Here is a 71221-nt window from a genome sequence, read left to right on the forward strand (position 1 = left end):
CATCAGTAAACACTAGAAGCACTAGTTGCTGTGCTTTCAATCATGAGCTGTTTTTCTTTTCTAAGCTCTTCATTTCCCATCATTGTTATAACATTTGTTTCATTTGTTTAATAATTTATTTATTAATTCATTTTATTGTTTACATTTCTGTGTATGCCGTTTTAGATGTTTTCTGGGAAAGTCTTCCTGTTCTTGAGTGTAACCAGTGTTTTGTACCATGTTGTAAACTCTCTGTATTTACATTAAATAATGGTTCTCATGACTGTAGACCATGACAATCACATACATACTCATCCAGTGTTACTGGCTTGGTTAGATGTTTTAAATTATTTCTTGTAACCATGTAAATAATTCTGCCATCATTCACTTTAGTTGTCTTCTGTGGTCTTTCAGGCCTTTTGTTGTTGCCGAGCTGGTCAGTGCATTCATTCTTTTTAACAATCCATCCATCTTCTTCCACTTTATCCGGGGCCGGGTCGCGGGGGCAGCAGCCTAAGCAGAGAAGCCCAGACCTCGCTCTCCCCAGCCACCTCCTCTATCTTATCCTGGGGCTTTCCAAGGCGTTCCCAGGTCAGCCGAGAGGTATAATCTCTCCAGCATGCCCTTTTTAATAATGCACCGGATTATTGATTTGGCCACTTGTGCGTTTTTGCTCTCTCTGAAATGTTTATTTGGGTTTCTCAGCCTAGTAAAGTCGCCATAACTTGCACCAACATCTTTTTGTGCTCACATTTAAAATTGGAGTTATATTATCCATGCTTAAATAAAAGCTAATCAAAAAAACAGTAGTTTGACTTTTCATTACACTGCAGACCAGCTCCCACCAGGAACAAACCTGACAACAATCTGCTGGCAAAGCTAAAGCTACATGATTGTGTTTGGAGCAGAAACAACTAAGAACAGCTGCGGCTAAACGCACACCTCAGGGCATGGTCATGTAAAGTTAACACTTCTTTTGAGAAGACCTTTAAGCCAGTTGTTGGACAGTCACATCAGCAGGTGGAGTTTTCTAACTTCCAGGAGGATCAATGTTTCTTGGATTACAACCTGCGTTGTTGCAGCATCTGCTCTTCATGTGAAACATCCAGCACACAGAGCAGCTGTCTAAAGTAGATCCAGTGACGTCTCCACCGAACTTCTAGTATGAACGACGGCCTCCAAGAGTTTTGCTCTTTAAAATGTCTGATTTCTCACCCTCCTCTGACGTATCACTTTCATGTAGGACTCATGGCAAATATTAAGTGAATGAAGTTTCATTTATTAAAATTGCACAAGTGGAATTGGATGCTTTTGACTGGAATTCGTTGAAACCCCGAAAACGTTATATTTTTTAAAGGACTAACCAAAGTAGATGCAGAAAACAACAATGTGACAAAATCATTAGAAAAATTTAATGATTTTTTTAAAAGGGAAAAACTGTGAGATATGACAAAAAATTACACCACTGTGGTCTAAAAGAATCTCAGTCAGTAGGATTCAGTTTAAACATGTCCTCAGTTGCCTGATAAAATTATTAAATAATAATAATTAAATAAATAAATATAACACAGAATCCCTCCACTGTTTACTGTTCTACGAATGATTTTATATATAAAATCTGTACAAGTTCTGAATATCATACATTGTGCAAGGAGTTCATTAATAATCCCAGCTCTATGATGTCTGTAATCACAGAGCTTAACAAAATGTGTGAAATAAATTAATTTGAAGGAGAACGTTCTTGAAAAGAAACTCTTAACATTATAAAGTTTATAAATTATAACAGAACCAAAACAAAATGACAAAAGAAGCATAAAAAGAAAAAAGGAAACCAGCTTCTCATCATAGACAAATGTCCCAAAAATGTCCTTGTGTTTAAATAATTTAGGATCTACATCTGTGAATGTTGCAATTTCTGAGTGAAAAACACAAAATGACTGATTCTGTTCATCTGGACGTAGCGCTTTCAGTGGGAGAAACGTTTCGTCGCTCATTCAAGTGACTTGTAAACTTATAACCTTATAAACAGAACATTTGCATAATGACTGGAATTAGCACCACTGACTAGCAATGGGCCACGAGGTCAGTTTTATAATTGCTATTAAAGTCATGACCTTTGATCTGTAGTCACGAGTACCATTCACAGAGAGTCGGGGCTGCAATCACAGCTGCACCCTTAGGTCCTTCCTCAGTTCAGAGATGGTTGTCTACTCTTTACTGCTCTCCTGTCAGAACAGAAATATTGAGTCTGTTTAATGCAGTCATTCATTTTTTGCTTCATACTTTTTGGATTTGGAACATTTATTTTACATTTATAGACATTTATATAATAATAAATAATATTTAAAAGTTTTTAGAGATGATATTAAATAGTGTAGTTTGGTGTGCTGTACTTACATTAGGATTTAATTACTTTTGAGTCTGAATCTTCAAGTCACAGTATCAGAAGCTTAAAAAGAAGAATTATATTTTCAGATGAATAACAACATTAGTTATTTCTGTCAAGCTGACGTCAGTGACTCTACAAGTCTTTTTATATTCAGTACACAAATAACATCCAAATAACTTTAAACACATTTTAAAAATACTTACAGTTTGCACGATTAAACCCTGAAAACAGACATTACCACAGTTATTTATTTAGAAATTAATCAGACAATAAGTATTTTACATAATTTAATTAGTAACTGCTATCTAAATTATTAAATATTCCCAATTTATGATTTTTTTATATCATAGGAACAGGGCATGAAGTATATTAATTTATTAGAATAATAATATATTAGTAAATATTTCACATGAATATCATTCATAAAGCATAAAAATATATTTTGCTCATTACCATTTCCTCGTAACTTGAAATAGATTCCGATACAGACGGCCAGGAGAAGAACCGCAAGACCTCCGATAACACCACCAACATGAAACCCTGAAGGACCTGAAACCACAATATTTACAATATTTCTCTCACAGACCAGTGAGTAATCAGACTATGTTCATTACATTAGTCCTTTGATTATTTTAAAAGTATTGCAGGACTTAAACAACCTGATATATTCTCAGTGTAGATCAGTGAATAATGAGTTTTAGGATGAGTTTAGTCAGAATAACTGAATCACAGTTACTGTTTGATTCTCAGCAGCTACATCATAATGACTGACCCAGTGAAAACTGTGTTACAATACTGCATATATTTATGTTTTTACATGCTGTGAGAAAACAAGTTATAAATAAACATCATGGAAAGTTTAATCCTTTATTTAAAATAACAGCATCAGATCTAACCTGTGCACAGTTTAGGATGATTTTTGTGAACTTGATGAGAAACATACTGTGAAAATACTAAAATGTAAAAAATAAAAATAACATTTTCCCAAAATGCATAGTGAGAATTAAAAAATAAAGCTGTGTATATATTTTTGGATCTTGACCTTTTGTCCCATTAACTCTGAAATTATTTATTTAAATCAGATTGTAATTAAATGGCTGATTAGTTTTTGTGACCATTTACTGAACCACTGTGGTGATGACAGGTTACAGTGTACATGGAATAACAAAACAGGCCAGAAGAAAGATAAATATATTTTTAAAGATTAATAATCTCCCTTTGAATTCAGTCTTACCTGTATTGGTCTTGATTTTTGTTTTGTCCAGTTTGGTGACGATCTCCTTGTTGACGCCACTGAACTGAAACACACATTCGTGCCTCTCCCAGTCTTCAGGTTTGACTGATGAAAGTTTCAGATCAACACTCATCTGGAAGGTCTCATCATTGTTGGGGAGGATCTCTCCTTTGTGCACACCCTCATGAAGCTCCTCTCCATCTTTCCTCCAGAACATCTCAGCTACGTTAGGAAAAAATCCCGTAGCGTGGCAGCTGATGGGAGAGGAGGGAGTCTTCTGGAGGAGAAACACTGAGGGAGGAACTAAAGAGTAAAGAGGTTTTTAGTTTGTTATGTCTTATTAACTGTACTTTAATATTACTGTTTCTGTTGTTATAGGGAAAAAGACAAGGAACACCCCAGATATGATGGATAGATAGGCTGCCAGAAGCTAAGTGTGTCCACAAAGTTCATACTAGAAAGTGTAATGTTCAGACAAGTTCTTTATTTAGGCTGATAAGAGTCTAAGAAGAACAAAAAAACAAAGAGTACTAAGAATACAACAAGGACACCAAAAATTAGTAAGGAATAAAGAGTTCCCAGAAACAGTACAAGACGATAAACACAACAGAAACTGGAACTAAACTCAGGGTAGAAAACATGAAGGAAACACACAAAGATGAAAACTTAAAAAAAAAGCCGACTAAGAATCAAACTGAAGACATTTAATAATAAACAGAATTTGAAAGACCTTCTGGGTCAAAGACCCAGGACCATGACAGTTTATCCAACATAAGCTGCTCTGCAACCCTGGAGCCGATCCTAGCTGTCAATGTGTAAGAGGTGGACAGCTCACCAGTGTATCACGAGAGTAATATAAATGCAGAGTAATAAGGAAGAGATGGAAACTGAAAATAAAAGCATGAAATGAAACTAAGAATCTTAATAGCAAGGACTAAGATGAAGTTAGTAGAAAAACAACAAACAAAAAGCCATGAATGTAAAAAACAAAACACAGTGGTAAATATATAGTGAAGAGAGGTGATGAGAAAAATTAGAAAACTGTTTTTGTTTTTTTTTAATTATTATGGACACCGACATTGAGTCATATGAATATTGTGTCCATTGCTCTAAATCTGGTGATTTTACCTGTTTTCATCAGAGATTTCCTCCCAGAGTTCACAAAGTTCTTCAGTTTGTCAACACACTCCTGTGTGAGGAAGTACTTCTTGTATAATATGCGAGTTTTGTCTCTGTCCCAGTTATGTTTGGTTATAACAGCCTGAGGTGCTGAAGCAATATATGTCTCTGTCTTCAGGTCAAATGCAACATAATCTCTCCCATCATAACCAAGTATCTCAAATCCAGTCACCTCTTCTGTGTCTTCGTTCCACTCACAGCCGTACATCCACTGCAAAATGTGAACACCTGAAAGATAAAGAACTGTAGTAAATGAGAGATATTCTATCTTTAGATGCTGTTCAGCAGACAGCAAACCTCAAACTGTTGTAAAGAAGCAGTCCTTTTTATTCAATGTTAAGAGAGCCTCAGTGTTTTTAATATAGACAAAAAAGCACTGAGCTACCCTATGTAGGGAATAATCAAAGACACACAACAAAACACATCCTTTTTATGAAGTCAGCACATCAAATCAGTGTTTCTGGAGCTGCTATTTAGTCCACAAGACACTCAAAACACCTCTGAGAGAGCATGTTCTTGGCAACTGGACACTCTAACGTTTGCTTTAATTGTTTTGATGCATACTCAGTCAGCCAGGTGATGAAATTATTTCAGTGTTTTCCGTGGAAGAAACATTTCTTCCAGATGAACAGAATTAACTTTTTAGGGCTTGCTTTAATTAACTGTGTATAAAGACTATTCACTGTGGTCTGGGTCAAAGGAACCCAGCAGCAAACCCTTTTCTTTCCCATCATTATCTTAGCTGCATTCCTACAGCCACCACAACCAATTTTAGGGTTTTGCCACCTGCTAAATCCCATTTTAACCCAGTCGCTACTCTTTTTCCTGCTTGGAGGCAAAGTCATCCTCTACAATGTAAGAACAGAAAATAGAGATATTTTTAAATTTTTCTTCTTTTTCTCTGCTCATTTTTTACTTGACTCATTCAAGCTAAGTGCATTTATTAGAATTAAATTTTAAACTAAAGTTTGTTTCTCATTTATTAATATTATTTTATTATTACATTAATATAACACAATGTTCAGGTAGCTTTGCACAAAAATACAAATGTTCTCCAAAGACCTGCTTTTTTACTTTCTTACTTTAAGTACATTTCACAGTCTTTACGTTTTTACTTTTACTGGAGTATTTTTAACACTCGTATCTGTACTTCTACTTAAGTACTGAATGTCTGTACTTTTGCCACCTCTGCCACAGAGACCCTTAACTGTTATCAACTTTGTGTTAACATTATAATATCAAAATTTAGCTGAATTTTCAAATTCATGCTATGGCTGCACCAGTGAAAATTCACAACAAACCCATCAATCATAGAACATAGAACATGCCCTGAAATCACACTTGGGTTACACAGGTGGAGAATGATCTAAAACATACCAGTAAGTCTACCACTGAATGGCTAAAACAAAACAAAACAAATAACTAAAGGAAGGTTTTAGAGTGGTCTAATCAAAGTTTGGACTTAAATCTGATTGAGATGCTTAAAGAGGTCATTCGTGCTTAAAACCCCTCCAATGTGACTGAGCAACAAACAAATGATTGATTCCAGTCGTTGCTGCCATTTAGGGATGGGAATCAAGCACACTGGTTCCCAGTAATCCAATTTGGATTTGTTGGTCAGCTTGCCTATTGATCATGCCTGTTGATTTCATTTGCACTTGTGCTACAATCAGCTGATTTCAGTGTGTAGGAGGAAGAAAATGGCAGCCTGCAGAATGGATATGGACAATCTTTTTTTTTTTTTTGCACAAAAGGACGTGTGCGATGGTAAAGTGCAAACTGCCTCCAGGACAGAAACAACTGCATTATGCTGCTAACACAATTTCAGCTCTTTGCAAGCATCTGCATGGACACCATGCTAATGCTAAGCTAGCCAGACAGCATGCTAACGCTAAGCTGTCCAAGATGTTAAAGCTGAATGCAGAACTCAGCCAGACCCTGAACTTCAACAGTTAACAAACTGGTGAGCAGTCAGACTGCAGCCCCGTTTTCTCCCTGTTCATCTTTAGCAGAATCACCGTGACGATCACTTTGAAGTCGCTGTGTGCTGGTTTTCATCTTTACTTTGTGTTCATGCCCAAATTACTAAGACAAAGATCACGTGTGTGTTCTCATTAGGATAGTGATTTGTGTTGGTGTGTGACTGTAACCTATAGGTTTATACTATTAACTGATTATTATATGACAGCATGTTTCAGAACATTTTACAGAGTAACACGAATGGACTGTAACAAGTAGTATAACAAATTACTTCTGTGAGTAATTAAATAATGTACTGCATTACTGTGTAATATGTGTAATACATTACTTTTTAAATAAGGACCACAACTCTGATCACAACAAATAGGTCAAATACCTCGAACATGCACAAACAGTTCACCACACAGCCTGCAATGAATTTGTATGACTGGAATATCTTTGAGAACCCAATGAGAATCAATAAGGAACTGAACTGATAAGTGATATCAATGATAAAATCAGAATCACTACATTCTCATCAAATCCCCTCCTTCCTGCCAAGGATTGCACAACCAGTTATCCAGTTTAGGAGACAATGACTTTTTCAGGGTCGTAGCTTTTTTTCCCTTTAATATATGAAATCATCATTAAAGCTGGAGTTGTATTTGCTCGGCTTATCTTTGTTTAATATTAAAATTTGCTTGATGATGTCAAACATGTAAGTGTGAAGAATATGCAAAAACAAAAAAATCAGGAAGTGTGGATTGTGTACACACACAAACACACACACATATGCACACACATCAGCACTACATAACATTATATCTTCCTAAGAATCAGCCTGTCCATTTATGTCCTCTCCAATGGACATTTGTTTTTGATCTATATTGTTTTACTTATTTGAGCTGCCCCACTAAGTCCTGATGCTCTTAATAGAGGACATCATGTGCTTTCCATTGATATCTCATGTGTTTAAGTGGCCTCATTTAGCTCCAAAAGGGAAAGGAAATCACCAAAAAAGTTATTTTATCTCAGGAGGATCTTTAGGTTTCAGTGTTTTTTACTCACCGCTAGTCTGATTCAAACGCTCCATTAGCCAGACGACATGTGCTTTGATCGCTTGCTCATTGCGTATGTTCCTCTGTCTCTCTCTTTCCCAATATTCAGGATCTACAGTTTTCTCAATCCACTCAGTCTTGGGTACCATCTTCTTCAAGCTGCTCTTATAATGCACAAACTCCTGACCATTTACAAATATGACTTCAGTTAACTCAGGAGATTCATTCCAACCAGTGGCTGCAGTCTCAATGTATGTCATAGTGTGTCGCTCTGAAACAAACAAACAAAAGCAAGTTGCCTTCAAGTTAAATTTGTACTTAAATATTTCTGACTAATAATTACCATTCAGCTGGTAAAAATGCAACAAGATGCATTCAAACACTCTGAGAAACATTTCAGACAACACATATTCTTTTGTTGTTAAAGTGGATATAAAACTGCACATATAAAGACTAATTTTCATCACGGAGTTCTCAAAAACTGACATAGATGTAACCGTCTGTGGAGCTGGATTTAAGCAATAAGCGCTTAAAGTTAAACTTTTTGGATCATGTTTAGCTGTACCTTTTTGCCAGCACAGAACGTGACATCACTGAGTTGGTTGGTCGGTTGCTGCTTACATTAGTTTATATTAGCTAACTAATGAACCAGTAATTCAGTGGAAAACAAGTGGAATAAAAAAATAAAATAAAACTGATAGAGATTATCATTAAAATTAAGTGAACACATCCAGAGGATAGCCACACTGTTAAGTTTTGTATTGTTGATTGTCATTTATGCTTAGAAATATTTAACCATATATGCTTAGAGGTGTATAATCAATTGTGTAGTGATAGGATGTGTGATCTTTAGCAGGCTGCAAAGGCTTGGTGTGTATTCCACACTGGAATGCACACCTACATCCTGGGAGCATGAGAAGAGGTCGTACCTTGTTTTATTGTTTTATGGCAGGATAAACGTGGCTGTATCTGTTTTAGGCTAAGTGCCTTTTGTTTAGATGAACTGTTGGACTTCCAGACTAGCAGGTTTAGGGAAGTCATTTATGGGGTCACACTCTGACCCCCCCCCCCCCACACACACACACACACAGTATTCTTTGTTCACATGTATACCTATGTAAGATGTTATATGTTAATGACCCTATGCATATTCATGTAACCACAATAAAAGGAGTGCTATGGGGAACCTGGCTGAGAGTCTGACGGAGGTCAAGTGGTGGAACGACACTTGGCTCCAGGCAGGTCTCCCTCATGCATGAGTAACAAGAAGAACTTTGCCTACTTCGTGTCTTGCTTGCTGTGTAATTATATTGTCCTCAACGTTCCAGCGAATAGGTTCAAGCTACAAACCTATCACACACTAACACCAACAGGTGAATCTGAGAGATTTTGTAGGTCACTTTAGATCTCTAAGTCAGCTTTTGGTGGGACTCAACTGAGGTGTCAGTCAGTTGTCTCCTCATTGCTCTCTATTTAGCTACAGAGCTAGTGTCCCAAGACATCCACCAGTGGAGACTGTGGACCAGTATGAACCTTTACAAAAAAGGGTGTGAAGTTTAAAACACACATAAATCTGGGTTTGACTTTCATTTCCCCTCCATCTCTATTATCCTATGATCACTGGACTGATGTTCTACTGATAAGGCTCAAGGACAGTTGGCCATCCACAGTGACCGGTTGCAGGTGAAGGAAGGGAGACAGGACAAAGGAATGCTGTGGAAGAGATCCAGAGATTAATAATAACTGATAATAAATGTAGAGAGGTGTATAAATACATAGAGTGAAAAGAGATAAGTGAAGAAGAAACACTCTGTGCATCATAGGAAGCACCCAGCAGCTTAACCCTATTGCTGCATAACTAAAGTAGGATTAGGTATCTGTCTCCTGGATCCAAGTTGGGAGCTGTTTCCACACCAAGGCAGACAATTTTAGAACAACCTGTTTCAGCAACTTTGCCAAAAGTGTGGCATTGAGAAAAGTCACACCATCCCTCACCATCCATCCATCCATTCGCTTCCGCTTATCCTTTTCAGGGTCGCGGGGGGCGCTGGAGCCTATCCCAGCTGTCATAGGGCGAGAGGCAGGGTACACCCTGGAGAGGTCGCCAGTCTGTCGCAGGGCTAACACACAAGGACAGACAACCATTCACACTCACATTCACACCTAGTGGCAATTTGGATTATCCAATTAACCTATCCCCACAAGCTGCATGTCTTTGGACGGTGGGAGGAAGCCGGAGTACCCGGAGAGAACCCACGCAAACACGGGGAGAACATGCAAACTCCACACAGAAAGACCCCGGCCTGATGGTGGAATTGAACTCAGGACCTTCTTGCTGTGCGGCAACAGTGCTAACCACCGTGCCACCGTGCTCCCTCACCATCCAGTTGGTAATGGTCAGTGTGAGCAATTTAATCACACTGTGCACAGTGTACTATGCACCCTTCCTTCCACAGAGAAAAGAGACTGTCTCTGTTTTCTACCACAGGTTACCACATCAGTCGACTGATAGGTCACCATTTTTTGATTTTTAGATCAATTGTCTGTTACGAAGGATTCATGAGCCTGTGGGCGGCAGCACTCATGACTGGATTGTGGAACACCAGACCCAGTTACGCCATAGGTTTTAAAGGTGTCACTAAAACACTGCAGCTAACACGCTGATCAGCATGTAAGGAATCATGTAAGTACCCCTGCAAGACTGTTTACCTTAAAGGGTTGGCATTAGAGACCATTACAAAATTCAAGATATTTGGAGTCCAGTAGTCTTTAAAGTGCTTAAAACCCAAGGAAAGGGGGGATCAGTTTATACAGTCACCACTGTGGATGACCTTGTCCTAGTTCCCTATCAAAGCCTGATTATGAGGGCTTGCTCCAGGCATTTTCCACAAAATTTAGAAATACACATAGTTGCAAAAAGTTCAGTGACCAATTACCTTTCCTAAATGACATATGCAAAAAATAAGAGTATTGTCAATAGGGACCAATTCCCAGTTTTTACATGATCAAAATTATTCACAAAAGGCTTCAATAAACAGAAAATGTGTGCCGACAAGAGAACAGTGCACAAAAATGAAAAGATATTTGAGCTCGACGCTTTAATGGGTTTAACATGACTTAGTCAGCACTCCGCACCATACAGGTAGTACAAGCACACCTGAAAACACTGACCAGCTAACAGTTTTAAGCATTTGGGCGCAACCTCGGTAGTTCACCGATTCACCTATTGCAAATGTCCAAGTTTCTATCAAGTTTCATAAATCCATCGGCAACTATTACCTAACTAGTCTTTTGAGTCTCCACATTCATAGATATTGACATTTTGTCTTAGCATTTGAATGAAAATATCCTGGTAGGGTAGCTTAAAAGTCAAAACAAACAGTAATAAGAATGTATTTCGGACGTCTCTCGAATAAGTGCTCAGAGAAACTACATGATAAAGAGTAAATAAAATAAAGAGCTATACAAATCTACAGGTATCATTTAGCATGTTACTGTACATGTTAAGGTTTATGAGTACAATTAGAGAAAGACTGAACAAATATGGTATGTTTGGTTAGTTGTTAGTTGTCAGGTGAAAGTCTCCTCCTCCTTTCTAAATTCCAGTGCAGATTAAGTTTTAAAGTTTCAACAGAAAATACCAAAGTGGAAATGTTTGGCCTTAATGCACAGCACCATGTTGAGGAACAAATAAATAAACACAGCATATCACTTGTCAACATGGTGGTGGAGGAATGATGACGCAAGCTTGTTTTGCAGCCATGGGAACTAGACACGTTGCAGCACAGACAACTATATGTTCACAACCACATCATGTCCAATTACGAACCACAATCTAACTTCTTTAGACTGTAGAAAGAGGGAAAAACCATATAATTAAATCAGGTGATTTGAACATGGAACCTCACAGTCAACAGTGCTGAGCACTGTACCTCTGTGCGTTCAAACTGGAAAATCACACAAATTTAATAATTTGTTTGTCTTTTGTCTGTGATTGTAAATGTGAGTTACCAGAAAAAGCAATCCATTTAAAAATAATCCTGATGGACATTTTTGACAGATATGCTGCAAGAAAAATGCTTTGGGTGGCAAACAGTCTTGGCCTTTGCCTACAGCAAATTATTGAGCTGATGTACAGATGGTATGTTACTGTTTTTGTGTTATTTGTTTTTCACAAAATTAAGTCAAATCTTTACATAGAGCTGTGATTTTAAGTCGTCATGGTCTTGAACGAGGGAATTTAAAATATATGGGCCTACTGTTCTACTGCATGTTTCACGTGGAATTCCAATAAAATTGATTCATGTTTGTGGCTGTAATGTGACAAAATGTGGGAAAGTTCAAATGGGCCGAATACTTTTGCAAGCCACTGTATATTAAAAGATTACAGCTATTTTACTCATACTTATATAAAAGTTATTCAAAATAATAATAGTTTGACTTTTCATTACACTGCAGACCAGCACCGACCAGGAACAAACCTGACAACAATCTGCTGGCAATGCTAAATTTGTATGATTGTACACAGACCAGTAAAATTTAAGAACAGCTTCAGCTGTTCTACAGGCAGTTATAGCATAAAGCTTGATTCATGCTTTCCTCATGGCATAGTCACATAAAGCTAACACTTCTTTTGAGAATATTTTCAAGCCAAACGCTGGACAGTCACATCAGCAGGTGGAGTTTTTCCTACTTACAGGAGGATCATTGCTGCTTGGATTATATCCTGCGTTGTTGCAGCATCTGCTCTTCATGTTTCTTGCTGGGGTTAATTTTTCTCATCTCACTTTTTCTCATCCTTGAATTAGTTTGTGTTTTCTTCAACAATTTGAAAATATTGCTCGCAGGTGGTTTCTTAGCCATATGTCATACCCATGAAGTATTTTATATATTGTTTAGAATAAGTAGCCAGTATATTAAGGATGCAAGCTGATCAAACTAACATGGTCTAACTAACATGCATGGTCTCACCCTGGGGTGAATTTGCAGGGTGAACTGTCCTTGTAAATAATGTAAAGAACAATAGCTACTCTATTATACAATACAAAATTATACAAGAGACAGATACACAGTTCAAAGTTAGGAGGAAATTTCAATATTGTGTTAAATTCTTGAGTCGCCCTTAATTCTTATTTCTTTATATTTTCTTTTCAAAGAGCCAGACTTTGTTTTAATTTTTAACTAGTCTTTATCAATAACTCTCCAGGCTTTTAGAAAGTCTTTCAAAGTGTTTCTTCTTATTCCCAAAGAGCTATGAGCTGAAAACTTACATAGAAAACTGTCTCTAGTTTATGGTCTATAGTCTCTGTGTAATATCTTCACAGAGAACAGAAAAATCAGCTTTAAACATCCTTCAAGAAGTCTGGAGAACTCTTCCTGAAGACCTCATAAAGGAAATGACAAGAAAGCTGCCCAAGAGTCTTTGTTAAAGACGATCATACCGAATCACTTTCAAGCTTGTTAGAATTATACAGACTCTCTTTTTGCCTCATATACTGAATTTATACTTTTGTTTGTATGTTTGTTCATTTTTCCATAAATCATTGCACCTATTCCTAAAAAAAGTATTTTTTTAAAAAAAAATGACAGATAGCTCAAGACTTTTTCAGAGTTCTTTATATTTTGAGATGAAATGTGAGATTCATCATATCTGGTGTGATTTCTGTCAAATTGCTCTTATTTTTAAGGACAAAGCCTGAACTAACATAGTATAACTACTTGTAAAGTGGATGAAGCATTCAACACAACAGAGAGTGAACAAAGGGCAGATCTGCAAAATGAATGTACATCAGCATCTGATCTAACCTGTTTTTAGCAGATAACTCCTCACATGTTCCAAATATTTTTGCCACTCCTGGGTGAAGTAGCTGCTCTAACAAAGCTTTGTTACTGTCACTCTTCGTTTTACTTTCAAAGGCCTGCTGTTCTTGAGTTATTAGTATTTGCATGTAGTGATATAGTCTTCTCTGTCATAGACTGACCATAACTGTTAAGTTCTTCACTCGCACCATCCTATTCACAACTGGTCTCTGTGGGACACAGACTGCAGTCAACAGAGTGAAATCCAGGACAGTCACATACAGTGGTATGCAAAGGTTTGGTTATCCCTGATCACTTCCATGATTTTTCTTCATAAATCTTTGGTTGTTTGGATCAGCAATTTCAGTTAAATATATCATACAGCATAAGAACACAATGATTTTTGAGAAGTGAAATGAAGTTTTTAGGATTTACAGAAAGTGTGCAATAGTTACTTAAACAAAATTAGGCAGGTGCATAAATTTGGGCACCCTTATTGTTTTATTGATTTAAATACCTTTAGCACTGATTATTGGAACACAAAGTTTGTTTGGTAAGCTCATTGACCCTTGACCTACATAAACAGGTGAATCCAATCATGAGAGAGAGTATTTATGACTGCCCATTGCAAGTTTTTCTCCTCTTTGCATCTTCTCTGAAGAGTGGCAACATGGGAGCCTCAAAACAACTCAAATGACCTGAAAACAAAGATTGTTCAACATCATGGTTTAGGAGAAGTATACAAAAAGCTATCTCAGAGATTTCAGCTGTTAGCTTCCACTGTGAGGAACATAGTGAGGAAATGGAAGACCACAGGCACAGTTCTAGTTAAGGCCCGAAGTGACAGGTATTAAACCCGGATTCTTTTGTCCCCATGATAGAACAGAGAAAACCGACTCATAGTGTATTAAAACATTTATATTTCTTTTTACTCAATCATCTTCCAGAAGAGAGAGACCCCTGCACAGCCCAAACGCCAGTTGCAGGATCTCTAACATTCGAATCATAAACTGTGTCTCATATAGGTATTATTTTGGTTAAAAGTCCAAAGTTTTATGCCCTGGAGGCCAAGAGTTGTGTGTAGAGAAGAACATGACTTTGTTTATTCTGCAACCTAGACATCCACATTACTCACACTCTCACATAACACATACATATAGGGCCTTGGGGGTGGGCACGTTTTACAGCATCCAGAGGATGGTCTGTGTATTCAAACCCACCTCTGGCACTGGTGCCCTACCCTCAATTTTAAATGCATATAGACACTGAGGGTTTTCGGGAGGAGCCCTGCTGCTCTCTGGCAGGAAGCACCATGCCCTCATATGTTTTAAATGCACTTTAGAACAGCACACAGCAACACTACATATGAGCGGGCGTAGGGAGGTTTGAGGTCTTCACTCTGTTAGCCGTCAGGGCTGGGGGGCTGGGAGGAGGTGCTGGCCGTCACATTGGGGTCTGGGATGCGGGGCCTCCCTGCTACTGCAGATAAGGAGGCGGTCCACTTGCCTCCACCCCTGAGAGAAGGGTTACATCTCCTGGGTCTAGGTACGGCTTGCTCCTCTGAGGGCGGGGATACCTGGACCTGGGATATAGAGTATGTTTGGGGAGTGCGACTGTCTGTGCAGTGTCTATTTTTGTCTGTCTACACGTCAGGTGAGTGCCGAGTATTTGGTTGTGCATATGGGGGTGGGAAAGCACGTTTGTGTCTGCGTGCGCCTGTTCGTCTGTGTCTATATGTCAGGTTGGGTCTTAGACTCCACCTCTCTGGGAACATCTCAGGCCCACCAAAGTATGGAGGCCTATCTCCCCTCACCACCTACCGGTGGCTGATTGCCTCAGATGTTGGTGTGTTGATGGTTCTTGGTGTCTGGGGCTGGGCGCTCATGTATGTACCGGCTCACTCCTGGTGGCCGATTGGCAGAGGGGGGTGGGATGCCCTCAGGCCTCTGGCCTGTGGGCCTGAGGCTCGGTCCTCTCTGGCACAGCTGGCTGCCGGCAGAGCCCACGGGCACGTCACTGCAACCCCCTCTGGCCTCTGCTCCGTGGCTGCTGGGTGACCTCTCGTTTGGGGCTCTACTCAGCTCTTCCCAGGAGGGTGGCACGGTTCCCCCCCTTTTGGTGGTCCTCCTTGGGTCCTCGTACTCTGGGGCCTCTGGATGTCTGGGGCCTGGATCTCCTCCATACCTGCTTCATACCCTGGGAGACGGGGCTATGGCTCTCTGCATCCTCTAGCAGATCGTTACATGGAGAAACAAGCGTGCTAATCCACACAGGTGTGCACACAGGTGTACACACGGGTGTTCACAGACACAAACTGCATCTTTCTGGTGGTGCTGCTACCTCAAAGCACATTGTGCGCTGTCTATCTTGCATGCTGCACAATAACATTTAATATTTAGTATCAGAATCAGAATCAGAATCGTGTTTATTGGCCAAGTATATGTGCAGACACATAAAGGGAATTTGGTTCTGGTAGATGGTGGCTCTCAAGCACGGCAATGTAAATCACACACACACACACACACACACACACACACACACACACACACACACACGTCTATATATACACATTACACATACATACACAAAGCTGTGTAAACCAACTATAAATAACGAATCTAAACTTGTATACATAAAATACAGAAATGAATGAGGTGGAATGAATACTACAGAATGTACATAAGGTGCAGCTGCAGTCTGGCAGTGGGAGCAGTGTGACAGGTCAACTGTTAAGAAGGGAGATGGCGAGGGGAAAGAAACTGTTCCTGTGTCGGGTGGTCCTGGTCTGCGGGCTTCTGTACCGTCTGCCAGAGGGCAGCAGATCAAAAAGTCTGTGTCCAGGGTGTGAGGGGTCTGCGATGATTTTCCCTGCCCGTTTCCTGGTTCTTGAGAGGTACAGATCCTGGATAGAGGGCAGGGGGGGTGCCGATGATCCTTTCTGCTGCCCGTACAGTCCGCTGCAGTCTGCGCCTGTCCTGTTTAGTGGCTGCTCCATACCAGACTGTGATGGAGGAGCACAGGACAGACTCAATGACCGCAGTGTAGAACTGGATCAGCAGCTCCTGTGGAAGACTGTACTTCCCCAGTAGTCTCAGGAAGTACATCCTCTGCTGGGTCTTTTTGAGGATGGAGTTGATGTTGGTCTCCCACTTCAGGTCCTGGGAGATGGTTGTACCCAGGAACTTGAAGGTCTTCACAGTTGACACAGGGCTGTCTGATATGGTGAGGGGGAGCAGAGTTGAGGGATGTCTCCTGAAGTCCACTGTCATCTCTACAGTCTTAAGAGTGTTCAGCTCCAGATTGTGCTGACTGCACCAGAGTACCAGCCGCTCAACTTCCTGCCGGTATGCAGACTCATCACCATCTTGAATGAGGCCAATGACAGTGGTGTCATCTGCAAACTTTAGGAGTTTGACAGCCGAGTTCTTGGAGGTGCAGTCGTTAGTGTAGAGGGAGAACAGTAGTGGTGAGAGGACACATCCTTGAGGGGCACCAATACTGAGGGACCGGGTTTCAGAGGTGATCTCCCCCAGCCTCACTTGTTGCTTTCTGTTTGTCAGGAAGCTGGTGATCCACTGACAGGTAGCTGGTGACACGCTGAGCTGGGAGAGTTTAGAGGAAAGAAGTTCAGGCACAATGGTGTTAAAAGCCGAACTAAAGTCCACAAACAGGACCCTGGCATAAGTTCCCGGGCGGTCAAGGTGTTGCAGGATGTAATGCAGCCCCATGTTCACTGCATCATCCACCGACCTGTTTGCCCGGTAGGCAAACTGCAGAGGGTCCAGCTGGCGGCCTGTAATGTCTTTCAGATGGGCTAACACCAGTCGTTCGAAGGATTTCATGACCACAGACGTCAAGGCGACAGGTCTGTAGTCATTCAGTCCTGTGATGGTGGGTTTCTTGGGAACAGGGATGATGGTGGAGCGTTTGAAGCAGGAGGGAACTTCACACAGCTCCAGGGATCTGTTGAAGATGCGAGTAAAGATGGGAGCCAGCTGTTCAGCACAGGTTTTGAGGCAGGAGGGGGAGACGCCGTCTGGTCCGGGGGCTTTCCTGGGCTTCTGTTTCTGGAATAGTCGGCTCACATCCTCAGTGTGTATTCTGATTCAGGGAGGAGGAAAGGGGGGTGAGAGGTGTGGTGGAGGTCGTTGAGTCTGGATTGGAGAGGGTGGTGGTGGTCGTTGAGTCTTGATTGGGGAGGGGCAGGGTGAAGGGGGGAGAGGTGGAAGGTGTGTTGGGGGTCAATGTCTGAAGCAATGTCCCTGGGGAGGGGAGGGTGGGGCGTGGGAGTCTGTCCGTCTCAAACCTGCAATAGAAAGTGTTTAACTCGTTGGCCAGGTCTTTGTTTGCTTCAACAGTGGGTGGGGGGCGTCTGTAGCTGGTGATTTCCTGCAGGCCCCTCCACACTGACGCAGGGTCGTTGGCTGAGAGCCGTTCTTCCAGCTTCTGGGAGTAGATGCTTTTAGCTGCTTTGATCTCCTTGGTCAGTGTGTTCCTGGCTTGCTTGTACAGGACCCTGTCACCACTTCTGTAAGCGTCCTCCTTGGCCTTGCGAAGATGTTGGAGTTTAGGAGTGAACCATGGTTTATTGTTGTTGTATGTGCAAAAGGTCTTTGTTGGCACACACACGTCTTCACAGAAACTGATGTATGATGTCACAGTGTCCGTGAGCTCATCTAGGTTCTCAGATGCAGCTTCAAAAATAGTCCAATCAGTGGAGTCAAAACAGTCCTTCAGTTCCTGCTTTGCTGCGTTAGTCCACTTCTTCACAGTTTTGACTACAGGCTTGGCACGTTTGAGTTTTTGCCTATAAACTGGAATAAGATGGACCATGCAGTGATCAGAATGTCCCAAAGCTGCCCGGGGCACAGAGCGATAGGCATCTTTTAGAGTGGTGTAGCAGTGATCCAGTATGATGTTGTCCCTGGTGGGGCAGTCTATATGCTGTCTGTATTTAGGGAGTTTGTAGTTTAGGTTTGCTCTGTTAAAATCCCCAAGAATAATTGTAAAGGAATCCGGGAATTTCCTCTCCAGGGTAGTAATCTGGTCAGCCAGCTCGCACAGTGCGTTGTTCGCGTTGGCCTGTGGAGGGATGTAAACTCCGACCAGCATGAAGGAAGAAAACTCCCGCGGTGAATAAAAAGGTTTACAGTTGATGAAAAAACTTTCCAAGTGTGGGCTGCAGTGTTTCTGTAACACTGTGACATCAGTACACCAACCTTCATTAATGTAGAAGCAGACTCCACCACCCTTTGTTTTCCCTGAGAGCTCTGTTTCGCGGTCCGCCCGGTGAAGTTGGAAGCCCGGCAGATTTAAGACAGCGTCTAGGACTTGCTCACTGAGCCAGGTTTCAGTGAAGCAGAGGGCAGCAGAGCGTGCAAAGTCCTTGTTAGTCCGGTTTAAGAGCAGTAATTCGTCGACTTAATTATCTGAGACACAGAAAAAATACAAATGAAAAATCAGAGAAATCAGTTATACACTACAAGGTTGTTGTGGTCACATGGAGCTTGCCAACCTATTCTTCTTTCACTGTGACTGAGGCCTAGTAGATCTGTAATAAGTTAAAATGTCGCCTGGTGAAAAACTCTTTTAACACTTAGACATAACTCATGTTGTAGCTAAGTGTACAGTGTATGGAATCACAAAAAGACAGAAATTTGGATTATTGGGGGCTTTATTGAAAGGAAACGTTTACATAAGAGAGAAAAAGCCATTTAAATCTCTAAATATGAACAGAAAGCATTTTCAAGAAAATATCACACAAGCCACCAGAAGCTCAATTTAAACTAAATCAGAAAACAAACCAAAGATCAAAACATTTTAGACTAAAAAGAGAAAAGAAACAACAAAATTATCTTCTTTTTTTTTTAATTTGAGAATAACCTCAAAGACATAAATTATAACCACTCTAGGTCTGGTTAAAATCAACACAGAACAGTTTTAAAGAAATGTACAAACAGTTTATGTACAAAATTTGGAAATCCACTGTGATCTGAGACTTTGGGCATGTGTTTATGGATAGCTAACATTGGTGTTATTTTAACCCTTTACTTGATATACATTTTAAAGAAATTAAGTTTAAAATAATTTAGAGCCAAATGGAAAATATGTGTCTAAAGCATAACTGACAAATCCTGCTAATCATAACAGTTCATTGCCCATCCTCCATTTTCTGTCTGATTACTCAGAGCTGCAGAGGACTGGAGTCATTCCCAGTTTACAAAGTTAAACAATAATTTACACTGACAAGTTCATGTGATTTAAATCTATAATTTCCACAATGTGTTTTTAAAAGTTGATGACTGATTTACAGAATTGTCCTGTTTGTTGACAAATCTAAAGAAATATATGATCATATTACCAAACTCTAAGAGCATGTGAATGTAAAGGAAAAGCATTTTATTAATACGTTTGTATTTTTTTATCAACAGTAGTTTACTGATTTACAGAATACCCCAACACCAGGAATCTTAAGCTAAAAATATATCGTATTTATTTCCAATAAACAAAAATATTTTAGACTGCTGTGATGAGATTTTTAAAACATGTGGTACTTCCCTCCATTGGTGTTATATTTATCAAAGTAATCCACCTTCCTAATTGGGAATTAAAGTCTCAAAATAAGGCCACCATCTATGTCATACTTGTTAAATATCTGCCAATTCATGTTTACATTTATTTCCCCAAAATTCAAAGTAATTAAAATCACAAATAATTTTAATCACTTTGAATTACTAATTTGAACTTTAATTTTATTTTCAAGTAATTTAAAATTAGGTAATGAATGAATAAATGCAACTAGTGCAACACTTTGTCCAAGTCTTCAGTTTGATGAATAAAAGAATTTAGTCCCACTTTATGGAGGAGAATCAATTGACAATGCCTCTTTTTGAGTGCAATATATCTCCATAAACCTGCAGAGAAACAGAATAAACAACATTAAGATTTTATAAAACAGTAACTGAAAGTGTTGGTGCAGCTACAGCGTTGCAGCAGTTGACAGAAATAAAGAAACACTTCAACACGTTTGAAGGCAGCTTTGTTTAAAGTGAAGTAACTCACTGTATGGAAGGTTGTTTGTCATTTAGACTGTTGGAGCAGGATTCAGTGGCTCCTTAACCGCAGGATCCTTCATAGCTGTAAAAGGCCGGAAACACATTGTTAGTCCACATCCTGTCTGAACTTACACTTGTTTAGAAACATTACTGAAAAAGTTATTTACCATAAAATACAGAAAAATACTTTGTGATCTACAGAATGTTTAAGGTATAAGAGAAAACAGACACTAGTTTTACTTACGAGGCTGGAAGCATTTGCCTGAAGTAAAAGAGAAAATAAAGATAATTTAAACTCTTATATTTATAATATTTTATGCGTTTCTTTTGTCATATTATAATGTAATCCATATTTCCATGACACTGTGTCTGTGCTGCTTATACACTTTTGTATAAGAGCATTAACTAAAAATTGTTTTCTGTTTTTCTCCCTCACTTGTTTTCTTTTGTAGACAATGAATCCAATCACAGCGCCGAGGACAAGAACCACAGCAACAATGGCGATGATGATGGCGAGATTATTTCCTGTAGGTGTTGAAGATCAACAACAACAAACAAATCAAACTGAAGCAGTAAAGAGAATAATCAGTTTTAACCAGATAAAAATACTGGCCTATAAAAATAAAAGACTGAAATAGGCTTGAAAACTTTGTTTCTATAAGCACAGAAATAAATAAATGTTTAAATACAAAGCTCAACAAAAAAGTATGTTGATGAGGTTCTGTATTCATCAAAGCTCAGTAAACAGTGAATGGACAGCAATGAGTAGCTGTGCTAGATAATAAAACCGGCATTACAGAACTATCAAAACATTTAATGGGGAAAGTACTTTTAGGAAGTTGGCACTCAAACAATGACACATGTATAACATATCAGTTTTATAGACTGAAGAGAAACGTATCTAACAGATAAAACCACATGAACCGCAGGACTCTTAAAATTTATATTTTTAACTTTAATCACTTCTGATTCCTGTCTTACCTTCATTGGGCTTAATGTCTGAGTCCAGTCTGGTGACGATGTCCTCGTTCACACCAGAGAGCTGAAACACACATCTGTATCTGTCCCAGTCTTCAGGTTTGATTGATGAGACATCCAGGTCAACACTCATCTGGAAGGTCCCGTCATTGTTGGTGAGAATCTCTCCTTTGTTCACACCCTCATGAAGCTCCACTCCATCTTTTTTCCAGACCATCTCGACTCTGTTAGGATAGAAACCTGTAGCGTGGCAGGTGACTGGAGAGGAGGAAGACTTCTGGAGGAGAGACACTTTGGGGACAACTGTGGAGTAAAGACAAACAGTTCATTCTTTCTGTATTATTACTATTATTATTATTAACATTATAGCCGGAGAGGTGCATAATGCAGAAGTGAGGTGAAGAAGAGAGTGCAGACAAGGTGGAGTGGATGGAGATGAGTGTCACGGGTGATTTGTGACAGAAGGATAACTGCAAGAGTGAAAAGGAAAGTTTACAAGATGGCAGTGAGATAATTTATGGTGTAGAGATGGTGGCACTGACAAAAATACAGGAGGCAGAGCTGATGATATTAAAATTTTCATAAGGTGTAAGAAGCATGGATGAGTATATCACAGCTAAAACAGTGGAAGATGATCTGCTGTGGCAACGAGGAGCAACTTAACAAAGAAGATGAAGATGATGATTAACAATCTAATTCTGGTCATGTGATTTTACCTGTTCTCATCAGAGAGCTCCTCCCATAGTTCACATACTTCTTCAGCCACTCAGGACAAATCTGGGTGAGGTAGTTCTTCCTCTGTGTGATCAAAGCTCTGTTACTATTCCACTGGTTTTTAGTGTTGACAGCCTGTTGTACAGGAGCGACCCACGCCTCTGTCTTCAGGTCAAAGTTTATAAAGTCCTCTCCATCATAGCTGTATTGGTCATATCCATTCACTTCATCTGTTTCATCATCCCATTCACAGCCGTACATATTCTGGACAATGTGAACACCTGACAGAAACACAGAGACAAAGACTGCAGTGAACCAGAGAGGCTGCACTAAAGTCTTACACTGACACAGAGACGTGATCAACATATAGAGGATCTACATTTATGACTGTTTTTGTCTCAGTGGAAGATTTTTAAAACAAATCATCATTAACAATGTAGATTTTAGAAAAAGACACTGGGGAAAAAAAACAGAATTAATTTTCTCCCGTTAGCACATCTACGTCCTGCCTGCAGAGATATCACTGCACAGTTTATCTATGCTGCTGTAGGTGGAGCAACTTCCTGTGAGCTGCAGGATCAGACAAACACACTAAGCTGGATCCTGAGCAGCCGACACAGATCCTGATTCTGGGTTTAAGTTTCCATCCTCTGAAAGTCTGCAGCCGTCATCAGTCCAACAAAATCCTTCCTGTGAGAAACTAAACACCAGACTGTCCTGAGGTTTTTGGTGCCTGTTTAATATGACCATGTGATGTTAATCTAATCTGGAGTTCTACTTACAGTATTTCCAGATCAGATTTTGCACTAAAAACATTAAAACACTCATCCATCCATCCATCCATGGAGGCCGGGTCGCGGGGGCAGCAGCCTAAGCAAAGAGGCCCAGACCTCCCTCTCCCCAGCCACCTCCTCCAGCTTATCCGGGGGAATACCAAGGCGTTCCCAGGCCAGCCGAGAGATATAATCTCTCCAGCGTGTCCTGGGTCTGCCCCGGGGCCTCCTCCCGGTGGGACATGCCTCGAACACCTCACCCAGGAGGCGCCCAGGGGGCATCCTTGTCAGATGCCCGAACCACCTCAGCTGACTCCTTTCGATGTGGAGCAGCAGCTGCTCTACTCTGAGCCCCTCCCGGATGGCCGAACTTCTCACCCTATCTCTAAGGGACATTAAAACACTCACATTAATGATATTATTAGATGCGCAGCACAGAGATCTGTGAGCGCCACTGATGCTGTGGGGAGAGCAGACAGTCTACAGGTGAGGCCGACACCTCGATTTAAAAAAAAAAAAGAAAAAAAAAAAAGAGCTTCCATATTTAAGAATATTTATCACTAAAGATCAAGAAAAATTAATTTATCAAACTTTGATCCCTCCTATAGAAAGAGTTAAAAACAAATTCAGATCTTTCACTGAGAGGAAGAGTTTTGAAAACGTAATAATAGTAACGATAACAATAAAAGTTTAACAGGAACAAGCAGCGCGGTTATTCTTAGCGCAGCGTTTCGCTCTCGCTGCGAGCGCAGGCCGTGAGAATCACGCCGACGCTCAAACTTCATTTTCCAGCTTTTATTAATAATAATTAATTAGTGCTTGCAGTGATCAGAGAGGTGGAGTGGAGGACAGGTGGAGGCTTAGAAACAACAGAAGAAAAGATGGATGTGCACCAACCAGAGCCTGTATAAGGATTTTAACCGTGTGACGTTTTATTATGTCACACGGTTAAAATCCTCCAATGGGAGCTGTTTGATGACCTCATCAGCCTCTCACGCTGTGCGGCTCACACCGATCACGTGATTGATCCCTCGGAGAGCTCGTTTACGGCTCTGCAGCGAGGCGGGAGAAGTTATTTTATTCTGTGCATCAACATTTTACAGCTGCGCTTATTTTACTTTTAAATTCTCTTTTTAAATTCTACTGTTACCATGAAGTTTGAGTGTTTTTCATGTTTTTTTCTGTTGCTGTCATCTTATTGTGGAGTTTTTAGATGCTCACACACTAAAATCAGTTTTTATTTTTGACGTTTTTCACATCAGTTCTGTCAATAAAACTTTGATTTGTTTTAAAAAGGTCGTTTAAAAAAAGGTTGATTGACGTGTGCAGTGGATGAAAATCTTATGAAACAGCTTATTTCCTTTTTCCCGTTTTAGAAATCGTGTCGCAAAGCTGCTGTAAAATGTTTCATAGTGACGGCGTCGTCTCAGTGAGCGGTGACGTCACACCAGATGGTGGGAAAAATAAAGCACGAGTGTGAGCGGACCGCTTCTTCTGCGGAGATGCTGATGGATGTGAGGATTCCCGCTCCCGCTAAGCTAACAAACACAGCTGTGGTCGTGGCGTGACGTGCTTGTAGTGACCTGTTACATGGTAAACTGGGTGGGCGTGTTTGGGGAAAAGAAAGACTTCACTCCGAGATAACCGGGGCTTAAATTTGACCGTAATGTGTAAAATAGTGCCGATCGCAGCTCCTGCACATCTGTTCTGCAGCTGATTGCAAAGCTCAGTCATCTAATTACAGCACGCAGATGTTTCTTTGCTAACAGGCTGGGTGGGACGATCTGTATGTCAGGGAGGAAGAATCAAACTCAGAGGGGGGGAAGCATCGGTGCTCAGCTCGTTGGTCCGACTCAAACTCTCGCTGCTCCTCTCAGTCCTCGTTTATAAAGAGCTCCCAGCATCACAGCTAACAGCTGGATCCTCCTGTTTAGTTTCCTTGTTTTCCATTAAGTTGCTGCTTCTGTCTCCAGTTAGCTGACATAAACTGATGCAGCACTGCTCACAGCTGGATGAGGGTGATCATAAAGAGACAAGAAACTGACAATTTTATGAGAGTGATTTAAAAATTTATGTTAAGGGTTTTTTTTTTTTTAATACTAGTCTTAAAAATGCCACCTAAATAATCTGAACACTTTCAGCCAGACCTTAATTTCATTGATGATAATTTCAGCCTGCAGGAACTGTTAAAGTGAACGTGTCTGTTAATAAAAACTTAATCAAATGTGGGACTAAAAAACATTCAACATATATTGAAACTGAGATTTACGTTCATTTTAAAATGAGACAAAATGAGTGTGAAATGAAGAGAAATGTGATTTTCCTGTCAGACTGTCTGTTGGTTTGTGTTTCCTACTGTTGGTCTTTGTGCTTCTTGCCATGACTGTTTTATTGTTATGAGTCATTAGATATTTATAAAATGTATTTAATTTGCTGAAATCCGGGTTTAGACTGAAACAATCATTTGCGCCATGATTTTGACTCTGGGCCACTTTGGTGTTTTTCAGCGTTGTGACCAGATCAAGTTTTTCCTCTAAAAACATTGAAACATTCACACTGATGATATTATTGGATGTGCAGCACAGAGATCTGTGAGTGCCGCTGATGCTGTGGTGAGAGCAGACAGTCTACAGATGAGGTTGATATGAGGCCTTTTTTTTATAACGTCGCTGCTCTCAAAGCCACGAGAAACGCCTCAGTGCATCATCAGATATTTTCTTTATGTCAACATGTAGAGTTACGAGCCACACAGGCTAAAAACTGCCACTTTTCCAACCCCTCTGGTAAAGAAATGATGTAAAAATCGCTGTTTAATAAATCAGGACGCCCTAAAAATCAACGAAAACCACACCAGGACTCCTCCTTATGAGCGGTGAAAAAAACGACGGATTTTTTCGGTCATTGAACGCCCCTTTGTACGCAACATTTCAGCGTGGAGGAAAACAGCGTTTCAGACCCGAACAAAAGCAGAACGGTCTTTGCGAAACAAACTGGGACCTCGAAAAAAGTTGATGCTGTTCATCTGGACGTCGTGTTTTCAGCGGGAGAAACGTTTCATCGCTCATCTAAATGACTTCTTCAGCCTCAGCTGACTGCAGGTTTCCCCAAAGTTGAAACAGGACATCTGCATAATGCCTGATGCTAACACCGCCGACTAACAACGGGCCGCGAGGTCAGTGTCTGATCATAAACACGCAAACTGTCACGATCATTGATCAGTGGCCCTGAGTAACACGTACAGAGAGTTGAGGAACGGCCTCACAGCCCATTGTTAGTCAGTGCTGCTGGTGATCAAATAGGCAAACTTAAGCGATCACTTTACCGGACTGAGGGATGAGTTGGTGTCTGCGCTCCTTCTTCTTTGATTGGAGTTAAACTACAGTGGATGAGAAACATGAGGAGGCCCCGCATAGTTTAAGAAAACGCCTCACAGCTGTCACTGAGCGCCGGGTAAAGCAGCTCAGTGACCGAGCAAGAGCGCTGTTTTTCCGCAGCTCTTAAATGTCGCGCACACCCGTGATGTCTAATGCAGCGTTCAAAGACCCCGCCCAAAATGTCGTTTCTTTCGCTGCTCACATGAAGGCTTTCAAACACCACCCGCTGGCGCTAAATACGGTGTCCTGGCGGGGTTTTCACCAACCTTTACTGCATCCTGATTTATTAAATGGCGATTTTTACATCATTTCTTAACCAGACGAATTGGAAAAGTGGCGAATGTTGGCCTAGACGATACCACGGGGCTGTGGTCATGTAATTATGTCTGTACTGTGGATGATTTTGGAGATGAGCCTCAGTATTTTTAATTCAGTTCGTCTCATTTATTTTGTACGAGGGAAAGTTGATTAAAGTTTTTTTACTTGAGGATTTAGTCGCTGTGAGTTTTGTGGGTTAAAGTGAGGAAACATGTCGAGTTAAAGAGGACGTGAAACAGCACATTTTACAGCTTTGACACAAAATTAAGAGCGTTGTGATTTATTCTGAGAAACGTTGGATTCAAAGTGATTCTTGTTTATAGTCATTTTCCTGCTCGCTGATTTGTGGTCGTTACAGCACTCATTCCGTCACCAGGTCGGCTGGTTGGGCAGCGCTCCCAGGAGAGGTGAGCTCATCAAAAACTATAAAATGGCGGAAGAGGTGAACTCATCAAAAACTATAAAATGGCGGAAAAGGTGAGCTCATCAAAAACTATAAAATGGCGGAAAAGGTGAGCTCATCAAAAACTATAAAATGGCGGAAGAGGTGAGCTCATCAAAAACTATAAAATGGCGGAAGAGATGAGCTCATCAAAAACTATAAAATGGCGGAAGAGATGAGCTCATCAGAAACTACAAAATGGCAGAAGAAGACAGCTTTTTTGATGCCCCGCCCACACACCTTACAGCTCACGCTTTGGAGCCAGTGAGGAGGAGAGAGAGTGACCACAGGAAACAGCTCAGAGGATCAACAGGTGGAGCGAGCAGGTGAGGAGAGGGCGAGCCACACCACCTGACGCGCGGACGCTGCAGGGAGACGGCGAGCGAGTCGAGCTGCTGTCAGGAAGCTGCTGTGGATCCAGCAGGTGCTGACGGTCTGACATCTGAACGTCACAAAGTCGTCTCTAACCTGTCGTCTCCTTTTCTTTCTGAAGTCTGACAGAAGGTTAGAAAACGAGCAGCTGCACCACCACGACTCAGAGGTGAACTACACCGACTCAACCTGACAAAGATCATTTACTGATCAACAGTTAGCGTCCAGTTTGTTTCTGCTCTTATCGTAGCTGCAGAACAACGATGATGCTGGACTCAGTTATGCTGGACTCAAAGCCTTTGATACACGGAGCATCGTTTCATCTTTCAATCTTTAAACTAATTTAGTTTCAGTAATTATTTCTCTACATCAGTCAAAACTCTACACAAACAGTAGCAGCTGTAATAAACTGATGGCTGCTACATCCACAGATTTAACCTGCACGGAGGAAGAAGACGAGGCGGCTCCGCCTCTCTGCACCTCTTCCTGTTAGTGTTTTATCAGACGAGTAAAATCAGGTGATGTAAAAGGATCTCCGTCACTGGCAGAGAGTTAATCGCAGCACAGCTGACGACACCGCTCTGATTTAGACAAATGAAGGTCAAGTCTGAGCTGCTGCAGTGAACAGTTTCTCCAAAGCTTCCAGATTTTACCTGAATATTAATAAACGTGAACTCATCACAGACGCTCCAAATCTGACCTTTGTAATATCTCCATGAAACAACAGCTTCCATATTTAAGGATGTGAATCACTGAGGAACAAAAGAATGAATCTAAGTCTGATCCCTCCTACAAAAAGAGTTAAAAACAAATTCAGCTCTCTCACTGAGAGGAAGAGTTTTGACTAAAGCAGGAATCTCTGGTGTCCCTGAGGCAGCGCTGGCTCTGCGCCTCCATAATAAACCATCAAAGACACTGACAGGCTGCTCTTCAGCTTCATGTGGACGAACAGGAGACGTCACATTAGAAAAACAGCTCGTATGAACTCGATGTAAACGGTGGGCTGAATGTTTCAGATTTCCACACTTTAAACGGCACATTTAAGATAAACTGGCTCAAACAGCTGATCAGAAGCCCCGCCTCCATCCTGAGCGCTACACCTGTTCGTTTCCTCTCTGAGTCGCTGCATCGAGTTTTCCTCGTGTGTAACTTTGTGGATAAAATCCCCGCGAACACGTCGGCCTCTCATCGCCGGGCTTCCTCGTCACAGACTCTCGTCTACAAACACAGTTTGAGCCTCACACTTATTTTATGTGGAACAACAAGGATGTTTGTCCAAGAGGAAATCTGTTTTTCTGGATATTGGTTTGATAATATGATGATGTTGGTAAATCAGCTGTTCCACACAGACGCTGAGCTGCTCTCTGTGAAGAACTCCAGCTAAACATCATCTGTGGCTCCAGGAGATGATGTCACAGCGTATTTAAATATCAGCAACAGTTCAGACTCAACATCTGTCCTGTTCTCTCTGTGACACACTCCCACTGGGAAAACAGGTTTTTTCTGGTGGCTCTAAAAATAAAAACAAATCTATTGGATCTTTATTCCAGAGAAACACGAGCACGTCACCAGATGCAGTTTGTGTTTGGAGCCGTTTGGTGGATGAAACCTGCAGCGACCTGATAAGCATCTGATTACCAACAAAGTTCAAGAAGTTTCTTTAAACTCGTTCATAGACTTGATGTGAAAACGAGCTCGAAGCTGGACTGAAAGCAGACGCTGATGTGAGCTGGAGTTTCTGGAAGAGTCGCCCAGAAGCTGTCGCACGTTTTGCTTTTTGCACTTTTGTTCAGAACTTTTGGTCGAATCTGTGAAGCTTCTGTTGCAGAAAATCTTCTAAAGGTTTTGATTTATTTTGGAAAGATGTTTTATTTGCTCTGAAAACTGAGCGTGAACAAACTAACAGCACCAGCAGAGATATAATGGACCTCGTTGTTTTATGGGCAAAGTTTCACGTCCATCACAGCGAGGATACTGGGATCACAGCGAGGATACTGGGATCACAGCGAGGATACTGGGAGACGTCCCTCCTTTCTTGTGTTTGCTGTGAATTCAGGCCGAACGTTCGATCAGTTAAAGACTCGAAGGATCCTGAAGCTGTTCAAACTCTGCTGTTTGTGACAGATAAACAGATTCAACAGAATCTGTTTGATTGTTTCTTTCTCGGCGTTTCTTCATTTAAATAAATGTTTTTAGACGTTTAATAACTGACATCAAACATGTTTGTTTCCCTGTTTTGTGTTTATTCATTTTCAAAAATAATTTTGTCTTGCACTAAAAACAAGAAGCTGCTGTGGATCAGCTGCTCGGGGTCGTCCTGTGTGACCGCCTGTTATCAGCTGCTTCGCTGTGAGAGGGGCGTGTCGGAGGAGCGACCAATCGGCAGCGAACGCTCTGACGTCTGCTGACGACAGCTTAACGTCAGCGTCTGAAAGCGGACAGAGCGACGTTTGAAACGTGAATCAAACCGCACGGTTTAAGACGAGCCGCTGATTTTAAGCTGAGCTCCACGTCCACGGCTGCTGCTCCACTGATGACCGTTCAAACTGCGCCTGCTGCTGATTGGCTGATGAGACGTGAGGTCACAGCCAGGAATATGTTCAGAGTCAGGAAGCAGACTTTGTTTCACTGACGTCGTCTTCGGCTCGTTGGTGACGAGAGTTTAGACTCGGGTTACGTCACAGCTGATGACGAGCGCGTCTGTGCTCGCTCTGCTCAGGTGAGCCACACAGACAGGAGTCAGGCTCCTCCCCCTCTTATGTCCCCCGTCTCTCTATCCCTGTCGCACATGTCTGCGATCACTTCCTGTTGGAAGTTTCTAGAAATACACTAAGAGTGTAAGTGGAGCCTTTGACGCCATGTTTGTTCACATTCACGCTCTCTCCTCTTTAACAGGAAGCTCCACAGACTCGACTCCCGGCGGCGCTCCGTCCTCGTGGCCTCGAGCCGCTGTGGTTCTGCTCGTGTTATAATAACAATAACGACAATAATAAAAGTTTAACAGAAACAAGCAGCGCGGTTATTCTCGGCACAGCGTTTCGCTCTCGCCGCGAGCGCAGGTCGTGAGAATCACGCCAACGCTCAAACTTCATTTTCCAGCTTTTATTAATAATAATTAATTAGTGCTTGCAGTGATCAGAGAGGTGGAGTGGAGGACGGGTGGAGGCTTAGAAACAACAGAAGAAAAGATGGATGTTTGAGTGTTTTTCATGTTTTTCTCTGTTGCTGTCGTCTTATTGTGGAGTTTTTAGAGGCTCACACACTAAAATCTGTTTTTATTTTGGAAGTTTTTCACATCAGTTCTGTCAATAAAACATTTTGATTTGAGTTTAATTTGTTTAAGAAAGGTCGTTTAAAAAAGATTGACGTGTGCAGTGGATGAAAATCTTATGGAACAGCTTATTTCCTTTTTCCCGTTTTAGAAATCGTGTCGCAAAGCTGCTGTAAAATGTTTCATAGCGACGGCGTCGTCTCAGTCAGCGGTGACGTCACACCAGATGGTGGGAAAAATAAAGTGCGGGCGTGAGCGGACCGCTTCTTCTGCAGAGATGCTGATGGATGTGAGGATTCCTGCTTGTGCTAAGCTAATAAACGCAGTTGTGGTCGTGGCGTGACGCGCGTGTAGTGACCTGTTACCTTGTAAACTGGGTGGGCGTGCTTGGGGAAAAGAAAGACTTCACTCCGAGATAACCGGGGCTTAAATTTGACCGTAATGTGTAAAATAGTGCCGATCGCAGCTCGTGCACATCTGTTCTGCAGCTGATCGCAAAGCTCAGTCATCTAATTACAGCATCCAGCTGTTTCTTTGCTAACAGGCTGGGTGGGACGATCTGTACGTCCAGGAGGAAGAATCAAACTCAGAGGGGGGGAAGCATCGGTGCTCAGCTCGTTGGTCTGACTCAAACTCTCTCTGCTCCTCTCAGTCCTCGTTTATAAAGAGCTCCCAGCATCACAGCTAACAGCTGGATGAGGATGATCATAAAGAGACAAGAAACTGACAATTTTATGAGAGTGATTTAAAAATTTACGTTAAGGGTTATTTTTTTATACTAGTCTTAAAAATGCCACCTAAATAATCTGAACACTTTCAGCCAGTTTATGGGAAAATTAAGCATTTTAAGACCTTAATTTCATTGATGATAATTTCAGCCTGCAGGAACTGTTAAAGTGAACGTGTCTGTTAATAAAAACTTAATCAAATGTGGGACTAAAAAACATTCAACATATATTGAAACTGAGATTTACGTTCATTTTAAAATGAGAGAAAATGAGTGTGAAATGAAGAGAAATGTGATTTTCCTGTCAGACTGTCTGTTGGTTTGTGTTTCCTACTGTTGGTCTTTGTGCTTCTTGCCATGACTGTTTTATTGTTATGAGTCATTAGATATTTATAAAATGTATTTAATTTGCTGAAATCCGGGTTTAGACTGAAACAATCATTCGCGCCATGATTTTGACTCTGGGCCACTTTGGTGTTTTTCAGCGTTGTGACCAGATCAAGTTTTTCCTCTAAAAACATCGAAACATTCACACTGAGGATATTATTGGATGTGCAGCACAGAGATCTGTGAGTGCCGCTGATGCTGTGGTGAGAGCAGACAGTCTACAGATGAGGATGATATGAGGACTTTTTTTATAACGTCGCTGCTCTCAAAGCCACGAGAAACGCCTCAGTGCATCATCAGATATTTTCTTTATGTCAACATGTAGAGTTACGAGCCACACAGGCTAAAAATTGCCACTTTTCCAACCCCTCTGGTAAAGAAATGATGGAAAAATCGCTTTTTAATAAATCAGGACGCCCTAAAAATCAACGAAAACCACACCAGGACTCCTCCTTATGAGCGGTGAAAAAAACGACGGAGTTTTTCGGTCATTGAACGCCCCTTTGTAAGTCACGTGGAAGCGCAACATTTCAGCGTGGAGGAAAACAGCGTTTCAGACCCGAACAAAAGCAGAACGGTCTTTGTGAAACAAACAGTCCAAAAAGTTGATGCTGTTCATCTGGACGTCGTGTTTTCAGCGGGAGAAACGTTTCATCGCTCATCTAAATGACTTCTTCAGCCTCAGCTGACTGCAGGTTTCCCCAACGTTGAAACAGGACATCTGCATAATGCCTGATGCTAACACCGCCGACTAACAACGGGCCGCGAGGTCAGTGTCTGATCATAAACACGCAAACTGTCACGATCATTGATCAGTGGCCCTGAGTAACACGTACAGAGAGTTGAGGAACGGCCTCACAGCCCATTGTTAGTCAGTGCTGCTGGTGATCAAATAGGCAAACTTAAACGATCACTTTACCGGACTGAGGGATGAGTTGGTGTCTGCGCTCCTTCTTCTTTGATTGGAGTTAAACTACAGTGGATGAGAAACATGAGGAGGCCCCGCATAGTTTAAGAAAACGCCTCACAGCTGTCACTGAGCGCCGGGTAAAGCAGCTCAGTGACCGACCAAGAGCGCTGTTTTTTCCGCAGCTCTTAAATGTCGCGTACACCCGTGATGTCTAATGCAGCGTTCAATGACCCCGCCAAAAATGTCGTTTTTTTCGCTACTCATATGAGGGCTTTCAAACACCACCTGTTGGCGCTAAATACGGTGTCCTGGCGGGGTTTTCACCAACCTTTACTGCGTCCTGATTTATTAAAAGGCGATTTTTACATCATTTCTTAACGAGACGAATTGGAAAAGTGGCGAATGTTGGCCTAGACGATACCACGGGGCTGTGATCATGTAATTATGTCTGTACTGTGGATGAGTTTGGAGATGAGCCTCAGTATTTTTAATTCAGTTCGTCTCATTTATTTTGTACGAGGGAAAGTTGATTAAAGTTTTTTTACTTGAGGATTTAGTCGCTGTGAGTTTTGTGGGTTAAAGTGAGGAAACATGTCGAGTTAAAGAGGACGTGAAACAGCACATTTTACAGCTTTGACACAAAATTAAGAGCGTTGTGATTTATTCTGGGAGAAGCGTCGGATTCAAAGTGATTCTTGTTTATAGTCATTTTCCTGCTCGCTGATTTGTGGTCGTTACAGCACTCATTACGTCACCAGGTCGGCTGGTTGGGCGGCGCTCCCAGGAGAGGCGAGCTCATCAAAACCTATAAAATGGCGGAAGAGGCGAGCGCATCAAAAACTATAAAATGGCGGAAGAGGCGAGCTCATCAAAAACTATAAAATGGCGGAAGAGATTAGCTCATCAAAAACTATAAAATGGCGGAAGAGGCGAGTTCATCAAAAACTATAAAATGGCGGAAGAGGCGAGCGCATCAAAAACTATAAAATGGCGGAAGAGATTAGCTCATCAAAAACTATAAAATGGCGGAAGAGATGAGCTCATCAAAAACTATAAAATGGCGGAAGAGATTAGCTCATCAAAAACTATAAAATGGCGGAAGAGATGAGCTCATCAAAAACTATAAAATGGCGGAAGAGGCGAGCTCATCAAAACCTATAAAATGGCGGAAGAGGTGAGCTCATCAAAACCTATAAAATGGCGGAAGAGGCGAGCTCATCAAAAACTATAAAATGGCGGAAGAGATGAGCTCATCAAAACCTATAAAATGGCGGAAGAGATTAGCTCATCAAAAACTATAAAATGGCGGAAGAGATGAGCTCATCAAAACCTATAAAATGGCGGAAGAGGTGAGCTCATCAAAAACTATAAAATGGCGGAAGAGATGAGCTCATCAAAAACTATAAAATGGCGGAAGAGGCGAGCTCATCAAAAACTATAAAATGGCGGAAGACGAAGCCGACAGCTGTTTTGATGCCCCGCCCACACACCTTACAGCTCACGCTTTGGAGCCAGTGAGGAGGAGAGAGAGTGACCACAGGAAACAGCTGAGAGGATCAACAGGTGGAGCGAGCAGGTGAGGAGAGGGCGAGCGACACCACCTGACGCGCGGACGCTGCAGGGAGACGGCGAGCGAGTCGAGCTGCTGTCAGGAAGCTGCTGTGGATCCAGCAGGTGCTGACGGTCTGACATCTGAACGTCAAAGTCGTCTCTAACCTGTCGTCTCCTTTTCTTTATGAAGTCTGAAGGTTAGAAAACGAGCAGCTGCACCACCACGACTCAGAGGTGAACTACACCGACTCAACCTGACAAAGATCATTTACTGATCGACTGTTAGCGTCCAGTTTGTTTCTGCTCTTATCGTAGCTGCAGAACAACGATGATGCTGGACTCAGTTATGCTGGACTCAAAGCCTTTGATACACGGAGCATCGTTTCATCTTTCAATCTTTAAACTAATTTAGTTTCAGTAATTATTTCTCTACATCAGTCAAAACTCTACACAAACAGTAACAGCTGTAATAAACTGATGGCTGCTACATCCACAGATTTAACCTGCACGGAGGAAGAAGACGAGGCGGCTCCGCCTCTCTGCACCTCTTCCTGTTAGTGTTTTATCAGACGAGTAAAATCAGGTGATGTAAAAGGATCTGCGTCACTGGCAGAGAGTTAATCGCAGCACAGCTGACGACACCGCTCTGATTTAGACAAATGAAGGTCAAGTCTGAGCTGCTGCAGTGAACAGTTTCTCCAAAGCTTCCAGATTTTACCTGAATATTAATAAACGTGAACTCATCACAGACGCTCCAAATCTGACCTTTGGAATATCTCCATGAAACAACAGCTTCCATATTTAAGGATGTGAATCACTGAGGATGAAAAGAATGAATCTAAGTCTGATCCCTCCTACAAAAAGAGTTAAAAACAAATTCAGCTCTCTCACTGAGAGGAAGAGTTTTGACTAAAGCAGGAATCTCTGGTGTCCCTGAGGCAGCGCTGGCTCTGCGCCTCCATAATAAACCATCAAAGACACTGACAGGCTGCTCTTCAGCTTCATGTGGACAAACAGGAGACGTCACATTAGAAAAACAGCTCGTATGAACTCGATGTAAACGGTGGGCTGAATGTTTCAGATTTCCACACTTTAAACGGCACATTTAAGATAAACTGGCTCAAACAGCTGATCAGAAGCCCCGCCTCCATCCTGAGCGCTACACCTGTTCGTTTCCTCTCCGAGTCGCAGCACCGAGTTTTTCTCAAGTGTAACTTTGTGGATAAAATCCCCGCGAACACGTCGGCCTCTCATGGCCGGGCTTCCTCGTCACAGACTCTCGTCTACAAACACAGTTTGAGCCTCACACTTATTTTATGTGGAACAACAAGGATGTTTGTCCAAGAGGAAATCTGTTTTTCTGGATATTGGTTTGATAATATGATGATGTTGGTAAATCAGCTGTTCCACACAGACGCTGAGCTGCTCTCTGTGAAGAACTCCAGTTAAACATCATCTGTGGCTCCAGGAGATGATGTCACAGCGTATTTAAATATCAGCAACAGTTCAGACTCAACATCTGTCCTGTTCTCTCTGTGACACACTCCCACTGGGAAAACAGGTTTTTTCTGGTGGCTCTGAAAATAAAAACAAATCTATTGGATCTTTATTCCAGAGAAACACGAGCACGTCACCAGATGCAGTTTGTGTTTGGAGCCGTTTGGTGGATGAAACCTGCAGCGACCTGATAAGCATCTGATTACCAACAAAGTTCAAGAAGTTTCTTTAAACTCGTTCATAGACTTGATGTGAAAACGAGCTCGAAGCTGGACTGAAAGCAGACGCTGATGTGAGCTGGAGTTTCTGGAAGAGTCGCCCAGAAGCTGTCGCACGTTTTGCTTTTTGCACTTTTGTTCAGAACTTTTGGTCGAATCTGTGAAGCTTCTGTTGCAGAAAATCTTCTAAAGGTTTTGATTTATTTTGGAAAGATGTTTTATTTGCTCTGAAAACTGAGCGTGAACAAACTAACAGCACCAGCAGAGATATAATGGACCTCGTTGTTTTATGGGCAAAGTTTCACGTCCATCACAGCGAGGATACTGGGATCACAGCGAGTATACTGGGATCACAGCGAGGATACTGGGAGACGTCCCTCCTTTCTTGTGTTTGCTGTGAGTTCAGGCCGAACGTTCGATCAGTTGAAGACTCGAAGGATCCTGAAGCTGTTCAAACTCTGCTGTTTGTGGCAGATAAACAGATTCAACAGAATCTGTTTGATTGTTTCTTTCTCGGCGTTTCTTCATTTAAATAAATGTTTGTAGACGTTTAATAACTGACATCAAACATGTTTGTTTCCCTGTTTTGTGTTTATTCATTTTCAAAAATAATTTTGTTTTGCACTAAAAACAAGAAGCTGCTGTGGATCAGCTGCTCGGGGTCGTCCTGTGTGACCGCCTGTTATCAGCTGCTTCGCTGTGAGAGGGGCGTGTCGGAGGAGCGACCAATCGGCAGCGAACGCTCTGACGTCTGCTGACGACAGCTTAACGTCGGCGTCTGAAAGCGGACAGAGCGACGTTTGAAACGTGAATCAAACCGCACGGTTTAAGACGAGCCGCTGATTTTAAGCTGAGCTCCACGTCCACGGCTGCTGCTCCACTGATGACCGTTCAAACCGCGCCTGCTGCTGATTGGCTGATAAGACGTGAGGTCGCAGCCAGGAATATATTCAGAGTCAGGAAGCAGACTTTGTTTCACTGACGGCGTCTTCGGCTCGTTGGTGACGAGAGTTTAGACTCGGGTTACGTCACAGCTGATGACGAGCGCGTCTGTGCTCGCTCTGCTCAGGTGAGCCACACAGACAGGAGTCAGGCTCCTCCCCCTCTTATGTCCCCCGTCTCTCTATTCCTGTCGCGCATGTCTGCGATCACTTCCTGTTGGAAGTTTCTAGAAATACACTAAGAGTGTAAGTGGAGCCTTTGACGCCATGTTTGTTCACATTCACGCTCTCTCCTCTTTAACAGGAAGCTCCACAGACTCGACTCCCGGCGGCGCTCCGTCCTCGTGGCCCTCGAGCCGCTGTGGTTCTGCTCGTGTTATAATAACAGTAAGCGGGAAACCGTTATTGTTCGGCGCAAATAAAAGACATGAATGGGTTTCAGAGCGCTGTGCATCCTATGTGAGAGAGCTTAAACGCCACAGAGCATCATCAGCTATTTTTTTTCACATGAACATGGAGAGTTACATCTAGGCCAAAATTCACCACTTTTCCAGCCAGTCTGGTTAAGAAATTATGTAAAAATCAGTTTATTAGATCAGGATGCTGTAAAGGTCTGTGAAAAGCCCGTCAGAAAGCTGCATTTTATAAAAGTGATGTTTTTTTAAACACCTCTTTATGAGATGTTAAAAAAAAAGAAAAGAAAAAAAAGATGGCTTTCTTCGGTCACTGATGGCCGCTTTGTAGGTCACTCGGTTGTGCAACGTTTGCGAGCAGCGGAAAAAAGCGTTCTTGGCCTGAGCTCGCTTTTCTCAGCGCTCTGTGAGAGCTGAGAGCGTTTGCAGGGCCCCCCGGTGGTTTATCCTTTACTTAATTTAAAGTCCAATCAAAGAAGAAGTGCAGACACCAAATCATCCCAGATTCAGTTTGATCCAAAGTGACTGCCTTAAGTTCACTTTCTTTTATCGATTCTGTATTAATCTTTGGCACAATCTTTACTTGAATACAAATCCCAGTATGCATTTCTGATGATTTTTCAACCTAATACATCAAACAAAAGACAGAATTCTCTTTCTGAAACAAGTGGGGAAAAAGTTGATTCTGTTCATCTGGACGTCGCGTTTTGTGGGAGAAACGTTTCATCATCATCCAGGTGACTTCTTCAGTCTCAGCTGACTGCAGGTTTCTCCAATCTTATAAACAGTACATTTGCACAATGACTGAGTAACAATGGGCTGTGATCAGTTTCATGATCATAAATTTGTCATGATGATTGACCAATGACATCAGTACCAGTCGGAGAGTTGGGGAACGGCCTCACAGCCCATTGTTAGTCAGTGGTGCTGGTGTCAATAGATAAAATAGACAAACTTATCTAATCACAATGCTCAAAGTGACATGGTGTCTCCTCTCCTTCTTTTATTGGCGTTTAAACCACCAGGAGGCCCTGAAAACGCTCTCAGCTGTCACAGAGCTCAGTGAACGGCCAAGAACGCTGTTTTTTCCGTCGTTCGTAAACGTTGCGCAGCCTCAAGTGGAGTTCAATGACCGAAAAAAATCAGTTGTTTTTATTCGTCGCTCATAAGGACGTGTTCTGTCGGGGTTTTCGCTGAGTTTTACAGCGACCTGATTTAAAAACGCCGCCTTAAATAATCAACCTTCAGCCACTTTATGGGAAATTTAAGACATTTTAACGCTTTAATTTCCCCATTATATTTTCAGACTGTTGTCTATTAGTAAAAAATTAAATCAATCTGGGACCAAAAATATTCAACATAAACTGAAAGTCAAACTTAATGTCATTTAAAAATTAGACAAAAATCAGTTTGAAATTTAAAAAAAAATATCTGATTTTCATGTCAGATCTCAGCTTGTATCGTCTGTCTGTTAGTTTGTGTTTCTTATTTTTGGTCTAATTCTCACTAAACTCTTGTGCTATTAGGGGATTGTGCTATTAGGCCCCCTGAATGTCTGCTTAATTTCACAATATTTGATGCATTTAGTTCAATATATTTAGTTATTAATGAGGATTTTTGCTGGTTTATAAAATCATCTCAGAAAACAGTGAATTTCCTCATAAATAACTTAAATATACGTGACAGTGATCTTCAGCACATTAAAGTGTTACGAGTGTTACTCTCACATGAATGTTCATTAAGATGATTCATAAAGAGGGCATTTTCATTGAGCCGTCTCTACTTTCACTTTTTCCCATTTTTATATTAAATATAACATCAGTTTGTGTTTAATGGAATCTGAAAATATTATCTGAGGCAAATGTAAAAACTGTGACGTCCCAGCACATTTACCATCTACTCTGGATGATAAATTATGTGTCTGACATATTTCCTTTTTTATAATTTATTACAACGTGATTATTTGTGAGGGACGTCTAAACTAAGAGGTGGAGCGACTTCCTGTGCGCTTCAGGAACAGACAAACACACTAAGATGGATCCTGAGCAGCAAACTCAGATCCTGATCCTGGTTTAAGTTTCCATCCTCTGAAACTCTGCAGCCTCCTATCGTTCTAACAAAAATCGTATAACTGCGGGAAAACTACACACCAGACTGTCCTGATGTCTTTCTAGAAGCTTCCACTGAAGGAGAGTTTCAGTCCAGGATTGTTTTTATTAAAAGTCAAATATTAGTTCACAATAATTGTAAAACAAATAAATCTCAGTCTGATTATTTAGATCTTGCAGGAGATTTTTTTCTGATTAATCAGTTCATTGAGAAATTGTAGCAAAAACAACCATCAAAGTTTCAGAGACAAAAAATCCTAAATATAAACAGAAAACTTCAAATATAATTAATTTTTACTTTATTATTTTAATATTTTGATCAACTAATCAGTTAACTGACAGTTTATATCAGTTCATACAAACAAGATTATTAAGGCTGTTTGAATTAAATTAAAGCTTCACAGACTGTAGTTCTACATTTATTATGAATTATTATGTTAATAATTTTAATCTGTAATCTGAATGAAACATTTAATGTGTGCAAACCTGTTTACTACTGTAAACAAAACACACTGAAAACATTAACAGCAAATATCAGTAAAAATGAAACATGAACAAACCTCCAGTTTGGTTGAAGCGCTGCTTTACAATCTCAATGCCGGCTTTGAAAGACTGCTGGGTGCCCAATAAGGCCCCAGTCTGTCTCTCCCAGTACTGCTGATCTGTGTTCCTGGCAAACCAGTCCTGTTTAGGAACATCTTTCTCTGTGTCGCTGTCATAATAATCAATCTGAACATCATCAACCATCCCAACAGCCACAAACTCTGGGAAGTTTGGGACTTGAGAGGACGCAGTGTAGAAATACTTCAGCGAGTGGGTCACTGTAAGAAACAGTTAATGTTGTGAGATCTCAGGAACACAGACTTATAAATCACATTATTTCTAAAATAACACAACAAGAAAAACTACAGCACATTAAAGACATCCTGTAATAATCCTGCTGTCCCTTCAATAAACACAAAATAGATTTATAAACAGATATTCAGTGTTTATTGTCATTTTCTGATCATCTTTTCTTCAAAACTGTAATTTTGTGTTTTGCAACAGATTCTAGTTTGAACCTGATTTTCACAGAAAGCTTTAAAGTTTTAAAACTGGTGTTTTTATCCTTCAGTTTAGTTTAATTCAGTTTTCATGATTAATGGTTTGAACTCTTTATAACTTTAATTTGACTATATTTTTTATTTTCAGTGTTAAAGAAAGTGCACATTATTTTTAATCTGTTTTGCTTTTGTTAGCCACTGTATGAACCGTAAAGTTTCTTCTTTCCTTTTTCTGAATCAAGCAGCAGGACTTCTAAAGTGAGTTGTTTTCTTTTTTGTTTCCGTTTTTTATATTATAAATTATATGAGTTCATTTCATTGTTTTGATGTGACTGTCCAGACTTTTTTTTTTCATAATTTCTGTAATGGGTTTCCCACGCTTCTTCTTTGTTTATATTATTTTCATAGACTTTTGTCAATTAATGCACATTCAAAATTGTTACAGAAACTTTCCAATATGTTTGATCAACAATATTATCAATAAAAAACGAATGTTAAGTAAATATTATTGGGGGAATATTATCTTAAGCATTTTTGATTTTATCTTTCACTCTATAATCAGGTTTGCAGGAGAGTTTTCAGTTATCAAAAGTACATGGATTTGTTTGTTTGTGTTACTGAACAATGCACACAGTAGTTTAAAACGCTTCTCATTAGCGCCCCCTGGTGGAGGAGCGAGTGTGTTGCAAAACCTTTCAGGGATTTCTCACCTGCAGCTTCTTATTGATCATTCAGCAGTGATACCAAAATTAACTCTTGCTGGTAACTCCACGATATTATAAAGCAATAATGACTTAGTTTAGTTCATCTGAATTCTATTTAATTTTATTTATATGACGCCAAATCACAACAAAAGTTACATCATTGAGCTGTTACTGAATCAATAACATCAGAAAAACAGTGAACTTAAATCCGGGCGTAATTCGTTACATCATGTGTGCGCATGTCCTTCAAACAGAAAGTATTCACATCCATAACGCTGGGAAATAATACTGAATACAGTCTAAAGCAGCCTTCTTTTACCTTTTAATGAATTACATCAAATGACATGTGGCTCTACATGTACAGCGTATACTGAACAAATAATTAAATAATTAAACTCTTAAATTTTAACAGATACTTTGTGTTAAATACACTTTAGTGAACTTTAATAATCAGCTGTTGTGTGAAAATATTTTTGATTCCTCATGAAAATTAAAATGGTTCTCCGTTTTTAAAGAACAGTGTTGATTACTGTCACCAGATTATCAACGAGCCTCCTCACTCATCTTTTATTCGTTGGACTGTTTGGAAACACAGCAGAGTCACAACCTTTAAAAATGCGTCATGAACGATTTAAAGACGGAAATCATCAAATAGTTTTGGACAGAAATCGCCTTGTTTTAATATTTGCCTTATTTATTTATTTTTATTAGCTAAACGTAACTTTTAATCTAAACTTTAATGTTCATTATTAGGGATGTGAGAGAGAATCAGACGATTTAATTACATGTATAAAATGATCGATTGTTTCTTAACATTGAAATTATCTACAAGGATCTATCATAACTAAATGTTTAGCGTACAGGAAGTCTCTGGGGAACAAACAATCTGTCCATTTGTATTTCAAATTACATAAATCTGACATATAAAAAAACACAAAAACATTCAAATCAAACTGACCTGCCGCTGCTCCCTGCATTCCCAGGAGAAGAAAGAAGATGGAGGCCTTCATTGTGACCATATACATCCAAACCTTTAACAGACTTTGTGTGTTCGCTTGTCTAGAAAAGGCGGCTCTGCGCTTCCAGCTCAAGTATCAAAGCTAAAATAGGAGAAAACGAGGAGAACCAGGAGGTACGTCACCACTGGGCTCCATCTGAGCCAATAGGAATTTACTCTGACAGTAAACGTCACTTAAATCTGGGTTAAACGCACCCTTTAGGGTTATCAACGAAACTGAAAGTAAAACATCTTCGTATGAACCATGAATGATAAAGAGAAGGGTTAAAGTTAGTTTCATCTGGTTTTTATTATTTTTGATGTTATGACAGGCGTAGTTTGTGTTATGCTGGGTAGACATTGTATAATTTATTATTATTATTATTATTATCATTATTATTGTTGTTGTTGTTGTTATTATAAATCTGGGTTCACTGTTTAGCTATTTGGTACAGATTGCCCCTGGAGTCTGTGAGGTTACAGCGTCTTTAAAGGTGAGGAATGACTGATGTAGAGTACATATCAAATATGATTTCACCAAGTTGTGGTGTGGGGCTCCCTCCAGTGGATAAAACAGTATAAGTCAGCTTGTCTTCTTTTTTTTTAAAACTTTTTTTAAACTTTTTTTTTTAACATATCACCATTAAATAATGTTTACTTCACAAGTTACTTATAAAAGTGTTTGTTTCCTGACATTAGTTTTGTTTTGGGCAGCAAATATTAATTTCAGTGAGCCCCCTCCCCCCTCCTCATTTCATGATTTGGGTTGGTCCAGGTGTGCGTTCCTAGCTGACGTTAGGGGATGTTAAGAGTCAAGTCTGGGTTTCAAAAAACAAACAGAGACAGATGGTAATTAAACTCACAGCAAAGTCCAAATGAAAGAAGCTGCTTGACTTTCCTAGTGTTGGTTAGCTTACTTCATTTCACCCTATAACCCAATGTGACATTTTTCAATATCACATCTAATAACCGTATCATTAAAAATAGTAAAATGTAACAGAAAATGCTTTAAGATATCTAATTAATCATGCACAAAATCAAAAAAATATTTATCTAACCACAATTTTTCTTTTTTAGGGCTGGCATGATTTTCAGTTTTAAAGTGGTGGGACCCATATATTTATATTTTGGGGTATAAATAAAACTGAAAACCATGATAGCCCTAAAAAATTAAGGATCACTAGTCTTTCTGGAGTTTGCATGTTCTCTCTGTGTTTGTGTGGCTTCTCTTCAGGCTTCCTCCCACAGTCTAAAGACATGCTGTGGGGTTAGGCTAATTGGAAACTTCAAACTGCCCATAGAATGTGAGTAAAAGTGAGTGCAAATGGTTCCCTCTGTCCAGGGTGTACCCTGCCTCTTGCCCTATGACAGCTGGGATCAGTGGCGTGTCCAGCGGGGTGGCCTGGGGGGGGCACAGGCCACCCCCCCCAACCAGACTGGCCACCCCAGGTGCCACCCCAAAGGCAAAACAATAAAATTCAATCAAATATCAAATGTCCGATTATGTTTTCACGGTGAAGCTCAGATATCCGAGTGTAAGTGAATGCAGCATCGGCTTCTGCACTATGTGCATCACGTTAGCAAAGGTAGGAGAGCCAAGCGTGAAACACGGCACTGCAGGAAACAATTTTTCGGTGAAAGAAAATGAGGACAGAATAAATGTCCCGGTAAGTAATATTAAGTTTGTTGAGTTTAGTAAACTTCGGTGAAATTAGAATACCAAGGAAAAAAATAACACTTAAAGAATTATTGCAGCTGTCGAATATTTCAGACAGTATGCTACTGAGGGCAGCTAACATAAGAGTTATGAGTTATAAGATATAATCTAAGTCATAACATTGCTGTATGGAGCTGCAAATTTGGTTGCAGGTTAACATAGCTGGACTGGCCATCGGGCATACCGGGCATATGCCCGGTGACTTATTTTTTATTTTTTTTGTAATGGCATGAACAATGAGAGGTGGTGGATTGGCCAGATGCAGGTCGATGTGTAGAAATAACTCAGTTGTTTGGTGGTGGCTATGACGGGGCTTCCACAGAGGCCAGCAGGTGGATGAGGGAAGGGGAGGCAGGAGGAGAGCCCCGAGGCAGCCGCCAGTCCGAGTGTCAGGTGAACTGAACTTCAGGTAAGAAGTTATGACCTGCAGTCTATCTGGGTCAGATATAAACCAAGTTTAGGTGGAGTTTATTTTCATTGTGCTGACTTTTTACTGTCAGTTGCAATAACTCATACTGCGTTCTAGCCAGCTTGACGGAGTTTATATACAGCTGGGTGGGTGCTATGATGTTACTGATAGTGAACTTTATTTTATTCATAAGGTTAGTTAGTAGAGTTGCCAACGGCTCCTTAAAAAAAATGGAATGGTCCCTCATTCAGAGAAAATATTACACGTTTCGTATTGAGCTGAGAAGAGACGCAGTTTGTCCCAAACTTTAGCTAGAATGGAAAAAAGACACAAAGCTGGAGTTATTCTGTCTTTATGCTGCACAGCTGCCTCTTCTCTCATTCTCTCCCCCTCCCTCTCCTGTTGCTACTTCAATCATTAAACTGATCAATGATCAGCTGATCGGCTCTCTTGTTTATTTATCGCCCACTTTGCGCCAGAAAGAGGAAACCAGCAGATATTGCGCTAAACAACAGCAGCACGTTTAAGCTTGATCAGCTGTTGTTAGAATTTATTTAATATTAATTTCTAGTATCAGCTGATGTTTGCTGGAGCCACAGCTGTAAAGCTGCTGGTCATGATGTCAGTTTGGATATGTGGTGAGAGGGAAACATGAAGATGAAACCAGGAGATGTCCTTACTGAACCATCAGAGCTGAACAGGTGATGGAGAAACAGGTTTACCTTTTAGGTGACATGAATGAGTTGAAGGGAAGTTATGAACTGTTTCTGAGAGACAAATAACACCAGGATCCTTTTTTATGTAGCTGACAGCTGGTAACTGTGCAGGGGCGGATCTAGGAAAGTTTTGCCAGGGGGCCAGGTAGGGCTTTAACAGGGAAAGTGGGGCACAAAGAAATACTTTTCTTTCTTATTCTCATTTAAAATATCTCGCTTTTATTAAATAATTATCTAAATCGTACAACCAAAGTTTTTATCTGACGTAAAATGTATAGAAATCATACATATACCAAAAAGACTGTACATCACTGTCACAACAGGGTTTGTTTTCATTCAAAGTCTTTATGGCTTTAATACCTGGTGGGCCGGTCTGTAGTCAAAATGCCCGATTTTTTGTCCCAGTCCAGCCCTGCAGGTTAATACTGGCAGTGTCACCATGCCAGCTGACTGTATTTCATCATCAGCCAGTGTTGTTCTTTATCAATATTACCAAAGTTTACCATAAGGCAGCATAGAAAGTATTTACTTGCTTTCAGGTTTTATTCAAATGTTCGTCTTTTCAGTTGTTTCTCCACTTTTTTCCTGTTTCAAAATCAAACACCAGTTTGTGAGAAGATTATCTTCTTTTTTTAACAGGCAGATAAAGTTTTACATTGGAACTGGCTAATTTGTCAATTGTTTGTTACAAATGTTCGTATTTTAATATTCAAAAATGTTTTTGCTCAAAACATATGTGCACTACATGTCAGTAAAAATACTATGCAAATATTGATGTCCTTGAATGCTGAGTAAACACTGACAAAGCACTGATTGTATCTCTTGTACTTTATCAACACAGTATCTAAAAACTTTGCACCGTAGTGGTTAAAATCTCATTCTAATAAGAGTTAAAAGTGCATTTGGTTATTAGGTTTATAGGATTATTGAATTATGGTTAACGGTTGGTAGAATTGTTTTTAAACATTATCTGCCAATTACATCTGCCACCCTTCTCCAAATCTGTGCCCCTACCTTGCCCCCCCAACAAAAATTTTGTAGACACACCACTGGCTGGGATAGGCTCCGGCGCCCCCCCCCCGCGACCCTGAAAATGATAAGCTGGATAGCTGTTATAGAGACATAAACAGTGTTACAGCGCCCCCTGCTGACCAATTCCGCGATTGTTACAGCTTTCTTTTCAGTTTGGCACTTTACTCACAACATATTTGAAGTTTTCAAGCCTGAATAAGCATTTTCCAAAAGACAATAGTTAACATGCAAAAAGCCTGTAACTCAATGAAAAACTTTATTCATTTTGAAATGTCTGTGAAAAAGTCATCAAAATAAAATCAAAATAAAAGGAGAGTCAAAATATTTAGACATTTTGTGAGATACATTAACAGAAAATAAACTTCAATTATACGCAGTACACGACAGTAGTAATGTAGTCTTAAAAGTGCCAGGAATCACAACACATGAAGTTCGTCCTGCCCCTTTGTCCAGTCAGGCTAATCATTCTCTTGCCTTGATATTCCTCTGGCAGGTTTGTGTGTGTGTGTGTGTGTGTAATCGTTGTGGGCGGCCTTTACTTCAAGTCCCCGCCCTCCTCACATGTGGATCATCACCCACCTTCTTGAGGCAGTGGCTGACAGTCACTCAACTCTAAATCGTTGACCTGCCTTGTGAATGAAACCATCCCTGAGATATATGACCGTGTTCTCTACGACTTCTGGCAATTAATTGTATGTTTCCCTGTGCACAGGTCTTCCCTGGTGTCCCATCCCTAAGGAATGTCGAGAGTGTTCCTGTGTTTCCTTCCCTCTGGATTAACATTCTGATCAATTTTGTGTTGTTTTGTTGCCTAAACCTTTGAATCTTTAGATGCGAGTCATGCTCACAAGGTCAAGACTGAACAGCAATAACAAAAAAAGACAAATCTTTACTTTTGATTGTGTAGGTGGAATACCCCACCTATAGACAGAACAGTTTTCATAATAAAGTCTGAGTTTTCTTGTTTGTTTGTGTGTCAGACTTTAAGGATGTTGATATATACCTTCCAAATAAAGTTAATGGTTTGGCCATTGTGTGGTAAAAATCAAGAACGCTTGTAGACACATTTTTTATATATATAAATTATTTTATTTATTTATAACCTTTATTTAATTATACTATACACCTTGAAGTTATTTATAAACTCAGCTGAACATTGAGACTTTGACACCACGTAAAAAAAAGGACAAAGAACAGGTGACCCATCCACCAAAGGCCTTCTGCAGGGACATCGGTTCAACTCTGTCCCAGACTATTTTCTCCATGTCTTCATTCTTGTCCTACTTCCCTCTTACTTTCTACACTTTCCTACCAAATAAAAATAAATTGCCTGAAATACAGCCTCACACAACACACTGAACCGTGAAACAGAGGAACTACAGCAAAACAAGATAACACTGGGTACAACTACTAACAACCCAGAATATGAAACTGATACGTGTACAATTCACTCAAGTCTAACCCGGTAACAGCAAATGCTGTTGTAATAGCTCCAGTTTGTTGTTTACCATTGTCTTGCTGAAATAAGCAAAGTCTTCAATGAAAAATATCACTTCAGGATGAGACTATATGTTGCTATTACATCTGTATATACCTTTCAGTACTGACAGTTGCTATTTTCAGATGTGCAAGCTGCTAATTCCACTGGCACTGATGCCACCACCGTACCATCAGAATGCAGACTTTTGAAGTAAGCACTGATAACAAGCTGGATGTACGATGATGTCAGCATTGAGTATGACAGTGTGGGAAAGTGGAACCGATGTAAGGAACTGATTAGCACCTGAACACACAGGAAACCAGGCAAATGAGTGATTACAGATCTTCCTCACAGAACTCACCTATAAGCTTCATGTAATTTGCAAGTAAAGTTATCACATAAGGATAATGAAATAAACCAAAGTCACTTACAAAACTTATAGAGCAGTTTCCTTAACATGAAACATAACGTATCAGCAGTTATATCACTTTTAATCAGCTCCACCAAGAGCCTTGGCCACCAAACCCATTAATTTGTCACATCTCTGCAGTTGATCAGTTATTGTTTCCCATCATATTTTATTTAAAATGTCTGCTCTCTGTGACCCTGGAATGATGCTCCTGCATCCTTGTATGACAAAAGGCATCAGCCTCTGATAGCTAACTTTTCACTTTCATGTAAGTTCTGATGTTTAGTGGTTAATTACCACTGTAATTGGGCCATCCTCTTCTTATGTAGTTGATGGTAGTCTGTAGTCCAGTGTCTACTGCAGTGGCAGTGAGCTTTAGGACAGTTAACTCAATCCAATGCAGCACTTTCTCAAGTCAGGCATTGTCTTGTTCCATGGTTCTATTTTCCGGATGTGTAATTGCTGTGCAAGAAACTCAACACATGTGAAAAAACACTCTGTGAAAAAAATGGAGATGACATCAAGCAAAGATCAGCTGATCCTGATTTTACTAAACAAAAAAAGGAAGAAACAAAACTAAAAAAGGAAGATGTTTCTTCCTTTTTTAGGCAGCAGCAGTGATAATTTCATGGTTTAATTCAGGAGTTGAAGTAGTTGTATAAATCCTGACATAATTCAGGATATCAGAGGGACAGTCTGAGCTCTTGTTAGCAGAGTTGTGACCACATGTGAGGAGGAAGAGCGTTGGTCAGTCAACTTTATTGACTCACCAACGTGTTTTGGCTTGTGGCCTTCATCAGGGTCATAGTAACACAGTAACAGTGTGCTTACGCTAAAAACAGGAAACAGAAAAAAATTCAAATTAACCAATCACATCTTCATGGATAGACCAGCTGACATATAACAGGTTAGTATTGGTTAACTGGTTAAGTCACGCCCAAGTAAATACTGGACTAGGCCATTAGTGATGAAGACGGGGGTGAGGAGACATAATTCCCACCTGTCTTAAAATACGTGCATGAAATACATAAAAGAATATTAGAAAATATGATTACAAAAAAACATTTAACATTTTCAAACCTCAGAAATTCATCTTCAGCTAAAACTGTTAAATGTGCCATTAATGAGGGATTAATGAAGTGCACGGTCGTTTGATTTGGTGTTACTGTCCTCACTGATGTGGAGACACTGAAACATGCTGCTGTTTGCACTAGAGGTGGACGGGTCGATCCAAATGTCAATAGTATCAACATTTGGATCGATATCAGTATTAGATCGATACTAATGCAAATGGATCCATGCTTTGTTTCTACCCTTATAGTATAAATGTTAATTATATTTATTAATGTTACCATTGTTTTAAAGCACATTTAAACAACAGAAGCTCAGAACACATTTACATTCCAGCTGATTTTAATTAACTTTCAAGCTCACAGTGATTTCTCTAGTCAGGGTCAATTCATTCATATGCATTGACCAGTTAATGAGCATGGCTTTCCTCAACAGCTCGTCTTAGCTAATGATGTCAGTTACAGCTTACTAACACATTTAATTTACTGAAAAAGTGCGGCGGGGCCTCTGTTTTTTTTCTCGGGTTTACTGAAGAGGCTCTACAGCAGATGGGCAGCCCCCACTCTGAAGATCTGCCCCTGGTTTGATCCCAGATGGATTGGCTAACATGGAGGAATCAGAGCTTATGACCTGGACGTTTTGGAGATGTTTTAGCTTCATTTTTGGGGAGCTGTCAGATTGCTCATGTTTCTTACAGTCACTTGCAGAGATCAGCAGGCTACTCTCTGTGGTCCTTTCCTTATTCCTTTATAAGGATATGAAAAGTCAATTGTCAAAGCTGACATGGTTTTTACATAAAAACACAACCCCTGTGTACCTGCATGGCACCGCCGTTAATTCAGTTCATTATTCTGATTGCAAAAGCTGCCAGGCAGGACGAGATAAAAAACAAACACAAAAACACTCCACTGAAGGATCTGTGTCTGACCCTTCATATTTTGACATGAAGGCCTGCCAATTTGCCATTGGAGCTATAAGCAGATTTTAGTTTATTATATAAAATGTTTCCAGACAAATCTTTAAAGACCTTTTGCCAGATCTGTGATCTGTATTTTACAAGATATTTTATACTATTCATTTCCATATAATATCCATATAATGTTCTGTGATTGATCTGATCTCCCCATATTTTCTCCGTAAAGATTATTGATGACAGATTCATAAATTTGTATACTGCTAGATCTCTCCGGACACAGGCCCTTTTTGTCTTGTGATAAAATCCCACATTTTTTAAATTCCTTGTCATGTGCTGTGTGCAGGAAGCCAGGAAAAGGATCCAATATTCAGACTCCAGGACACAAAACGTAAACTTAAAAAACAGCTTTATTGCTGAACAAGGAAAAAGCTAACTAAACTAAAGACACAAATAAATTAGGCAGGTTGATGGACCGAACATACAGTGTAGGATGATGGTACAACGCAACAGTGACAGACAGAAACACGGGGCTTAAATACACTGAGGGATAACGAGGGAACTGCACACAGGAGAGAGTCACAGTTGATGGATTGGGCAATCCAGTGTCCAGAGGCCGGCCCATCGGGAAAATGCTCGATAACACACGGTACAGCTCTGGCAGCCATCATAGAAGCTAAGTGACGTAGGGTGGTGTAATGTGTCTGCATTGCTTGAATTTGCTTAAACTGCACGTTATAGGCGATGTTGTTGTGCTCTGTAATACAGTACAGATATGTTAGTGAGCTCAGTTCAGCTAGTTCTACTTCCATCCATTTATAAACGGAACATGGAGGCTTTGATTTTCCTGCCCAGTCAATGCGCCCCTCCCCCACCCACACGCTTACACACGTAGAAAGTTCTAGATCAGCGATCAAGCAAGCAAGGGCAGCTCTGTGGCAGCAACACTTATAAGGCTTGTTTTTTGTTTTGTTTTTTACTGTACTCCAAGTGTCCTTGAGTCCCATCACAAGAGTTATGGGTGTTTAGCCAAAAGCAAGTTTATTTAATTAAACAGGTACCAGATTCACAGACACTTTTTGGAGGCAAACTGTTATGTTTGTGTTATATTTAGCTTCTGCTTCAGTGATTTTTTTTTAATGATAAAGAATTTTAAAATGTCCCTTTTTTCATTTTAAAGGAGAGCTCCTGTGGACTTCTGTAGTGATGTGCGATACCACTGATTTGCTTTCCGATCAGATACCAAGTAAAATTCAGGGTGGTAACGACGATACTGATCAGATACCGATACTCTGTACAAAAACGTAATTTTTCATTGTATTTCATAATACAATATATATTGCATTATGTAATTGTAATAATAATATAATAATATAGCTTCATAATGATTACAGGACATCAGACTACTTGTTCTTATTGCTTAATAATGCAGAATTATCATATAGAAATAAAAAACCTGAAGTTGTGCGCTATTTGAGCATGTTGCCTGCCTGCAGCACTAAAGGACTCCACGAGAGTCTCGCCCTAGCAGCACCTGCCCCTCTCCTCCTCTTCAGTTCATCTTAACATAAGCTCATCATATTCTGTGATATTATTTACACTGTAAATCATATCGTGAGCAAATCAGTTTTCTTTAATTTCTTAAAAAGCACTTGTGTGTGTGTGCTCAGCTTTGCCTGAGAGCTCCTGCAGTGATCTCTCTCACCAAAACTAAAGGTTTTCAGTGCAAACACTTTATGTAAACTGAATTTGACTTGCATTGTAAATTAAAACCAAATAACGTCTTGTTTTATTTTCAGTTTCTCCGTTTTGGATGCAGCAGGAAGCTTCCTGATCATAAGTTCCTGCAGGTTCTCACTGTAACTGTGTAGGTTTCCATCCACAGTATAAAAAGATGCATGTCAGGTTTAATGCATCCATCCATTCGTTTCCGCTGATCATTTTCAGGGTCGTTGGGGGCGCTGGAGCCTATCCCAGCTGTTTTAAGGCGAGAGGCAGGGTACACCCTGGACAGGTCGCCAGTCTGTCGCAGGGCTAACACACAGACAGAGACAACCAATCGCACTCACATTCAGGCCTATGGGCAATTTAGTGTTTCCAATTAACCTATCCCCACTAACTGCATGTCTTTGGACTGAGGGAGGAAGCCGGAGTACCCGGGGAGAACCCACACAAACACGGGGAGAACATGTAAGCTCCACACAGAAAGACCCTTTTGTAGGTTAAATGTTTATTCTAAAATAATTTAATTACCAGAAATTAATTAATCACTTTAATTCTAAGTTTTCCCTGCATGTGTGAGTTTGTGTGGTTGTCTCTCTCTTTCTCAGATAGACTGGCATCTCGTCCTGGATGTACCTTTGAGTCATTCAGCTGGGAGAGGCTGACTTCATGCAAAGCTGAGATGGTTGAGCGATAAATTTCTTTCTAAAGCTGCACTGAGTCACAGACAGAGAAATCTTTTAAACATCTTAAGTCTCAAACATTTTAAATAAACATTTAAATCTGAAATATAAAAACCAAATAAAATTATTTTTAAGAAAATCTAATAAAATATATATACATATATATAATAAATTAAATACTTACTGTCAGTGCAGCTCTGAAAACACAGACAGTAACACAGTTATTTATTCAAAACATACAAAAGCACATAAGAATAAAGGCACTGTTTGCACCACTTGTATGAAACATTTGATTGAATATCAAATATTTACACATTATGAACTTTATCAAATGAGAAGTAACAGACATGAAACATATCAAATTATAAGAGCATAAACATCAAAATGTTGGAAACTGTTGAAGGTACATGTGTTTCATATTTCTCACCTTTATATTTTCTCCTCCAGATAAAGACTGCAGAGAAGCAGACAGTCAGGAGGAGCAGGATGCCTATAATCCGGACAACAACACCAGCAGGGAAGACTGAAGAACCTGAAACCAACACATTTACATTCTGTAGTTCATCTCACTGTTGGACCAACGTTCATTAAGACCACACCAGACCTTTATCTATAAAACACCACAGACAATGTTTTAATGTAGATTAGTGAATAATCAAACTGTATTACAGTTTGATGTTTAGCAGTTACACTGAGCCAGTCATCAACAACAGGTGAATGAACACAGTATCACAGCAGGTTTGATTCTTCCATGTTATAAACAGATCACATAAAACCAGAAAAAAAAATTAAAAAAACCACATTAAAATTAAAGTTTGTAGTTTTTACCTGTCTGACTTACTTTACTTGTCTGATCTTTATTTTCACCTGTGCTGCATTAGTGGATCCTTCAGACCTGTTTGTGTTTTAGTTGTTGTTAGTGTTGTAGACACAGAGTGTTATTGGTCCTTGAAGGGTCCCTGTTTCTGTCCCTGCGCTAAGTTCACTCAGTGTTTCATCCGTTTAGTTTTACGTCAGCTGTGTCTCGTCACCCTCCTGTTTCCCGTTCTCTGATTACCTCATGTGTTTATAAACAGTCCCATCTCCCTTCAGTCTTTGTTTTAGTGTCTGTTTGTCTTCCCTCGTGTGATTTCTCTGAGTGTATTTTAGATTTACCAGTTTGTTGCCTGTTTTAGATTTTTGTTGAAAGTTTTGGATCAGCAGTTTAACTTTGTACTAAAGCCCAAAAATGAAAGTTTTTTGGTTGTTTTTTTTTTCACTCCCACATCCTCCATTATTAAGCTCAAGTACCGAATGATTAGTCCTGTTGCTCCCTAATCTCTATCAAACACGTGGTTTGTTTTAAGCATGTGTGAAAAGGGCTTCTTCCAGTTTCCTCCTTTCACATGGGGCCAAATGGAAAATCCAAATAAGATCAAATAAAGGTGTATTTATAAAAGTTTTACTCGCTTCTTTTTCCAGTCTTACCCTCATTGGTCCTGATCGCTGCTTTGTCCAGTTTGGTGACGATGTCCTCGTTCACACCAGAGAGCTGAAACATACATCTGTAGCTGTGCCAGTCTTCAGGTATGACTGATGAAAGATCCAGATCAACACTCATCTGGAAGGTCCCGTCATTGTTGGTGAGGATCTCTCCTTTGTTCACACCTTCATGAAGCTCCACTCCATCTTTCCTCCAAACCATCTCGGCTCTGTCAGGATAGAAACCTGTAGCGTGGCAGGTGACTGGAGAGGAGGAAGACTTCTGGAGGAGAGAGACTGATGGAAGCTCTGAGAGATTTAAAAAAAAAAAAAAATCACCGTTCATAACAGCATACTGAGTTTACCATTTCCATTTGATGTATTTTGAATGTTTTAGACACACAAATTAACATAAATGCCATTTAAAGAATAATTAAGAAAATGGGAGAATTACAAGAAGTACACAACTGAGTGAAGGGAGTGCTGTAAAAAGCTGCAGCGATGGTGACTGGATAGTAAAATAAACAGAAATTGGGAAAAATGAAAAGCATAAATGTGATGAAGTGGTAATAAATGTATGAGAAGATCAGGATGTGGCCTTTTAATTAAAAGTATTACAATAAATCAGGTCATGTGATTTTACCTGTCCTCATCAGAGTGCTCCTCCCATAGTTCACGTACTTCTTCAGCCACTCAGGACAAAGCTTGGAGTGATAGTTCTTCAGATCACCTGAAAGAGATCTGTCACTGTTCCACTTGTGTTTGGTGATTACAGCCTGCATTACTGGAGCGATCCATGTCTGTGTCTTCAGGTCAAATGATAGGAAGTCTTCTCCATCATAACCATACTGATGATATCCGTTAACTTCAGCCGTTTCATCGTCCCATTCACAGCCGTACATCATCTGGTTAATGTGAACACCTGAAACCAAGAGGGGCAGGAAATAGTTGACATTTGCCCACAGATGAGGGAGTTAAGTTGAAGAGCTTCGATAAAAACTACATAAATACACATAATCAGCTTTTTAAAATCAAATCAAATCAAATCAAATCACTTTTTATTGTCACATCACATGTGCAGGCACACTGGCACAGCACATGCGAGTGAAATTCTTGTGTGCGAGCCCCACAAGCAACAGAGATGTGCAAACACAACAACACAAACGAGCAAAATACAAGAATGGCCAACCTGAAACTAATAAATATATGTACAATATATAATAGTGTATGCATTTCTGGATGTGTATACTAAATATTTTCCTACGTGTGTGTGTGTGTGTGTGTGTGTGTGTGTGTGTGTGTGTGTGTGTGTGTGTGTGTGTGTGTATACACATTTTTACAAATTAAATAGTAAAAAAAAAATAATAATAATAATAATAGTAAAATATATAAAATATACAGAGTTGAATATGTGCAAAACAAGTGGCATTTATATACAGTGTGGAGTGCATAATGTTGAAAATTTGGCTGGTTAAGCTTCCATTAAGGGCGCTAACAAGCTAGCTTGTGTCTGTAATAGAGTTGGATGCCTCGAGACCACTTTTACGTGGTCTTGGTCTCGACGGACTTTGGTCTTGTCTTGGTCTCGCTGTCTCTGTCTTGCTGTCTCAGATAGTGATTGTGTACCCATGACACACAAACCAACGTTCGATAATGTGTCGTGCACAAAAGCATGCTTAGAGAGTGCTTTGTAGTGAATCAGAAGAGTCGACTCCCATTGAGCGAGAGCTGGCTCCTCACTTAATTTCCTTTCGCTGCTCAGCTCTCACACAGTGGCTCAGCTATGCTCCAATCCCTCCATATTGTGGCCAATCACATGCGAGGATATAGGATACTATCATTATGTGAAAAACAAGAGAGGGTGAGAGACGTGACAGTGTAAAGACTTTTTTGTCTCAGTCTCGTCTCGTCTTTGTCTTTGTCTTGGTCTCGATACCCTCTGGTCTTGGTATTGTCTTGGTCTTGGTTTAGGCGGTCTTGACTACAAGTCTAGTCTGTAACAACAAAGGTCTTTAAAACCTGGAGAGATTTTATTCAGTGTCAGCAGCTGGGTTAATAAAAAGCTTCATTTTAAGAGTAAAAAAGTGAAACAGGAACAAACCTCCAGTTTGGTTGAATCGCTGCTTCAAAGTGTCGATGTTGCCTTTAAAGACCTGCTGGGTGTTCATGAGCCTGTTAGTCTGGCGGGACAAATACTCTGGATCATCTTCTGCAGCTTTCTCCATCCACTGCTGCTTAAACTCTGCTTTCTCTGTGTTGCTGTCATAGTGAATCATCTGAACATCATCAACCAAACCAACAGCTACAAACTCTGGAAAGTTTGAGACTCCAGAGGAAGAAGTGTAGAAATATCTCAGAGAGCGAGTCACTGTAAGAAACAATGACTGTTTCAGCTTTTAGACTCAACAGAAACAGTGCATGCAGTTCATATTTCATCTAATCATCCTATTATCATTCTAACAGTGCTGAGTTAAGGGCAGTTTTTATAAACAAAACAAAACTATGGCACAGTCCAACACAAAGGTTTTTTTTACTATGTTTGAGACTAATACCGATGTAATTATGAATCAAATAATCAATAACTCATTATTGGCTCTTTTCAAATGTTGTAAAATTAGAAAATATCAGATTGTATTTTTGTTCAACTTTATTTTGAGAGTCTAAATTGATGTGATTAATAACAGATGATGAGTAATGGATCATGTTACACTGTTAGTGATGTTGCCGACACACCCTGAACTGTGCAGGAATCAGGAAGTCCTTTGGTGTCACTGATACGTTGATGTGATTAAAACTCACAAACCTTTTTGGTGTTTGTGACTTGAAAGTGATGCTAATCAAGCTTCCTGAAGCATTTTCCCAGAACTAGCAGAGATATTAATGGCTTTTATTTAAACATAGACAAACACACCTATTAATAGCCTTTTTAAAAATAATCTTAAATATGTCCTTCTTAGCAAAACAAAGTTTAAAAAACTTTACTGTAAGTGATACAAATGTCTAACTCACGTCCCACCGTGCCGTGTATTTCCAGGAGAAACAGAAAAATAAACAGTTTCATGGTGACCTCTCGATAATCTAACAGCTAATATCTTATTATCTATGTGGGTCTGCATGGAGACCCAAAGCTGAGGTCAAAGCTGCATCATCAGCCAATGAAAACCATCCTCAGTGCCAACGTCACTAATATCTGGGTTAAAATAAACCACTGATGTTATCAGCAGAACTGAAAGTAAAGTCTGCAAAATGTGATGAAATAAGGAGGCGGGGAGAGGCCGGGTGTTTCTGCCTTTGCTTCCACACAGAAGTATGTTTAGTTTATGAGTCATGCTGCTCAGACTTTTTGTAGGTTAAAGTTTCTGTTGTTTCTATTGTCTCTGTGTTGTTCGGCTCCCTTTAGAGTGAAAACATTCCCAAATAAAATGTCACCAGAGGACAAACACAGTGTTTTATTGACACTACAAGGACTAAAACCGTGGTGAAGTGCTCCCCTCAGTGGTTCAAAAGGAAAACAAGTTATACATATACATTGACCAGACACTTTATTAGGTACACCTGTTAAAGAGGTCATTAACACAAATTTCTAATCAGCCAATCACAAAGCAGCAATCTGATGCATTCAGTTGTGTAGACACGGTTGAAACGTCCTGCTGAAGTTCAAACATGGCATCCAGCTTCTTCCACTTATCTGGGTTCAGGTCACGGGGGCAGCAGCCTGAGCAGAGAAGCCCACACTTTTCTCATCCCGACACAATTACCCCCAAAAAACTGTGCATTCATTCTGCGGCGGTTAATTTCAATTTCATTAGCAAAATCTTATAACAGGAACTGTTTCGTTATTCTATTTGCAGTTTAATTTTCTCTTTCACAACACAGCTTAGTGCAGTTATTTTTGCTTTGAGTGTGTAAAGTTTATGAAGACTAACATAACTACAGTAGTAGGTTAATGCCACTGTTATTTCACATAAAGAGCAAAATAAGTAAATAAGAGGAGAAGTTGGTCCAACAAGCCCCTAAATCAAAATTATGGGGGCAAGACTTCATGTAGTAGACTGGGGGAGTTGTAGGTTCAGACTTTTAGGGGAGCTCAGCCCCCAATCACAACGCCACGCATTATGACTGGGGGCTGAGCATTTTAACACCTTGTCGTTAATATTAGGAGAAAATGCTACTTGCAAATGTCATCAACCATTTTCACATTTTCAAACCTCAATTCTATTTGATACACATTAAAACGTTACTTTCATAAGCAGCCTAATTAGTTGGATGACGTATTGTAATGTTTAAAAATGAATCAGAGTGAATAATCAGTGATTTTAATCTCATCCACCTGTTTTAGGGCGGAGCCTTTAGTTACCCAACCCAAGCGAAGACTTGTTAAAGAAGTTAAAGAACTACTTGTGGCAAAGCAGAAAAGATAAGAAACAGTATTTCAGTCTCTTAACCACACAGAGGCTTCCACCAAATCATCAAGTACTTTAAGTGGCATTATTCAGTACAGACACTGGAAAATCACGCTGCCACTCCACAGACCAGTACGTGAAGCAAACTGGTAATAGAGTTGTTTCGTATGAATATTTCTGAATTCATCGAACCCTCCCTTTATCATGCAAACACAGCACAGGGCATCGTGTACTCCAGTTTTATGAGTGGAGAACAGATTTGTAGCCCATCACATTGTTGTAGTGGCAGCCATCCTGTTCAGCCATGTTTAGAGTGAATCCTGTAAAATGCTGCTATTCAAACCAATATCCCTTGTTCAGAATGTCTACTGGCATGTTTTACGTGTGCTACTGGAAAACAAAGTCTCCATGAAATACATGAAAAACTAATTTTGTTTTTCAGCTGCCTTCGCTGTCTGCTCCCTCAGTCTTCCTGTTCTTATACAACCTCTCTGTCCTCTCTCTCTGCATCATCCTCATTCAACTAGGAACAAGAAAATAACAAAAATATCATCTTAGAACAATTAAGATAAGATTATTATTATTATGATGATAAGGGCAGGTTTATGATCCATAATTGATAACAGTATAACACACTGCTTTATACTGAAGCTACAACTTTATGCTGTTCGGTGAATTTGACCACATGTCCACTGTTTCTTTTTGCTCTCTGCTGTCTTCATCCTGCTCTCTCAAAAGTTAAATGTTACAGTGAATAAAAGATATAAACTCATCCATATACGTTTATAGTAATATTCAAACTGAATACAGACTGATGCTGGACACTGACAGGTAACATCATTTTGACCTGCTGTCACTTGGATCTGGAGCTGAAGCCCAATTCATCCAGAATTGGAACAGAAATCTTTAACAAACTAAAATTATAAAGTACATCATCTCCTTGGCTGAAAGTAGTGATGCACCCACCTTTACATACTCAGTAATTCAGTATTTGTGGTGTCAGGTTGGAACATGACTCATATTCACAAAGTTTCTGTTCACTCATGTTATTGTACTCTCCTCTCCACACTATGAATACTCGACATTATGCACGACCACAATGTTAAACTTTTATTTAGATGTTCAAGTGTAGAAACAGTGCAGTAGTCTAACAGAACAAAGACTCTTTCCCCTGATTCTGTAGATCAAAACACAGCTGTAATCTTTACAATAAATCCCACATGAGGCACACACACGCACACGCGCACACACACACACACACACACACACACACACACACACACACACACACACACACACACACACACACACACACTGTGAGGAGAAATTGTTAGAAGATAAAGAAACTCACAACTCAGATATCTATTTTTTACATGCGCATGGGCGGTCACTGCTCAACAGATGTGACACAGAAAACCCGCGCAGGGCATTCAGAACATCCTTTATTTATACTTAAAGCAAGTTTCCACAGCAGTAGGAGTGGCATGTATGGAACTGATAATTTTTCCTTAAAAGGAGAAAACCTTTCGCTTATCTGCTGAAAAAGGAGGTAACTTTGTATGTATAGAAATTCAGACATTCCCATAAAAGGAGAGAAAGAGAGGGAGAGCGCCAGCTTGTCTGTTTAAAACAGGAGGTAGTATCGTATGTCACCGCATTCCTCTAAACATATGGCTTCAATCTCTCTTCCTGTGTTGGTTCCAATTCACAAGCTCTTCTTCCTTTAAATGAAGCTACAACTAAGCATAATCACAAAATTAAAAATCTTTCATCACACACTGTAAACCTGATTTTTGGCAGCTGCATTGACCATCTAACAGAACAAACAGTAATAAAATATACACATACATTTCTGTGTAGTATGTATGTAATACAGTTACCATTAAAGTCATGACTGTTCATCACTGTCACATGTAACAGGGTTTGAACAAAACATAGAAATGGCAATAATAGAGTACAGTTTTTCTTTGCAATACCTTATTTATAGCTTTCATCAGCGTATTCATATTTTTATTAAAGATGAAACAAATTATTTATTACAACTTTTATGAATTTTAAACTCAGTATTTCAAGACATCTCATGTTGATGCTCATTAAAAATCTGTGATTGTAAAGTGAGTGTAAATGAACTGATCTGCAGTTAGTTCAAAGCACAGCAAATCACAGAACTGATATTTTCAACTTATTGACCTTAGATCACGATGCCTGCAAAGGTGCAGTGGTTAGCATACTGACCTTGTCAGTAAAAGGTTGATGGTTCAATTCCAGCTGAAAACACAAAGCCCCTTTGAGGTTGTGTCAGAAAAGTCATCCAGAATTAAACTAAAATCAAACAGGCAGAACTAACTGCTGTAGCAAAGCAGCATTAAAACTGAATAATCTTAATACACACTCAGACCCAACACTGAGGAAAATAAACACATAATTCCTACAGATGTTGTTTTTCTTCTTCAGGACCATCTTTACTTATTATTGCATAAAAGAGACCTACAGTATAAAATTATACTTAAAAAATTTAAATTGTTTTTTTATGTTTTTTTCAGTGTTTTTATTTATGTAGTTTTATTTTTATGTGTTTATGTTATTGTTATGTTATAATTATTGTTAATATTATTATAATTGTTGTTGTTGTTATTAATGAATTAATTATTTTATTTTTTCATTTTTATTCTGTTCTCAATTTTAAGCACTTTGTTCAGGACTTGCTGTTTTAAAGCACTTTATAAATAAAGTTAGTTTGGCTAAAAAGTATTTTTTCTCAGAAAATAGTAATTCTCTCTTTGTCCTGTGACATAAAAGTAAAAATTTGGTTCCTTTGTGTTGTTTGTTGTGTATGTTTCAGTCACAAGTTGTAAATGGACTGATTCTTATATACAACTTTTCTACTCTCCCAGAGTACTCAGAGCGCTCTATACAACAAGCCACATTCACCCAATCACACCGATTCTCACAAGCACTTTATCTGTACTTAGTGCTTTTCTAACTACAGTCACACACAGTCACACTCCGATGGATGCATCAGAGAGCAACTTGGGGTTAGTATCTTGCCCAAGGATACTTGGCATGCAGACTGGAAGAGCCTGGAATTGAACCACCAACCTTGCGATCAGTAGGTGACCTGCTCTACCTCCTGAGCTACAGCCCCCCCAGCCAGCCTGCCCTGGCTGGAAAAAAAAATGTCCATTACAGTAGAAATGTTTTCTCAGGAGTTCAGTGATGCAGATTCCTCATCAAGTGAAGTTAGTCCACCTGATCAAAGTGTCTCCTGTTCAGAGAAAGATTCAGCTTTCATTAACGAGGAGTGAATGAAAAATTCTTCATGCATCAGCAAATGCAGTCAGTGTGAAAAATGAAGGATTTCTTTAAATGCATTCAGTACAACACAAAGATGACTGTATGTGGTACATGTGATGTGTTCAGAGATGTCACTTACCTTTGTTGCACATTTCACTCTTTGTCAGAATTACTCTAAAGAAAAAAACATTCAGGTCAAAAACTCAAGATGATGGAAGAGCTGTCACACACACTGGGCCACGACCATCTCCACACAAACTTTCCTCGTCTATCATGTCACTAGTGATACAGTTTAACTAGTTACTTGTTCCTCAGTATAATCTGTTAGATGGCCTCATTATTCTTCATATATGAGGTTTTAGTGGAAGCGACTGGTTCTTACCCAGATAAGAAAGAGCATAAAAATGTCTAGTTTGTTATATCTAGATCTTTGCGAGTGGTTGCCATGTTCAGCATGTATGTTGCTCCCTCTGAGGATGTTGTTCTGTTTAGATATGAGCATTTCAAAACAGTAACCCGAAAACAATCGACTGTAGGAGAAGAAACGTGTGATATGATGGTGATGGAATCTACAGCTGGTGAGTCAGACCAGCTGAACAGTTCAGAAATGTTTTTAATAAAAAACATTTCTGATAATAATAAGTATAAAACTCCATGAGTAAAAACATGCAGTACCACACAAAGATTAAGACTGTGTGTCACAGGGAGCCTGTACGTACTTGTCATCAGCTCAGTTTTGATGGTTATGTCTGAAGAAGGTTTTGAATCTGAGGAGGAAAAATACAAAATGATTAACAAAATGATTATGTTCAACTAAAAAATAATATGATCTGTTGATGTTGATGATAGTGTTAAATACAAACAGCATGAACACAAACGCAGGCACGAGGAGAAAGTTTTCTCAGTTGCAGGAGGGTTTATGGTTCTGTTTCTGTCACTTGAATATTTAACTTTTTAAAATATGTGAGCACTGTTTCATTGTGTAGGTCAGAAAATTTTGCAGTGCTTATAAAACATATTTATGTGAGCACTACTGTAGCGGACTTTTAACAACTACAGAAATCTCAGTTAGTGAACATGGAGAAAAGTTTATTGGGCAACATCCAGGAAGAAGAAGAAGAATGAGGATGTGTGGTGGTGAAAAATGACAGAGAACAGAATAAATGAAGATCCTGAGGAGTTCAGGGAAACGTTGAAGCTAAGAGACGGATGAGCATTTGTGGCCAAACAGATTAAAGTAACAGGACCTGCAGTGATACACAGATTTAGTTTGTTACTGTAGAATATTACTGAACACACTGAACAGAGACAGGGCCGTCTATGTTTCCAAGGTACCTGTTTTTAGTACTGATGCTTTAATTATTTTGTTCTGTTTAGTGCTGTGTAACTATAAACAGCAACTATTATAACTGACTATGAACACATGGTCTGAATATCTAACCTTCTGCTTTCATATTTAGAAAATGTAAAAAAAAATAAAGCCACTACGTTACTATTTTTATGAGGATGCAAACAAATCCTCCAATCCAAGCACAGACACACCTGAAGGGCTCCTTTCAGGATCATCTTCAGGTGAAGTCTTCATGTCTACAAAAATCAGACCAGACAGACAAAATCAAAACATAAAAACTTCAGCAACCGGCTGAGCTGCTCTGTGGTGATGCTGTTGTTAATTTCCAACATCTGCCTTGTTTCCATGCATTTAATTTTAGTCTCTAATTCACATTCAGTGAAACAGATTTTAATGTGAACAGATTTTAGCTCAAAATGTCTACATGAGAAATTTACTTACAAGGTTTAGAAGGTTTAGCTGTAAATAAAAGAAAGAATCACATGTCAGTGATCATAGCTGTAAATACAGGAACACTGATCCCTACACCTCTAACTCAAACTGGTTTACAAAGCTCTCTATGTTACTTTACCTTTTACTTTATTTACTATGGGTTCCTTCTCTCACTATGATAATACTGTTACAGTCTCATCACTCTGGGGCTTTAAACATCATTGCTGTACCAGGACCTGAAGCTTGTTTTAATGTGCAACCTGGAAAAACACTAAAAATACTGAATTCATCACTTTGGTTCACTCACCAGTTTTCTTTTTGTAAATAATGAATCCGATTAGTGCAACAACAGCAAGAACAAGAGCAGCAGTGACAATGGGTACGCTGATGGGGACGGCAGTGGGGCTGGAGCTGGGGCCGATCGTGATGCTGTGCACTTCTGTCGAGGCTACAAACAAACAAAGGAAAAAACAAAGAAGAAGAACAGTAAATGACACATTTATTTATTTTAAATATTGTTTTGCAAAAAAAAAAACACTAAAATTTTTGTTCAATTATTGACAAAAGATGTTGAATAAAAATAAAGAGAAAGACAAAACTGAAATTTGTGTCCTTAATGTCTTTAACTTCTTTGACTTATACTAATACTAAACTAATATTATATTAAATCCAAACATTTAAAGTGTCAGTGTTACAACTGCAAACCATGATTGATTAGTTTATTATATATAAAAATTATTTGTGTTTGTGGTTTTTTTTCTGTTTTAGACTGTTTATATATGATGTGTCATATGAGGAGGTCCATTGTGGGCTATAAAATGAGTAAAATTAGATTTTGAAAATAAAGTCAATATTTTATGACACCCATCAGCTCAAACACAAAACAACACAAACAACACATCTTCATCATTTCTGATTGTTTTCTTACCTTCATTTGTCCTGATGGCTGTTTTATCCAGTGTGGTGGTGACGTTTTCATTTATACCAGAGAACTGAAACACACAGTCGTACCTCCTCCAGTCTTCAGCTGCAACAGATCTCAGATCCAGGTTAACACTCATCTGGAAGGTCCCATCATTGTTGGTGAGGATCTCTCCTATCTCCACGCCCTCATGAGTCTCCACTCCATCTTTCCTCCACATCATCTTGGCTCTGTTAGGATAGAAACCTGTAGCGTGGCAGCTGACGGCAGAGGAGGAAGACTTCTGGAGGAGAGACACTGAGGGAAGAACTGGAGAGCAAAGAAAAACACTGTTCACAGTTTCTGTATTAACAGCATGCTAACTTTTCATGTCTGTTTGAATGCCTTAGACACACATATTAATGTAGCAGTACCATGTAAAGGATATTACAGAGTCAAATAAAGACTCTGTAATATAAAAATAAAGAAATAAGAAAAATATTTGAAAGGAGCGGGAAACACATTGTAAAAGGCTGAAGTTATGGTTTTGAAATTTAACGGATAAATTACATTTTGATTATTGTTTAAAAAAATACATGAGATTAGCAGACAGAGAGGAAGAGAGAAAATACACTGAACTTAACTGTGTTGGTGATAAAAAAGTTGTATTACTTAATAAAAATGAGGTAAATTATCACACTAAGTCTGGTCATGTGATACCTGTTCTCATTAAAGAGCTCCTCCCATAGTTCAGATACTTCTTCAGCCACTCAGGACAAATCTGAGTGTAATAGTTCTTCACACTGGTTATAAAAGCCTTGTTACTGTCCCACTTGTGTTTGGTCACCACAGCCTGTTGTTTAGGAGCGACCCACGTCTCTGTCTGCAGGTCAAATATTATGAAGTCTTCTCCATCATAACCAAACTGCTCATATCCGTCCACCTCATTCGTCACATCGTCCCATTCGCAGCCGTACATCCGCTGGACAATGTGAACACCTGAAAGAAGAACAGAGACGAAGACGACAGTGAACCAGAGTGAGATCCAACATATAAACAGAGACACAAGTCAACAGAGACTAAAACACCTGACCTGATTCAACACAGCTTCCACAGAAGGAGGGTTTCAGGACAGAGAAGCCTGTTCAGCAGCGAGTTGCTACAACTGGTTTCAATAAACATAATAATAAATATCCTTAAAGACAAGCTATGTAAGATGTGAGCTCAGTACAAATACTGTTTTCAAAATTTTAATGAAAGAGAAAAACGTCATTTGACTTCACAATTCTTCATTTCTTCTTCCTCTTTCGGTCACTCTCTTTAAGGGTCGCCACAGCAGATCCTCCTTCTCTACATCCATGAACTTCCTCCAAGGTCTTTCTCTTCTCAGCTCCACATTCAACATCCAAACCATCTCAGTCTTGCCACTTGGTCACTCCCAATAAAATCATCCTCAGCTCTGTTACCTCCAACTCGGTGCCTTCATCTCCACACCATGCATCGCAGCAGATCTCAATGCCATCTTGTAAACCTTCCCTTTCACTCTTGCTTCTGTCTTTATGCAACAGATCACACCCTGCACTTCTGTTGTGCTCTGCCTGCTACTTTGGATGGTTGACCCAGGCATTTAAATTAATAATCATCACTATTTCTGCTTCTTGCATCCTCTCTGTAACACTGTTCTCCCTGTCATTCACACACATGCACGCTGTGTTGCTTCTACTGATTTCTCATTTCTCTTCTCACCAGTGTATAACCCCATCCCTTCCACCTGCTCCCTGCTCTCACTAGAGATCACAATACCTTCTGGAAACATCATAGTCCATGGAGACTTCAGTCTGACCTCATCTGTTAACCTGCCCATCCCCACTACAAACATGAGGGGGCTCAGAGCAGATCCATGATGTAATCCCACCCCCACCTTGAACCCAACTGTCACTCCAACCACACACACCACTGTCCAGATACATGTCCTGCACCACCCTCACATACTTCTCTGCCATCCCTGAGTTTCTCATGCAGCACTACAGTTCACCTTTTGACAACTTATCATGTGCTTTCTTTGCAACACCTTCTGACCTCCTCTAAACTTTTCCATCAACACTGAAAGAAACATCACGTCTGTGATGCTCTTTCTCAGCATGAAGCCATACTGCCGCTTCCCAGTTCCCCAGACGTTAAGCAGTCTGGTTAAAAAGTCCACTGCTGCCTCTCCTAAACATCCCCATAACTCCACAGGGATGTGATCTGGACAAACTGCCTTTTCACTCTTCATCCTCTTACAGCTGCCCTCACGTCTTCTTTACTCATCCTCTGCACTTCCTGATTCACTAGCTGCCCTCCATCTGCCCTTTACATTCATCGTGAGTCATCCTGTATTTAAATCTTTAATCTGAATGAAGTATTTTTAAAGTGTATGTATGCAAATCTGTTTATGACTAAAATAAATGCTGAAAACATTAACAGCAAATATCAGTAAAAAAACAAGAAAACATAAACAAACCTCCAGTTTGGTTGAAGCGCTGCTTTGCGATTTCAATGTTGGCTTTGAACACCTGCTGGGCACTTACAAAGCCCCCAGTCTCTCTCTCCCAGTACTGCTCATCTATATTTCTGTTCATCCAGTCCTGTTTGGACACAGCTTTCATGGTGTTGCTGTCAAACTGAACCATCTGAACTTCATCAACCATCCCAACAACCACGAACTCTGGGAAGTTTGGGACTTGAGAGGAAGCAGTGTAGAAATACTTCAGAGAGTGCTTCACTGGAAGAAATGTTTAATGTTGTGAGACACGGCTTTAAAAATCAGCATATTTTCAAAATAAAAAAACTATAATGTCCCCTCTATACATACAAAAAAAAATGTGAATCAATGTTTTATCTTTTCTGATCATCTTATATTAGAAACCTTTACAATTCGTTTTGTAAAAACTGGTGTTTGTGGGTCATTTTGATTTGATTATATTTTCATTTTGCATCAGTAATGATTTACAGTCCTTATTATGGCATTAACCCGACCATAGGCTGCCAATGAATTCATTTTTTAGTATTGTGCAGATTACAACTGTTTCTTTCCCTTTTTGCTAATATAACACTTCTATACCTTACACCATAAAACATTATGAGCAGCTTAAATTTTTCTTCTTCTACAATTGGAAATTTAATTTCAACAAAAATAATTTGTAAACCAACACTCATTTAGGTTTTGATGTTTGTAGCTGTTTGTAGGCTTTCTGCAAACAGCTACAAACACCAGGGACCCAAACCAGCCCTCTCACGGCCTGTTTTCCCTCCAACATCTGGAAAGAGGTGACGGAGCATCAGCTGTAGAACCAGCAGGATGCTGGAAGGCTTCTTTGCACAAACTGTGGGACTGATAAATGTACTTTGGCCCCTCCCTTTACAATCCATAAACACACACTTAATCTGACCTAATTTAATCCCTCTCTGTGAGAGGACTGCTGCTAGCTGAATCAATCTGATTATTTACACTTGAGTTTGCTCAGTGTCTCTGCAGGCTGCTGCGTCATTGCTATTTATCCTTATTTTAGATTTGTTATCGCTGTATTTTATTTGTTTTACTGATCATTGTACTGTAGATGCTGGTGAGAAGCAACATCTTGTTGAAGCATGTGTATTTCTGTTAAAAAAAACAACAACAACAACCCTGCGAAATAAAAATAAACCTTGAATCTTGAATATGTGGAAGCCGAGAGTCTGTTTACAGTAACACCTGAGCCACCTGAGAGCAACACTATCTCTAAAGAACAGTTTCATTTTTATGAAGCTTACCTGCAGACACAGACGCTGTCCAGTAAAGAAGCAGCATCATAAACGTCCTCATTTTCAATTCAATACTTGCAGTATAAGAAGAAAAAATTAATACAACCGTTTATTGTTTTAATTTTGCCACAAAATGAAACTACAGCCTCTGAGTCCGCACGCGCAGTGACTCCTCTCTGACCAATAGGAATTCAAAGCTGGATGCGCCTCACCAGTAACCAGGCAAAATGGGAGAACCCAGGTTTATTTATTTACTAATTTATTTTGGAAAGTGGAGAATGACAGAAACAAAGAGCTAGTAGCGCCTAATCTGTGATTTTGATCAGAGACCTAAAGTGACGCAGGGATTAAAGACACATACCAATCATGTATATTTGTGTCACAGCTGTTATCACATATTTTCTGCAGTTATTTGTACTTAATCATATTCTTACTAATGCCATTTTAAAAGTAGTTATGCTCATGTTTACACAACTATGCAATTAACCTTGAGTTCCCAGAGTAATCCAGATACAATTATTCATCCACCCACAAATTTAGCTTGCACCTATTTCACCTGATTTGGGACAAGAGATAAGGTACACTCTAACAGGTCTCGCCCAGAGAGAGAGAGAAAGAGCAAACCATACACTCTCACATCCACACCTATGCTTCATTTAATCACCAGTTAACCTAAAATGCGCGTTTTTGGGATCAAGTCAAAGTGAAAGAAGTGTAAAAGAATTGTTCCACAAGCTAGTATCCCACATTATACCAAAGTAAAAACACGTTTTTACAGGTAAAAGTCTTGCAGTCAAAATCACGCTTAAATAAAAGTCACAAAGCACCAACATAAGTAAAAGATTTATATTTATCATAAATTAAGTTGTAAGAGGTTATTGATTTGTAAGCAGTATTAATACTGCGTTATGTGGTTGAGGTCCATCAAATACAGTTCAGCAGTTTAAAGCTTGGCCAACCACAGGGGTCACCACCTCTGTGTAACCTGAGAGTTTGTGACATGAAAGCCTGCACACTGAAAACATGAGAAGAGGTCAAGATCAGATACTGCTGACTCTTTAACTAGAACATACTCAGAGGTGTATGTGCTTGTAACTGATGTATTTCATGAGCTTATAATATGATTTAAAGTCTAGAAAAGTCAACAAAGCTGTCAAATATAAAAACCAAAGCAAAAAAGAAAATATTTTATTTCTAAAATATTGGGATAGACAGACCAGAGAAAAACACGTAGTGATGAAAAACGTATACACTTAATAACTTTGGGTAAGGTTAGACACTAAATGCTGCAATGTGAGGAGAAAGCAGTCAGAGTAAAGGTGCCCAATATTCAGAGATTATCATATTTAATCTCAGAAAAGCAGCAAAGTAACCAGTTTAACCAGATTACAGAGGTTGTTTTCAGCATTATAACATGACGATGATGAACTAGAGCTTTAATTATGTAGAGAAAATGAGCAGGTTTTTCAAATGAATTCAGAGAATGTGAAATGTCAAAGAACAAATGAACAAAGTGAGTGATCTCATTTAGCTTCCAGCAACATCACATCTTTTAAATTTGAGATTTGCCTCTTTATCTTTTAATTTGCCAACATATGTAAACTTACAACTTCTGTCATTCTTTAATTTCTCCTGTCTTTAAAGTGGGAAGAAGTATATTGTTTTCACACCAGAACAAAGGAATCCGCCTAAAATCAGACAGAGCTCTGATGCATTTCCTGTTTTTATTTTGAGAGGTTATAAAAACACAACACCCTTCTGAAGCATGAGTTTGTGTTTCTTTGTGACCTTCCTAAACTTAGATTCACACAGCATCACCCTCACACAGATACATGCTGGTGTGTGTTGTCACTGTGACACACCCAGCTGATGCTCTTCTGGGCTGTGACTTGCAAACAAAGAAATGACAGAAGTTGAAGCTCCAGCGGAAAACTTCAGCAAATCTTCTGATCATTCACGGTGTTAGAGCGCCACCACTGGACTCAAACAGCACATCCATCTGTGCTGTTCTGAGAAACCACGTGATGACTCTGTTAGGTTTCGTTTTTGTGTTTATGAAGCTGGATCTGGTTTGATTTGCAAGCGTTGGCACACAAACAAAGAGGCTGTTATCTAATTTAAGCGCCAGATAGTCAAGGCTTTTTGTCTTCCTGGTTTTGCAACATTGCTGCAATGATAAAGAAATGAAGCTAATAATGATTAACATCAGAAAAACTTTAGCAATGTAGAACTATGTATGTATAAAACACATAAAACCACAATATTTAAGTATTATTGTCTGAATCCAAGGGTTACAGACATAATATTATACATTTGGAATATAAAAACAAAGTTTTGGATTTTAAGACTTTTTACTAGTTCTGTTTCTCTTGTCCTCGTCTGATATTTTTTATTTGTTTTTTGAGTAGGATTTGCCACAACATCCAATTAAAAAACATTTCTATTTATCTCTCTCTCGCTCTCAATAACATTTGGAGTTTTGAGATGTGAGTCAGTAGCAGAATTCAGTGGGTGGTGTTAATACACCTGACTGTAACAAAGAAGGAAAAAAAATGTCTGTTGCTTAGACTCCACCACACTCAAAATAAAACTGCCGCATGCGCAGTAGCTCCTCTCTGACCAATAGGAATTCAAAGCTGGCTGCATCTTAACAGTAACCAGGCAAAAAAAGGGAACTAAGGTTTTCTCTCGAAAGTGAAACCTATCAGGCAGAATGACCTGAGAAACAAAGAGCTAGTGGTGTGTAGTCTGTGTGCCTCGTCTTCAACCACTACCTCACTGTAGGCCGTCTATTTGCTTCACAGCTGTTATCACATATTTTCTGAAGTTATTTATACTTAATCACATTCTTACTAATGCTATTTTAAAAGTAATTTAAATTATGCTCGTGTTTACACTCATATACAAATAACTTCCCCAAGTAATCCAGATACAATTATTCATCCACCACAAATTCATCTGGAAACCTATTCCAGCAAAATCAGCTGGAATAGCTGTGTGTCCTTCTCTTTCTGCAATGTTGCTGCAATGATAAAATAAGGAAATGATCAATTC

At 39.8% G+C, this 71221-nt stretch overlaps 5 protein-coding genes across 6 annotated transcripts; all 5 read right to left on the reverse strand.

Annotated features, from left to right (window-relative positions):
• Positions 1-2408: 2408 nt before the first annotated feature.
• On the reverse strand, positions 2409-8058 carry LOC146609276 (class I histocompatibility antigen, F10 alpha chain-like). The gene is made up of 6 exons (XM_085346292.1): positions 7809-8058; positions 4731-5009; positions 3603-3905; positions 2822-2917; positions 2572-2589; positions 2409-2428 (listed from the first exon to the last, which is right to left on the reverse strand). The coding sequence occupies exons 1-6, from the start codon at positions 8056-8058 to the stop codon at positions 2409-2411; spliced, it is 966 nt and encodes a 321-aa protein (XP_085202418.1).
• A 7015-nt stretch (positions 8059-15073) lies between these two features.
• Positions 15074-18555, reverse strand: LOC146609277 (uncharacterized). Its single transcript, XM_085346984.1, has 2 exons — positions 17904-18555; positions 15074-15179 (listed from the first exon to the last, which is right to left on the reverse strand). The coding sequence occupies exons 1-2, from the start codon at positions 18428-18430 to the stop codon at positions 15074-15076; spliced, it is 633 nt and encodes a 210-aa protein (XP_085203110.1). The 5' UTR covers positions 18431-18555.
• Positions 18556-19506: 951 nt separating this feature from the next.
• On the reverse strand, positions 19507-42484 carry LOC146609278 (class I histocompatibility antigen, F10 alpha chain-like). Of its 2 annotated transcripts, XM_085346288.1 has the most exons (9): positions 42352-42484; positions 40207-40467; positions 22347-22625; positions 21634-21933; positions 21089-21177; position 20949; positions 20897-20914; positions 20660-20734; positions 19507-20511 (listed from the first exon to the last, which is right to left on the reverse strand). In XM_085346288.1, exons 1-8 carry the CDS (start codon positions 42416-42418, stop codon positions 20682-20684), a joined length of 1068 nt encoding a protein of 355 aa, XP_085202414.1. In that variant the 5' UTR covers positions 42419-42484; the 3' UTR covers positions 19507-20511; positions 20660-20681. The 2 variants fall into 2 exon arrangements, with proteins under 2 accessions (XP_085202414.1, XP_085202413.1); XM_085346287.1 differs by lacking the exons at positions 19507-20511; position 20949 and having other exon boundaries at positions 20670-20734.
• Positions 42485-53983: 11499 nt separating this feature from the next.
• On the reverse strand, positions 53984-57072 carry LOC146609279 (class I histocompatibility antigen, F10 alpha chain-like). The gene is made up of 4 exons (XM_085346986.1): positions 57013-57072; positions 56105-56371; positions 54647-54925; positions 53984-54312 (listed from the first exon to the last, which is right to left on the reverse strand). Exons 1-4 carry the CDS (start codon positions 57062-57064, stop codon positions 53984-53986), a joined length of 927 nt encoding a protein of 308 aa, XP_085203112.1. The 5' UTR covers positions 57065-57072.
• A 4548-nt stretch (positions 57073-61620) lies between these two features.
• Positions 61621-68228, reverse strand: LOC146609280 (class I histocompatibility antigen, F10 alpha chain-like). Its single transcript, XM_085346281.1, has 10 exons — positions 68177-68228; positions 66888-67148; positions 65105-65383; positions 64412-64714; positions 63791-63931; positions 63493-63510; positions 63243-63287; positions 62420-62467; positions 61840-61874; positions 61621-61671 (listed from the first exon to the last, which is right to left on the reverse strand). Exons 1-9 carry the CDS (start codon positions 68226-68228, stop codon positions 61870-61872), a joined length of 1152 nt encoding a protein of 383 aa, XP_085202407.1. The 3' UTR covers positions 61621-61671; positions 61840-61869.
• Positions 68229-71221: the final 2993 nt, after the last annotated feature.

This window comes from Diplotaxodon limnothrissa, linkage group LG22, assembly GCF_057381915.1.
Source record: "Diplotaxodon limnothrissa isolate DT_005_m linkage group LG22, D_limnothrissa_male_GT1.1, whole genome shotgun sequence".
Classification (NCBI taxonomy): domain Eukaryota; kingdom Metazoa; phylum Chordata; class Actinopteri; order Cichliformes; family Cichlidae; genus Diplotaxodon; species Diplotaxodon limnothrissa.

Coding starts and splice junctions, on each gene's coding strand:
- LOC146609278 (XM_085346288.1), bottom strand. CDS start 42,418: ATGTATATGGTCACAATGAAGGCCTCCATCTTCTTTCTTCTCCTGGGA. Junction 40,468..42,351: donor AATGCAGGGAGCAGCGGCAG/GTCAGTTTGATT, acceptor TGTTTCTTACAG/TGACCCACTCGCTGAAGTAT. Junction 22,626..40,206: donor GCGCTTCAACCAAACTGGAG/GTTTGTTCATGT, acceptor TGTTTCTGTCAG/GTGTTCACATTGTCCAGAAT.
- LOC146609276 (XM_085346292.1), bottom strand. CDS start 8,058: ATGACATACATTGAGACTGCAGCCACTGGTTGGAATGAATCTCCTGAG. Junction 5,010..7,808: donor GCGTTTGAATCAGACTAGCG/GTGAGTAAAAAA, acceptor TTTATCTTTCAG/GTGTTCACATTTTGCAGTGG. Junction 3,906..4,730: donor GAAATCTCTGATGAAAACAG/GTAAAATCACCA, acceptor TTTACTCTTTAG/TTCCTCCCTCAGTGTTTCTC.
- LOC146609279 (XM_085346986.1), bottom strand. CDS start 57,064: ATGAAACTGTTTATTTTTCTGTTTCTCCTGGAAATACACGGCACGGTG. Junction 54,926..56,104: donor GCGATTCAACCAAACTGGAG/GTTTGTTCCTGT, acceptor TCTTGGTTTCAG/GTGTTCACATTAACCAGATG. Junction 54,313..54,646: donor GAGCACTCTGATGAGGACAG/GTAAAATCACAT, acceptor TAAATCTCTCAG/AGCTTCCATCAGTCTCTCTC.
- LOC146609280 (XM_085346281.1), bottom strand. CDS start 68,228: ATGAGGACGTTTATGATGCTGCTTCTTTACTGGACAGCGTCTGTGTCT. Junction 64,715..65,104: donor GAGCTCTTTAATGAGAACAG/GTATCACATGAC, acceptor TTTGCTCTCCAG/TTCTTCCCTCAGTGTCTCTC. Junction 62,468..63,242: donor TCCTGAAAGGAGCCCTTCAG/GTGTGTCTGTGC, acceptor TTTCCTCCTCAG/ATTCAAAACCTTCTTCAGAC.
- LOC146609277 (XM_085346984.1), bottom strand. CDS start 18,430: ATGGTCCATCTTATTCCAGTTTATAGGCAAAAACTCAAACGTGCCAAG. Junction 15,180..17,903: donor TTAAACACTTTCTATTGCAG/GTTTGAGACGGA, acceptor TCTATATCCCAG/GTCCAGGTATCCCCGCCCTC.